The following is a 72089-nucleotide window of genomic DNA, read 5'->3' as shown; positions in this document are numbered from 1 at the left end:
CATTTGACGTAGGGACTAATGACAGTATAACAGTATGCAGCCAGATTTATTGCGCTGCCTCGATTTGCTCTGTATTTGGTACTAGATGAGGAGAGGAAGGCGAGGAAGTTTGAGGAGGGTTTGAGGTAGAGTATGTTTGAGCATATTATAAGCTTTCAGGCTCAGAAATTCGTAGGGGTAGTTGACAGAGCTGCAGTAATTGAGGGTGGCGTTTAGAGAGGCACCGCAGCACAGAGTCAAGGGAAGAGGTCCGCGCCTTTAGATGTTCAGGCAGGGTCCAGCCGAGGGGCTTGGAGGAGGCAGGATAGCAGGGGAGTACGGAGACAGGTAGTGAGATATCGGACTGTACAGGGCAATCAGACACTTCCTTCTTGTCCTATATGCTATAGGAGACACTTGGGAGAGTGTCGAGTTAGGGAGATTACGTGTTATCGATGCTATCAGCCAAGGCATATAGTGAGGGATTGTCATGTATAGCTAGTTATTGTGCCTGTTCCTAGACCATACCAAGGAGGTCATCAGGCGCCTCGAGGCAGACATCAAAGGAATATTGCCCTAGCTCGAGTCTACGCACTAACACCAGGGGAAGCAAAGGCAGTAGGAGATGTTGTGATAGGTACAGTTTCAATTTTATCATTTAGAGCTACTACTTTATTTGATTTAGGGGTGACTCTTTTTTATTACCCAGTAGTTTGTTAAATCTTATAAGTTAGAAACACAGTAGTTGGGTGTCATTTTGTTAGTGGCTAGGCCGACAGGGGCTATGGGGATATGTGATAGGGTACTTAGTAATTGTTTGGTATGCATTCAGAGGAGGATTTTATTAGTCGATCTAGTGGTCTTGGATATGCATGATACTGGGGATGGACTGGCTAGTTGCTCACTATGCCAGTATAGATTGTCATTAGAGAAAGGTACTGCTTAGACCTCCAAGGGGACCGGAGTACAGGTTTGTGGGGTCTTCTGTGCGTACCCCACCACAATTGTTATCCGCCATTCAGGCAAAGCGATTGTTGTTTAAGGGTTGTCAGGGATTTGTGACCTGTGTAAAGGAGACATCAGAAGGGGAGTTGAGAGTTGAGGATATCCTGATAGTGAGGGATTTTTCTAATGTTTTCCCTCGAGGATTTTCCGAGACTACCTTCTGATCGTGAGGTAGAGTTTTCTATTGAACTAGTACCGGGGACAACGCTGATTTCGAAAGCGTCATACAAAATGGCACTGGCAGAATTAAAGGAATTGAAGGACCAGTTGCAGGAATTGTTAGACAGAGGATTTATTCGGCCTAGCATGTCGCCCTAGAGAGCGCCGGTATTATTTTTGAAAAAGAAAGATGGGGCAATGAGAATGTGCATCAACTACCGAGAAATTAACAAAGTGACTATCAAGAATAAATACCCACTTCCCCGCATCGATGATTTGTTTGATTAGCTACAGAGGACACAAGTTTTCTCAAAGATATATTTACGGTATGGGTATCATCAGGTAAAGGTTAGGGTAGAGGAAGTTTCTTGGGATTGGATGGGTACTACTGCAGGTTGGTTGATGGTTTTCCCAAATTGTTGGGTCCATTGACTAGATTGACTAGGGAAGGGGTGAAATTTGAGTGATCTAATGAATGTGAGCGGAGCTTCCAGAAGTTGAAGCAGCAACTCATCATTGCACCAGTGTTGATGATTCTTTCAGGTGAAGAGGGTTTCGTGATTTATAGTGATGCATCGTATACAGGGCTTAGCTGTGTTCTGATGCAGTAGGGGAGAGTTAGAGCATATGTCTCATGATAGTTGAAAGATTATGAGAAGAATTATTCTACCCATGATCTAGAGTTAGCAAAAGTGGTGTATGTACTAAAGATTTGGAGACATTATCTTTATGGGGGTAGGTGTAAAATTTTTAATCACAAAAGCTTGAAATACTTTTTCACGCAAAAGGAATTGAACATAAGGCAAAGAAGATGGTTAGAATTGATAAAAGATTACGACTACACCATTAGCCTGATGCCTTAAGCCGAAAGTTAGTGGGTGCATTAGTATCTGCAGTGACAATACAGCATCCGGTTCAGATGGATTTGGAGAGACTGGGGATAGAACTCGTGGAGGGTGATCAGCAGACATTTATTGCCAATCAAATGTTGCAACTGACTCTACAAGGAAGAATTAAAGTAGCATAGAGGAGTGATGTAGAGTTGGTAGAACTTATAGAAAAAGTATAGGATGGTTTGGAGGAGGATTTCCGTATCTCAAATGATGGGGCCTTGAGGTTTCGTACCAAGTGATGTGTACCTGCCAATTGTGAGATTAAGAAAGTGATTCTGGAAGAAGCGCACCAATCCTTGTACACGGTACATCCTAGTAGGACTAAAATTTATAGAGATCTTTAGGAATCTTTTTGGTGGAGAGGAATGAAAAGAGAAATTGCGGAATTTGTAGCACAGTGTTTGACATGCCAGTGGGTAAAAGATGAGCATCAAAAACCGGTAGGGTCATTGCAGCCATTGTATATTCCTGAATGGAAGTGGGAGCATATAGCGATGGATTTTTTCACTAGGTTACCGTCGGCGCTACATGGATAGGACGCCATTTGGATAGTTGTGGATTGACTTACAAAGACTGCCTATTTTCTGCCTATCAGAGTTAACTACTCTTTAAATAGATTGACAGAGTTATACATTAAGGAGATAGTGAGAATGCATGACTTGCCAGTGTCTATAGTTTTATATCGAGACCCATGGTTCACATCTCGTTTTTGGAGGAGTTTACAAAAGGCCATGGGTTCTTAATTGTCATTCAACACAGCATTCCATCCTTAGACAGATGGACAGATGGAGAGGATGATACAGATATTGGAGGATATGCTATATGCATGTGTGCTGGACTTTGGAGGTAGTTGGTTATGGTTTATACCACTGGTCGAGTTTGGGTATAATAATAGCTATCAGACCAACATTTGGATGGCACCATTTGAAGCATTGTATGGTAGGAGATGTCGATCCCCATCGTATTGGGATGAGATTAGGGAGAGATAGATATTGGGGATAGAGCTGATACAACAGACTTAGGACAAAGTTAGACTCATCAGGGATAGGATCAGAATAGCACAGAGTCGGCAGAAGAGTTATACAGATACTCACCGATGAAAGTTAGAGTTTGACGTTGGAAAGCACATATTGTTGAGGGTGGCACCATTTAAAGAAGTTATGAGATTTAGGAGGAAGGGTAAACTGAGCCCTATGTATATTGGACCATTCGAGATTCTGGAAAGAGTGGGTCTAGTTGCCTACAAGCTGGCGTTGCCACTGGGTTTATCAAGAATTCAAGATGTATTTCACGTTTCTATGTTGAGGAATACGTCTCGGATCCCTCCCATGTGATTAGATATGAGGCATTGTAATTCAGTGATACTTTGTCTTATGAAGAAGCACCAATGCAGATTTTGGATTTGAAAGAACATGAGCTGCGTACGAAAGGCATACTACTAGTAAAAGTTTTGTGGCGCAACCATACAGTAGAGGAAGCTTCTTGGGAATTAAAGGAGCAGATGCGCCAGAGATACCCACAGCTGTTTAGTGGGAACTAGGAATGAGTTATGTAGTTGAATTTGTATAAAGTAGGTGGTATTTTGGTTTTAATGGTTTTGGGGAGAATTTTCTTTCAATGGTTGTAATCTCCCAAAACCTCTATGTAACCATAGTATTCCTCTACCATAAGTGAGAGTAATTAATAAAATGGTGGTGTTATTCTTTAAGTTTGGAAATGTGATAAATGGCAAATTTAGAGGATGAAATTTTATAAGGAGGGGAGAAGGTAGAGACCTGGAAAATTAAATTAATAAAGGTAATAAAGAAAAATAGAGGTAAGAATAAGAAAAGGGAAGAAAAATTTAAAAAGGAGAATAGTAGGGCTTCGTTGACGAACACAGGATCTTCGTCAACGAATATCCCGTAGATTTCAATGACGAGGTACACGTGTCTCATCAACAAGTGATTATCGAGAGAGTTTAGGAAATTTCAGGTTTGTTAACGAAATATCTCCCTCGTCGACGAAGTTCCTTTATAGGTTCGTTGACGAACCACTTGAATTCGTTGACGAATATTGGGGTATAAATGTGCAAATCCATCATTTCAGCGTGCATGTTCTCTCTCTCTCTCTCTCTCACTTTCTCTCTCTAGATCCACGAAACCCTCTCTTTCTCTCTTCATTTTTGGCTTTATTGGAGCCTGGATTGATGATCGAGAACCACTACGAGGTTCCTGGGAAGATTCTCTACATCTTAGGCGGAGTAAATTTTCATATTGGAGTTTTGGGCACCATCCCAAAATCAGGGTAAGTAAGATACTTTAAAGATTTTTTAAGTTAACTTAGAGTATATATAGTTTAGATATTTCTGAATGATAAATGTTCTAGGAGTTGGATTATTTAATTTGGTAAAAATGTGATTTTTAGGCTTTTTGGCTGTAAACACCGAGGAGCGTCAAATTTGGGATGTTAGTGGACCTCTCAATAAGCCAGGTAAGGGGAATAAATTATAGCAATCTTTTTTTTGGAAATTATGGGTTGAGAAATATGAGAAATTGAATTATGTTATTTTACTTGAAATTTATTATGATATAAATATCATATGAAATTTGTGTGGCATATGATTTATATTGAGAAATGTTTGAACTGGGTTAAATGATTTACCCTGGAAATGTCAATTGAGATATGAGATTTGAAATGGAAAAAGAAAATTATGGAAGTGAAATGCATTGAAAGATCTATATCTTCTGAGAAATGATGATTATGAGATATGTATATGGTAATATGAGATGAAACGAGTTATGAATACTGAATTGCGAATACTGAGTTGAGAATACTGATTATGTGAATATTTCATTGTTAATATTGCAATGCAGACTCTGTAATGTGAAAAAGAGAAACGAAAATATTGGAACGTAAATACTGCAATACGAATGTGATATGAGTATACTGAAAATGTGAACATTGTAAGGATAATGCTGCAATGAGAATAATGATATGTACATACTAATATGAGAATATGAAATTGAGAATATGTGATTGTATGTATTGTCATGCGAACACTACAATATAGATATTGAAATATGGAAATGAGAAATGTGAATATTGCACCATTAATTCTGCAATATAATGATTGAATTATGAGAATTGAAATGTGAAATTTTGAAATAGGAATACAGACATGTGATTGATGAAACACGAATACTACATAATGATTGCTGGTGTGTGGTAGTGATAACCCTGATGGATGGATATGAAAACCCTAATTATGGGTAGTGATATTGAGCATGGTACTGTTGCTAGTGGAGTTAGTGCAACCACACATGCTCATGGAGCGTGTGGTGTGATAGTAGATTGAGTTGTATAGTAGAGTTGTTGTACCCCTTGAGTCCAGATTAGGGCTTTTGGCCGTCCAGTCGTACTACAGACACGGGATATATAATAATATTTGACCTAATCGAGTTGGCCAACGGCGGTTAGGTCTAGCCTTCGGGCCACACAACCCTATTCATAGGGGGAAGCATGACGTGGAGAGATATTTTCAGGGCAGCCATGAGTACAGACACAGATGTAATGGTAACTAGTGACACTCATGAGCTAGATATGGAAATGGAAAAGTGGAAGGGAAATAGAAATGGAAGTGAAATGAAATTAGAAACGAAATGAGAACGGAAGCGAGAAAGGAAATGAGAAATGACATAGCGTGAGTTAATAAATAATTAAAGCGAAGTAAAACACACCGCATGAGTGCTTATTGAGTAAGGTGAGTGCTCTGATAAGTATCAATTGTAGCTGAACCTGAGTTAATCGGGGTAGGCTGCAAACAATATCAGGGCAGAGGGAAGCTACTTGTATGGGCGGGTGAGCTTCCTTGTTGTCAGGAACTTTGTTGGTAAACTTGGGTTACGAATTGAAGTAAAAGCTTATGAAAGGTTTTGTTTTATACCTATATGATTATGCTTGTGGAAATGGTTTATTTTCTCAGAAGATATTATTATTATTATTATTATTATTATTGAAACGAATATATGATATGATATAATGAATCTCATACTGCCACACACCGTAGATAATTTATTTCGTCTTATTGAGATGTGTCTCACCTAATCATTTAAATATTTCAAAAAACTGTGATAGACCTAGTGATAGAGCTCTGAGATAAAGGGAAGCAGATACCCTGGGTAGACAGGGTGAGTATTTTGTGTTAGAGAGGTTTGTTTCCCTTAGAGGTTTTGTATTAGACTTGTATGTGTGGATGGTGGTACTCTGGTATGTGTATTCGCTGTGGTATGTATATATATATATGAAATGACTTCCATTATTAGGGTTGTGTATATGAGTATGATTGCATACCTGATACCCACTTTCGGGTCAGGTTATGTAATATGGTATCAGTGGTTGACGTGACCAATATGGGGTTATATGTATATTTATATATGTTGATTATATAAAAAAAATGGTATGAAAATCGGGGAGTCACAGTTTCACATATCAGTATTTTTCAGAAAATACTCATTAGTATTTATCACTTTTCATCACCTCTTGTGTTTGAAAAACCAAAACACCACAATTCAATTTAAATCATATGCCACACAACTTTATCTAATATTCATATCATAATAATTTCAAGCAAAATATCATACACTCATTTTCACGTATTAACTAAATAAGTAGTTCTCAAAATAACTGTAATAATTTATTCCCCTTATCTAGTTTCCCAAACTACGGCAGTAGGGATCCCGAAATTGTACCCACGACGCTCACCTGAACCTTGAATTAAGTAACCCTAGTTCAACCCTAGAATGGCCAATATTCTAACATTTCCAAATCTACATTAATTAAATAACAATTAATCTCTAAATAACCCCTTATCCTAGTTTTGGGGCTATGTCTACAACGACCCCATGTGAAATCTGCTCCACTAGACTTGTAGAGAACCATCTCCAGATTCTTGTGGTGGTGTCTGATCGTCAATTTGTCTTAATATTTAAGAAAAATTTAGGTAAAAGTGAGAATATACTTTTCCCTATGAGATATGCCTACGTCGCTTCTATGACAAATTCACTCCAGTAAAAATATCGGTGACAGAGAATGAAGCCCAGTGGTATTTTCTGATTTTCAATTGATGCCCAATTGGCCAAAGAAATTGAGGAAAGTGAGAGACAGATGGAGACAAGAGAGAGAGAGAGAGAGAGAGAGAGAGAGTGAGTGAGACTAAGTGGGGGGGGGCTCTAGCTACCTTTATGCTTTCTTGAGAAGGAAGCTTACTTCACATATACATTATATACTTTATTATATTATAATATAATAATATATTATATTATATTATATTAATATATTATTTAATTTAATTAATTAATTATATTTTATTTTATTTTTACATTCCCTAGCATATCATTTTCTGGGGTGTTACACGACCGACCTCAGAATATTTGACTTTCCACCTCCCTTGGCCGACTAACCTTGTAAGTCAAAAGGGGTTTGGACAACCAAACCTCAAGCTTCAAGAGACCGGCCTTAAGTTTGGGCAACCGAACCTACGAAGGTTCGGCAAATCGCCTTGTCTCAATCAACCCATCATCACCCACAGCGAACCGAACGTAATTCAAAATTCAAAATAGATGTGAGTTTTCAGTTGACTGATGTTGAAGGTCAGTCGACCGAACCTCTTGAGTTCCCAATTTTTTACTACACTAATCACGTTTAAAATTTAATTAAACAATTTTAATAGTACCAAACATGTCCCTAACGGTCATAATTTTCCCATAGTCTATATATACCCCTCTCATAACTCAAATTAGGAACTTTGATTAGCTTTCAAATTCTCTCAAACCTTTTCTTAATCAAACTTCCCCCATGACATTTTATTGCAAAATTTTTCTTTTGGGGCAAAAATTTTACACTCCCTTCAACTCTCTTTCACTTATTCCTTGAAAAATTTTCTTTGCAAGAGAGCATTTAGTTTTGGCATTTATTTTTGCATCTGCAGCATTTACTCTCACTTGTTTACTAATTTTTAAAATTTTTTTTGAGAGTGAGATTTGAGTTCTTCCCATATTATTTATTTGATAAACATTTATTAGGACAACTCATGGTAGGCTTTGAATCTTGCACATCCACTGCAAGATTCAAAGGCTCATGTGTGTTTATTTGCAAAATCATTTTTGAGAAAAACACCCAAACTCACTTGAGCTTTAATTCATATTATACGTGAGTGCATTACTGCTTTGTTGTTGTACATCATCTACTTATTGAAGAAGCATTATCATTTGTACAAAAATATTTTATCATTGTTGTATTCTAGACATGTGGTCGGAAGAGGATTGCTTTGGCTTGTAACGTGCACTGGATTGCTTAGACTCAGTTAAGAAAACACCGGATGGTTTAGACCTGGTTAAGAAAACCAGGTATAGCTTTCTAAGGTGTGGTTGTAAAGGTTGGGGTCAGCCCTGTGAATGTGACCTGGGGTATTCCCTTGCCTAGTAAGGTGAGGGCATTGTAATCGGAGTCGCTCCACCCATCAAGTGAGCATATTAGTGAATCCTCTTGCTTGTTAGCTTAAGGCAGGGACGTAGGCATTATTGGCTAAACCTCGATAAAAATAACTAAGTCACTCTCTTCCCTATACTCTTTACATTTGTGCTCTTACATGTTAATATTTAATTCATTGCAATTGTTATATATGTTTTCCTATATTTGCATGTTTGAATGGTTATGGGATTAGCAGTTATATAGAATGACCCTAGGTTGTGAAATTATAATTGCGATTTGAACTAAACTTAGGAAGATCTTTTAAATATCCAATTCACCCCCACTCTTGGGAATACACCAATTCCAACAATTGGTATCAGAGTCTCATTGCAAAAAGCTTAATTGCTTATGTTTAAGATCGCAATGGCTCAATGTGGTATATCCCCATTTGGTGAGGGACGATCATGGCTCAGACCTCCTGTATTTTATGGTGTTGATTACACCGTGTGAAAATTTAAAATGAGCGTATTTATAAAATCTATGGATTGGAGGGCCTGACAGATGATCGTTAATGGAATTTGCATGCCAGAAAATGAAAAATGATATTAGTGCAAATTCTAATGCCATGGATATGCTATATCGTGCAGTAGATTCTAACATTTTTCGTGAGATTATGACACTTAAATGTGTAAAGGAAATATGAGATGAGTTAGAAAAAAAATATGGAGAGTCCAAAGAGAAGGAGACCACTCCTCCGAATGCTCCAAGCTCAAATGATTAGGAGGAGGTAAATCATGGGCTAGTAACATCAATCAACGAAGAGGTATATAATTCTCATCCTACCTCAATTGATGATTCATGTGATAAATGCAATGACATATCTTGTGTTGAATCATATGATGGATCATGTGATATTTTTGTTAATAATTCATGCAATGATTCATGTGATAATTATTGTGTTAAATCTTATGATGAATATTGTGATGAATTTATTGATGGAAGCATGCCACTACACGAAGAACTAAAAAAAGCATTATTTAAAATACATTAGTTTCTAGTTAAGATATTTAAGTAGGAAACAGTGTTGAGAAATGAAAATGAAAGATTGACAAAACAATTAAAAGATTTATAGAATTATTATGCCACTATGGAAAAGAAAAAATTGAGAAGATTGTAAAAATTATCTGCTTGGAAGAAGATTCTAGAGTGAAGGCTAAAAATGAGAATAACCATGATAAACCATTAGGAATTAAAAGAAATAAATCTTTCAAATATGGTTGATCTTTTAAAACCCATATTCATCTGCATGCCTCATCTAGAGTAAATAAGCATAATCTTTCACATACATATAAAACTTGCTTATTCTGTAAAAGAAAAGAGCACATTAGATATATCTCATCATTTCGAGGTGCCAAAGGCATAGACAAAGAAATGATGTGGGTGATATGAAGGAAAACCCTGTTGGACAAGAGGAAGGATGGTTTCTAATAGGAATTATATAATTATTTAATTCTTTCTTAGATCGTAGATTTAGTTGGGGTTGTGTTGACTAAAAGGCTTAGGAAGTGGTTCGGACTCAAAGTATAAAAACCTAGTATATGCATCCACTATACACATTTTTTATAATACTAAGAACCATAAAGAAACATGCTTGAAGTTAAAAATCCACTTCCAAATGGACATAACATTTTTGCTGCGTAATTATTTCTAAATGCTTGTACAATCCTTAAATATGAATATCTTAAGTTAAGCTCATATCTGTTCATTGCACAAACCTAGGTCTTAGGGAATCCATCTTGCACTATATCACTTAACCCTAAGCTTATCCTTGAACATAAAAGCCATGACCAAATATTAGTCATCACTCTTGGATTAAGCACAGATAATCATAAATTCTTAATTCATCAAGTGCTTATTAAAGGTCATTTTCCTAGTAATCAAAATTAGAGGCGTCCGTTAAGGGATTCAAGTTTTTACTGTTAAATAAAAATATTCCCTTTGAGTTTAAAATATAAATCATCTAATATTGGTTCACCTTCTCCTCCGTAGGAAATCTTTACCATTCCACGATCACATTCAGTAAAGATTTTACATATTCATTGGATCGTATCCTTGCTCTAAATCATGATTATATTTAAAGGATACCCTCCAGTAATGGCCAACTAGAAATGTCCAAAGAGCATTATTTAAGAAATTCATATACTCCTAAATGCTCTTTTGCTAAATAGTTAGGACATACCTTCTAGCTTGCTTATACTGAAAAATGTCTTGCTTCTACTGAATACTCTTCTGAACATAATGAAAAAATTTTCATCTCCAAGAGTATTCATTCATATTCCTTTCACAAGCTCTCAAACTTTAAGTCAAATCTTTTAGAGCTTCAAATGATGTTGAATGGTTAAGGTGGTTGCACTAGGTTTCAAATATAAATGATGGAATAAAAGTTGAAGGAGACCTATGCACATGTAATTAAAATTCAAGGTCATTTGAACTTGAGCCTCTCAAGAGTTGAAATACATATGAAAATAGGCTAAATAGGCTTAGTTCATCTAAAAGAATATTCATTGGGACTTTTTGGTCCTCTAAGCCTAAAGAATTTCAAGTCAAGTTTGAATAATTGAAAATCTTAAATCACTTGGCAAAGAAGATGAAAGAAAATTAAAGCATAAGATGATAGTAGTGCATAACTCAAGGGGAGCGTTTCCATTTCATGGTTATATACTTTGAATGCTCTCACTATATTTATATCCATATGCCTTTATGAAAACTGCATTGCAAATTACTATCCATAACATACTGATTGGTTAAATATCTTTGATGGATAGCTTATTTTTCATATGAACTATTGATTACTACTGGATTGCATGCTTGTATTAAATGTCTCCTGCATGGCAGATGCAGTGATATGAATTGCATGCTGGTAGTGGATTTTAGGTTGTCGCATGTTTGAAATAAACTATTTGTTAAAACAATCAGATATCGGGTATAGGTTATATGGAAAAATGTCCAATTTACAGATGACATGCTGCCAAAATTTCATAAAAATTTTCCTAAAATAAAACCTTGTACAAAAATGATTATAATAAAATGAATGTTAAAATATTTTTAAGAGGATGAGTGAAAATTAAATGAATATTAAATTTCATCCTTACATAATCATTGCGTGCTTAGGGGAACTAAGTTCCATCCCTAGAAAAATAGCATAAAGAACTCACATACATCACTTTCACTTTTTGAATATTGAGGCTCGTCTAAAGACCCTGAACATCATATCCAGCTCTTAAAACTTTATGATTTGATATGGCGTGTTATTGGTTATGTGCACTATATCATGCCTTAATATATTCTTTCTGGTGCATTTGGGGCATATAGGGATAATTATACTTGCTGCATGTCAAAAATGATTCATTCAATATCCAGTATAAATGAGTTTAAAAGATCTAGAATGACTGTTTATACTACAAGTATGCTTAGAGAAATTAATCTTAACTAAGTATAAGCAGTTCATTGCATCTAAACTAGGTTTCAAATCGACAGGGGGAGCCTCTAAAATTAAATTTACATCTTATCATGCTCACCAATATTCTTAGCTTAGATTTGTATTGTGAATTCACTACAGCATGTGCTCAAATGTAATGATCTTACTGAAAATCTTAAGTTGATATATGTTGTTTAGCCACAGTCACATGTGTTGCCATATGATCTTGGATTTGATTGATTAAATCTTTACGATCTATATGGTTGTCCTTTTTCTAGTTATACTATGCGTTTTTATTAAATGCTAAACCAGAAAATCGGTGCTTGCTAGCCTTCAATTAAAATTTCTTTTTCAACAAGCATTCCCCCTAGTATTTCTTGATAATATCAAAAGCAGGATATATATTTATACACACACACACACACACACATATGTATATATACACATATACTTAGCAAGAAATGATTTTACATGAGACATGTCTTATTTCCTGCATGTGTGCTTAAATGATTAATGACATGTGCTATTCTATTTTAAATTTTTGTATCATAAACATAAAATATTTTTTTCTTAAGCTAAGAATTTTTAAAAATTCCCAAATCTTATATTAAAAAGGGGAGAATTTTAATGCCCAAATGGTTTTATAACTCAGCCCTTTTCTTGATGCCAAAATGGGGAGAATTTTTATGAGCAAAATGATGATTTTATTGCCAAAAAAAGGGAAATATTTAAAAGGAAAAATATTTGAGCAGCATGCATTATGCATTTGTGCGTTATTGCTAAAACAAAATGCACCTTGTTTAATGTCTTCTTGATATGCTTGAGCTTCAATGTTTATGTTTTAATTTATGCATATTTTTAGGGGTGAGCCCTTTTAGACTAAGCCTCATTTTGCTCTAGTGTGTTTGTTATCATCAAAAAGGGGGAGATTGTTGACTTGTAGAGTCCGATCCTATTTTAATTACGACAAACCACTCGTTTCTCATGTGTGCATTTAATGTTTGAATAGGTTTAGATTTAGCACACACATGAAGTAAATGACATGGAAGCCTAGAGGAACATAAATATTATATCAGTCTGGCGTATTCCATGAAGTCAGAAAAGTAAAGAAAAAGAAGAAGATATATTTGATTTGAATTTTAATGCATTTTAGTTTTTATATTTTGGTCTATAATAATGCATTACATGCATGATTTAAATAAAAGCTCATAATGATCGTAGATAGATCCTAGGGACGAACACACTTCACAGAAAAATATTTTTTTAATAACTAATTGTTTAGCATAAAAAATTAGAGTTGAAATGAATTTGACAAAGACAGTCGATCGACGCTGGGTTTTTTAGGCTTAACAAAAAACCTCAGTCGACCAAACCATTCTAGTTCAAATCACCTCAGTCGATCGACAACACTGTTTGCCCAAAGTCAAAGTTTTGACCAAGGCTCAATCGACCGACCCAATCTTGAACGTAGCCTCCACAGTCGACTGACCTCAGAAAATTTGAATTTCCACCTCCCTCGGCTGACCGACCTTGTAAGTCAAAAGGGATCCGGGCGACCGAACCTATGAAGGTTTGGCAAATTGCCTTGACTCAGCTAACTAGTCATCACCCACAGCCAACCAAACCTAATTCGAAATTACTGTGAGTGTTCAGTCGACCGACGCTGAAGGTCAACCGACCGAACCTCTCAGGTTCTAGATTTTTACTAAGCTAATCGCGTTTAAAATTTAATTAAATAATTTTAAAAATACCAAGCATGTCCTTAACAGTTATAATTTTCCCATAGTCTATATATACCTCTCTCATAACTCAAATTAGGAACTTTGATTAACTTTCAAATTCTCTTAAACCTTTTCTTAATCAAACTTCCCCCACGACATTTTATTACAAAATTTTTCTTTTGGGGCAAAATTTTTACACTCCCTTCAACTCTCTTTCACTTACCCTTGAAAAATTTTCTTTGCAAAAGAGCATTTAGTTTGGGCATTTATATTTGCATCTGCAGCATTTACTCTCACTTGTTCACTGATTTTGAAAATATTTTTTGAGAGTGAGATTTGAGTTCTTCCCATATTATTTCTTTGATAAACATTTATTGGGAAAACTCATGGTAGGCTCATGTGTGTTTATTTGCAAAATCATTTTTGAGAAAAACATCCAAACTCATTTGAGCTTTAATTCATTTTATACATGAGTGCATTAGTGCTTTATTGTTGTACATCATTTGCTTATTGAAGAAGCATTATCATTTGTACAAAAATATTTTATCATTGTTGTATTCCCGACGTGTGGTTGGAAGAGGATTGCACTGGTCTGTAACGTGCACCAGATTGCTTAGACCCGGTTAAGAAAGTACCGAATGGTTTAGACCCGATTAAGAAAACTACGTACACCTTTCTAAGGTGTGGTTGTAAAGGTTGGGGTTAGCCCTAGGAATGTGACGTGGGGTATTCCTTTGCCCAATAAGGAGAGGGTATTATAATCGGTGTTGCTCCACCCATCAAGTAAGCATATTAGTGAATCCTCTTGCTTTTTAACTTGAGGCGGGGATGTAGACATTGTTGGTCAAACCTTGATAAAAGTAACTGCGTCACTCTCTTCCCTACACTCTTTACATTTTTGCTCTTACATGTTAATATTTAATTCATTGCCAATGTTATATATGCATTCGTATATTTTCATGCTTGAATGGTTATGGGATTAGCAGTTATGTAGAATGACCCTAGGTTGCGAAATTCTAATTGTGATTTGAACTGAACCTGGGAAGAATTTTTAAATACCCAATTCACCCCCCCCCCTCTTGGGAATACACCAATTCCAACATATAGGTATCTCAGCCTAATGCATCTGACATATACCTTCACGAGCTTCAACCATTATTAGGGAGTGCTTCACCTAGGTTGAAATATCTTAATAAAATGTCACTCTTGTTCTTCTTACATAGGTGTTTGCCTACCAGCAAATATTTGGCCACTTTTAATCAAATATTAATGTTGTTTTTAGTGTAATCCCAAAAAGGGGGATGAATTGGTGATTTTAAAATTTTAGGTCAGATATTCCAGCAATCAGTATTTCACAAACCTAGAGTCAATATAAAACTAGTATGAAACAAAAAAAATAGATGAATTCACAAATAATATGTTCCAAATAAATTTAATCAAGCATGCACAAGACAGTAGAGCAGATAAAGTAAAGATGACACCATATGTGTTATCGAGTTTCGACAACTGTGCCTACGTCCTTGCCTCTAACTCGCAAGCTCGATGATTCCACTAAAGCTCACTTGAGGGTGGAGCGACACCAATTACAAAGTCTCTCCTTACTGGGCGAGGAATACCCCAGGTCAAATTTGCAGGGCTGATCCCAACCTTTATAACCTCTCCTTGAAGGGGTGGAGAAGACTCACCTCATGCCATGCCTGGATTACAACAGATAATCAAATAATTTTGTGTAAAATATGTGTGCTTCTCCAATAAGCAGATATGTACAAATGCAATCAATTGTACTTCAGTATGATAGGAATTATAAGATCAATGAAGTTTATATGACTACTCTCAAGATAATGCAAATATAGCAATCAGTATATGAGAGTGTCATGAATGAATCTTTGAGTCAAGATATATATATACCAATCACAAGTTGTAAACTCCAAGATCTCAAGAGTACAAGCAAATATCTCGAAAATATTTTTAATTATCAAGTATAAGAGATACTCAGATTTTTAGCTTGTTGAAAAATATTTTTCTAAAAGCACAATACAAGCTCTTGAATCATGTAATGAGCATGCAAAAATTCACAAGCCCAAAAGAGTCCTCCCAAAAGAATCTTATGAATTAAATCACAAGGGAAAACTCTAGCTTACTATTGACTTTTTAAGTATGATCCATGTTTTGATGCTGACAAAGCACCAGTTTCTTATGTGTGTTTTTAAGTGCTTGAATAGATTTACTATTCAACACACATATAAGGCAAAAGGGAAATAGAAGCCAAAAGACTTAAAGCTTACTTCAACTGGCGCCATTCCATGGAGTGAAGAGCAAAAGTAGAAGACATTTTGTTTTTAATTGTATTGCATTTAATTTTTTATATCTCTAGTCTATAATAATGCATGCATCTGCATGATATGCTTGAATGCTCAGAATGATCGTAGATAGACTCTAAGGACCAGCACATTTCACCAAAAACCTTTTTCTAAAAGGACTAAAATCATATATAGTTTTTGGAATAGCTTTAGGGTCAAAATTGGGGTAAAAACAAAGCCTTTGGTCAACCTTCGGTCAACTGACGCCAGATTTTTTTGACAAAATATTAATTGTTAATGCCCTTAGTCGACTGAATCAAACCAGTAATAACTAGCTTGGTTAACTGAACCACTGTTTGCCCAAGAGTTAAAAGTTTGACTTGCCCAGTCGACTGAACCTATGGCGTTATAATTGCCACGATCGACCGAAATGTTCAGAAATCAATATTTTGACTTTGGACAGTTGACCGTTCAGATTTTGAATGATTGTCCCTGGTTGACCAAACCAACACATGTATGATACCCAACTACTTGGTCGAACGAACCTTGTAGTTCACTTTGGCCATGGTCAACCGAACATATAGGTATGGTCAACCAACCTTGTCTTGGTCGACCGAACTCACGAAGGGGTTCAGAATCGCCTTGATATGGTCGATCAAACTTACAGTTCAAATTATCTACGGCTGACCGAACTCAGTGATATGGGCGATCGAATCTTTAATATGGTCGACCGAACCTCTTGGGTTGGAAATTTTTTAAGGGCTAAAATGTCATTAATTTTTTAATTAAATTTTTCCAAAATACTGAGCGTGTCCCTAACGGTCATATTTTTCAAAAAATCTATAAATACCCCCTCATTACTCCATATTAGTAACTTTGATCAACTCTAAATTCTCTCTAAACCCTTTGTTAATCAAAGTTCCCCCAAACCAGTTTTTATTGATAAAATCATTTCTTTGAGGCTTATTTTTATCATATCTCTTCCACTCTCTTTCCGTTTATTTATTTATTTCAAAATTTATTTTTAAGGAGAGCATATTTATATTGGGTATTTATTTTGTATTCATTTACATTTACTCTCATTTGCATCTTCATTTATTAAAATCATTTTTGAGAGTAGCCTTGAGATTTCTTCCGTTTAATTTTCTTGATAAACATTTTTGGAAGAAATCCTTTATTACACAAATATTTTTCTTGAGCTTAAACTTCAAATTCTCCAAACATTTTTATTAGCAAAAATCTTTGTTGGAGAATATAATAATCATTTTGATATTTTCATCTGTTTTATTTGTGCATTATTTAGGTAAGCACCCTTTACTCTATTGAGCTTAACTCATATCATATTAGAATGCATGTATTAAGCCATACTGTTATACATTATCTGCTTAGTATAGAAGCACTGTCTTTGTACACAAATTTTATTGAATATCTGTTGTATTCCCGACGTGTGGTCGGAAGAGGGAGACTAGCTGTAACGACTTGCTTAATTTACTGCATAATCAACCATATTAATTATCATTAACTTAAAACATAACAGAGTCAACCCGAACTCGTGGGTAACGGAGACACACCCGTCATACACAACGTAAACCTAAACAGCAGTAAATATAAATTTCATTCACCATAAAAAACATTACACCAGAGTTACCTCCATTCCACCATAATACTATATATGTACAATCCTCAAAACATCAAAAGATAAAACTAGGATCTTACATCAAAAACCTACTGACCCTAGTTCAAAAACTTACCCTTCTAGCGGGGTAGTAGTACTACCTCAATGGCGGGCTCGGTCCGCCTGTCTTTTGGGGTTCCTTGAAATGGTTTAAGCTGGGATGAGACACCTTTCAGTAAGGGAAATAAACTAAATACAGTTGTGTGGTAACATGAATGTTTACGTGCTATAATAAATATACAGTACATGTCACATGCTTGAAAACATTGATAATATTATAGCTGAATAACATACAATCTCATAGTTATACTGAATCATACTGTTTATAAAATCATTTAATATAACTAGTAATTCTAAAATTAACTAGGAAGAATAGCTAGCTGATGTTATATAATACCCCCCATGATGGGTTGTGCAGACCGAAGGCGGGACCCGACAATGGTTGGCCAACCACTACTGAGTCAAAAATGTTTGTAAGTACGATAGGCCCGCCACACCCTAGTTCGGACTACCAGGTAGACATCTACAACTCTACACTTAAAGTCACATCGACTATCCATCTCCCACCCCCTCTACTTGTAGGGGCAGTTAGGACAAGTCTGAACTGAACTGAACTATCATCCGGGTTCTGGTAACATATAATACTTGATAATATACTGTTTAAACATAAATAGATTGATAACATTTTCTGATTTCTGTAAGAACATAAATAATTACGGCATTGTGTCGATTACATTCATAACTTCGGCCTTGCGCTGAAAACATGCAAAATCCATGGCTTTACGCTGGCTATCAATCACGGCTTTGCGCTGAACATAACATGCATACTAATATGAATAAATGTACTGTTTATCATATATACTGAAATCCTAGTTTACTGTATTATCATGTTATTCCTGAAAATAACTGCAAATATGATTTTCCTATAAAATTGAGTTAACATAATACAATTTGCGTAAAATAATATTCATACCACACAAACTGAATAAAATCATGAATTCTATTCTGAAATCATATTTCCTGACATTCCATACTAAAAATATATATTCCTGTGTAACTGCAGTATTTTCCTAAATATACATTTCTACAAATATGCTTATATATAATACATGCTTCCCGAAAATTAATTTGCTAATAAATAATAATAATTTTCATGAAAAATTACTGCTTTAGTTTACTCCCTTACCTGACTACTGAAAAGCCCTACAGGATCTAGTCCTACACCCGTAGGGTTCCCTGTTCAACACCCTGAAAGTAATACCTTCCTGAACAAAACTTCAGTATTTATTCGAGTACTACATTTTATTTAATTGTAGAAAAGGCAAATATTAAATAAAGAGCCTTACTTTAAATTTGGGATGGAGTTCAGTCAGCCCCACCACCGATCCACTCCAGCAGACTTGAAGAGAACTTTCCCAGGAGTGTCGTGGTGGCCTCGGATCGTCGAACCGGCAAGAATCTAGCCCAGAATCTTAGAGAGAAGGGTAAAGGGACGAACATGAGAGAGAGAGAGAGAGAAGAGAGAGTGATATTTTTTGTGAAATTTTCTGCTGAAAAATCAAGTTTAGATTATTTATACACTTGCACTCGTTGACGAGCCACATCACTTCGTCAACAAGGCCACGAAGGAAGTTTGCCGACGAACGCTTATTCCTCGTCATAGAAATTCAGAGTTGAAAATAGTCTCTCAGTATCTTCTCATCGACGAGACACATGTCTCTGTCGACGATCCTAATAAGCCACTTTGTCGGCGAACGCTTCGTGTTCGACGACGAGGACCTGCTGTGACCCCCTTTGACAATTTTATTTTTCTCCCTCTTTATTATTTAATCATTATAATTTCTTCAGGTCTCTATATTCTCCCCTTCATATAAAATTTCTTCCTCGAAATTTACTATCCATATGATTCACTATTCCTTAAAAACAAACAGTCTACTTATTTTATTACTTACCCTCACTTATGGTGGAGGAATACCGTGGTTACATTCAAAGTTCTGGGAGATTATATATATAAAATAAAATTTCCCCAAAATTAAAATATTACTTACTAACTAAACTAATACATGCACTGACTAACCTACAAAAGAAACATTACATAATTACTTACACTTTACCTGATTATGACTGAATCCCATGGAACAATTCTGGGTATTTTCGTCTTACCTCTTCCTCGAGTTCCCACGAAGATTCTTCTACTGCGTGATTTCTCCACAGGACTTTTACTAGAAAAATCTTCTTATTACATAATTTCTGTTCTTTCCTGTCCAGAATCTGTACTGGTACCTCCTCATAAACTAGTGAATCACTGAACTCTAATTCACCATAACTAATTACATGAGAAGTGTTTGGGACGTATTTCCTCAACATGGAGACATGGAGTACGTCATGTATTCTAGACAAAACAGGGGGCAAAGCTAACCTATAGGCAACTGGCTCCACTTTCTTTAGAATCTCAAACGGGTCAATGAACCTAGGGCTAAGTTTACCTTTCCTTTTTCCTGCCTGACTCACCCTTTTCATATGTTGAGCCTTAGAACTTTCTAGACGACCTTCTGTTCTTCCTAAAGAACTTGCTGAATTTTTGGGTAAGCATAGGGTTAGCCTGGATATGCGTCTAAAGGGGGGGTGAATAGACACCTTTCGTGGATATACAACTTTTTCTACAATCACAGAGTTTTCTTGGCAAGAACAAGGATATTATATCACAGTATATATAAAGCAAATAGAAATAAATGAGCAACACATGAGAGAAGGGATAAGAGAAGCTTAACTCAGCGATGGTAATGTGGTTCGCCACCAAGCCTACGTCCACGCCTTGAGACCAACTCAAGGATTCCCAAAATCCACTATATAACCCTCTTTCCCGGCGAAGAAGCCTTTACAACCCAGTTGCTCACAACGAGCTTTAATAATGGTACTCACCTAGAGTCACCTTATAATAACTCACAAAGAGCCTTCCAATACAAAGAATTTGAAAAGCAAGTAGATACAATGTAGAATGCTCCTCTTTGAGCTAAATATCCCAATAGAAACCTCACACTATTCCCTCTTTGTAAATGGCATGTAGAACAAGAGTAAAGAGCAAGAGGGCAAGATAGCACAAAGTGAAACCCTGTATGAATGCACCATAATTGTTCTCAACAACCAATATGCTTAACTAGTTTGAAATAAATGCATAAGAACCATTTTAAAGGCCAAAGGGACGAGCTGAGCGCTGGAGAGCCGTTAGGCATTAATTGATATATGATAGATTGAAAACTAGTCATTTTGGGGCATTTAATGCAGTTTGCAGCCCGACATTCGTTGACGAGCCCATGTGTACCTACGTCGACGAAGCCCTGTGTTTGTCGATGAACCATTGGTTATGAATTTAAATGGGTCTCAATTTCTTTTCATTGACAAGTACCTTGTGTACATCGATGAACCACTGCATTACCTTCATCGCCGAATCCCCTGTATTCGTTGACGAAGATGCTCTGAACTTTTAGGTGGTCTGAGTATCTTTTCGTCAACGAGGACCTTGTGTACGTTGACGAACCACACATTATCTTCGTCACCAAATCCCTTGTATTCGTCAACGAGGATGCTCTGAACTTTTTAGATGGTCTTGGTATATTTTCGTCGACGAGTACCTTGTGTATGTCAACAAGGTGTTTTGTTGTGCTCGTCGACGAATACAGGGATTCGTTGACAAACCCTTTACTGATCATTTTAAAACTGTTCAAACTTTGGGTTAAAGTAAAGGCTTCATCTTGTTTTAGAAATAATATTTAATCTATTTTAAGATGTCTTGGGTTTAATGAAATATGTTTGAAAGTTATAGACATCTTATGCAGTTTACTTGACTTGATATGTATGTGTGATACTAGTGCCTGTGTTCTAGTCTATCGTGAACTAAATGCATATGCAATTTTGTCCATCTCTTGCTAGTTACTTTTGACCAACACCATACACAAGAGATTACAATATCAACATTCCTTACTCACACACACAACCCAGAGCTTGTGCTTGCTATGTCGGATCCATAAATGCTTTGGTTGAGTGGCTAAGTTGCGGATATGTCATATATTGGACTTTGTTGATGGTCATATGCTTTTTGCTAGTTTGAGACTTGTTTAAACCTTATGTTTGCTTTGGAACTGTCCTGTGTATCTGAACTGAACTAGAGGAAAACTATAACTAACCTTAAAGAACTGTTAATGGGTTGTTGTCATCAAAACAAGGCTAGAATGAAAGTCCTTAAGTAATGATTGAAATAATAAAGATAAAAATAGATAAAATAACAAATAAATAAATAAAAGGAATGGCGTGGAAAAAAGAAGGAAAAAAATTAAAATTAAAATTTAAGAAATTAAATTAAATTAAGATAAATTAAATAAATAAATAATTAGTAATTAAATTAAAATTTTATTACATTGGATTAAAAAAAAACTTAAAACTAATTGAAATAAGATATATATATATATATATATCTGTAAAGTTAAAGTAAAAGAAGAAAAAAGAAGAAAGAAGAAGAAGAAGAAAAAGTCAGAGAAGTACGCGCCCCCCCTCCTCTACAAGTTCTTGCTGCAACCGCGCTCCACCTCCGTCTCCGTCTCTCTCTCTCTCTCAATTTCTTGGCGAATTTGCAGCGAATTGGGAAACAGAAGGTGTCATTAGATTCCTAGTTCCGCTGCCGACATTTCTGCTGGAGCAGATTGGTCGTGGGAACGACTTAGGCATTGCTCTTGAGGAAAGGTAATTTTTTCCCATTTTATCAATTTTGCTTTAAATCTACTATTAAATCAACGATGGGGTACCACCACGTGGTCCCAGTCGTCGTCATCGTCATTTTGATATAGGTAATTTTTCAATTGGGATTTTCTAGGCCTTACATAAAAGGAAAAGTGAGATTTAGGAAATTTGGCAAATTAGTTAAATTTGCGGGTATAACTATTAATTGAAAATTTTGACCCTAGAAAATATTTAAATAGTATTTTATTTAGGAATAGTTTAAATGAAATTGGGGTTTTTGATTCAGAGCTCAGGTGAGCGTCGCGGGTGTAATTTTGGGCCCGCGGGCATAATTTAGAAAATTAAGTGGGAGTGTTAAATATTTGTTTAAATGTTAATTTGAGATGTGTGGAGCTTAGGGAAGGCTAGATGGGTAGTATTTTGGGGAAATGAATTAATTAATTTGGAAAATTTGGTAATTTGACTATATTTAAAGGTGTATTTATTTATTTAGAATTTATGAGTCTAGAAAATATTAAAATAATATTTTATTAAGGATTAATTACATGGAACTAGAATTTTTAATTCAGGATCCGGGTGAGCGCCACAGGTATTTTTCTGGAGTCCATGTTAGTGTAGTTTGAGAATTCAAGTAAGGGGGAAATTTATATATTAAATCAGGTTTTTCATGAATTAAAAATGATTATATGTTATTTATGTATGTATGTTTTTATGTGGGTTTAAAATGCCAGCCATGAAATTTATGTTTTCTGAGCCTATGATTGTCGATATAGTTGTGTATATGTGAAAGTGAACGAATGGAAGTGAAAAGAATTTTCTGATGAATTAAATAAGAAATGATATGTATTTTGAGCATATAAATGTTAAATATGGGTTGGTTTATTTTATGAGCAATATGTATGAATTTTACTATTAAATTGTGTGGCATGAGATTCTATGCAAATATATGTTAAATGTATGAGATGCGGGCTAAGTAAGTAAAGCAATGAAAATAAAATATGATATGGACAATGTTGCCTGTGTATGTTAAATACAACCATGTAAAGGTTCAACAGCTAAAAGCCGGGTTAGCAGATTTTAGCACATTTCTATGTGGACTAACATCCGCGTAACTCTTCTGCCGACTCTGAGCTGATCTAATCCTCTCCCGAATCAAACCTACCTTCTCAGATGCCTACTGCACGAGTTCAAGCCCTAAGACCTGACGTTCACCGATCTCATCCCAATACAAAGGAGATCGACACCTCCGACCATACAAGGCCTCGAACGGTGCCATCCCTATACTAGCTTGGAAGCTATTGTTATAGGCAAACTCCACTAGTGGCAGAAACTGAATCCAACTACCACCGAAGTCCAATACACAAGCCCGTAACATATCTTCCAAAGTCTGTATTGTCCTCTCTGACTGTCCATCAGTCTGGGAGTAGAACACTGTACTGAAAGTAAGCTTCATCCCCAATGCTTCCTGCAAGCTCTTCCAAAATCGAGAAGTAAACCTCGTATCCCGATCTGAAACAATGGACACCGGTACCCTGTGCATTCTCACAATCTCATGCACGTACATATCAGCTAGCCTATTCAAAGGGTAGCTAACCTTCATTGGTAGAAAGTGAGCAGATTTCGTCAATCTATCCATAATTACCCAAATAGCATTCTGTCCGTGAAGCGTTGTCGGTAATCTGGTAACAAAGTCCATGGAAATATGCTCCCACTTCCACACCAGAATAGGCAAAGGCTACAACGGCCCTACTGGTCTCTGATTTTCAGCTTTCACCTGTTGACACCTCAGACACTGCTCCACAAACCAAGCAATATCCCTCTTCATACCACTCCACCAGAAAGACTCGCGCAAATCCTGATACATCTTCGTACTACCCGGATGTACCATATACAGAGAACGATGCGCTTCCTCCAGAATTGTCCTTCTAATCTCATCGCCATTTGGAACACACAGTCTGGTCCCAAACCTCAACTCACCTCTTTCAGAAATGTTAAAATCCGCAGCTGAACCATGCTGCACTTTCTCCACAATCTCAACTAACTCTACATCATTGGCCTGCGCGGCTTTAATATGCTCAAACAAAGTCGGTTGAATCACCAAGCTAGCAATGAAAGCCTGATGATCACCGAACACCATTTCCATGCCAAGGCTTTCCAGGTTCTACCTGACATGATGCTGAGTTACAACTGCAGATACTGCTGCATGTTCTGACTTCCGACTCAATGCATCAGCTACCACATTAGCTTTTCCCGGATGGTAGCTAATCGTGCAATCGTAGTTCTTAATCAACTTTAGCCACTGCCTCTGCCTTATATTCAGCTCCTTCTGCATGAAAAAGTACTTGGGGCTTTTGTGGTCAGTGACAACCTCACACTGAATACCGTACAAATAGTGTCACCAGATCTTCAAGGCATGAACAACAGCAGCTAACTTTAGGTCATGCGTAGGATAATTCTTCTCATACTCAGTTGCCAAGAAGCATAAGCTACCACCTTACCCTATTGCATAAGTACACATCCCAAACCTTTCAGGGACGCGTCACTATAGATCACAAAACTCCCATCCCCTGAAGGAATGGTCAACACTGGAGCAGTAACCAACCGATGTTTCAACTCAAGAAAACACTGCTCGCAATCACTAGTCCAGTCAAATTTAACTTCCTTCTTAGTCAATCGTGTCAGAGGTCTAGAAAATTTAGAGAATCCCTCCACGAATTGATGATAGTAACCCGCCAGTCCCAAAAAACTCCGAACCTCTTGCACGCTCTTCGGTCTAGCCCAGTCGACCACAACTTCGATCTTGCTAGGATCAATAGAGATACCGCCCTTAGACACCACATGGCCTAAGAACATGACCTGTTTCAACCAGAATTCACATTTCTTCAGCTTAGCATACAACTTCTTTTCCCGCAGGATCTGCAGCACTAACCTCAGATGTTCCACGTGCTCTTCCGTACCCCCTGAGTATACCAGAATGTCATCTATGAATACCACTACGAATCGATCTAGGTGCTCATGGAAAACCCTGTTCATCAGATCCATGAACACCGCTGGAGCATTCGTCAACCCAAAAGGCATGACTAAGAACTCATAGTGGCCGTATTTGGTTCGAAAAGCAGTTTTCGCTACATCCTCTGCTCTAACCCTCACCTGATGATATCTTGACTGCAAATCGATCTTCGAAAAGACCTGCGTCCCTTGCAATTGGTTAAAGAGATCATCTATACGAGGCAAAAGGTAACGGTTCTTCAACGTCACCTTGTTGATCTCACGGTAATCAATGCATATCCACATCGACCCGTCCTTCTTCTTCACAAACAGTATTGGAGCTCCCCAGGGCAAAACACTAGGTTGAATGAATCCGCTGTCCAGTAATTCCTGCAACTGCTCCTTCAACTCCCGAAGTTCTGCAGGAGCCATTCGATACGGAGCTTTAGAGATCGGTGCCTTACCGGCCAGCAACTCTATCACAAACTCCACCTCGCGATTTGGAGGTAAACCGAGTAAATCATTTGAAAACACGTCTGGAAACTCATTGACTACCCAAATGTCCTTGAGCCTCAACTCATTCCGCGATGGTTCCTGCACACAAGCTAGGTACCCCTAACAACCATCCAAGAGTAACCTCCTCGCCTGTAATGCTGATAAAATCTGTGGCATCGAACGCACACACGATCCCACGAACTCATACTCCTGCTTCCCAGGAAGTCTTAACACTACTACCTTCTTCCTACAGTCAATCACTACATTACTGAAGAACAACCAATTCATTCCCAATATGACGTCGAAACCCGACATGTCGTATACTACAAGATTTGCCGGTAGCGGTCTCTCCTGAATCACAACTGGGCAGTTTCTTAATACTTTACTACAAATCGTTACACTCCCAGTCAGCGTAGTCACAGACAACATCTCATTCATCACACAGGTTTCCACCTCACACAACTTCACAAAACTAGCAGATATGAAGGAATGAGTTGCCCCCGAATCAAATAAAACAACAGCTCTATTCGAAAGCAATAACGTGGTACTTGTCACCACGTTCCCAACATTTTCTGCATCTGTTGGAGTAAGTGAATATACTCTCGCGGGAGCCGTAGTTGCCTAGTGGTTCCCTTGAGGTATTTGATTACTCCCACGGTTTTGACTCTATGTAGGCATAATCCTTCTCAGTTCCTGACAGCTCTTTGCCATGTGGCCTGACTTGCCACAGTTGTAGCAAACACCCCAGAATGGACGACATTTGCCATCATGTCATTTATGGCATTTGGCGTATGGTGCGGAGGATGGGTCCCCCTAAGAACTCTGTCGCTCGGTGTTCTACCGATAACCAAAGCTGTAATTTTTCTTCTTCTTCCTCTGACTCTGCCAAGGTCCACTCTGAGGACCAGAAGATACTGGTCTCTTCTCCTGAACCTGCACTACCTCATCTCCTTGAAGGTCGGTCTCAATTATGGTGGCTTTATCCACCAGAATAGAGAACTCACGGATCTGCAGCATCCCCACAAGATGGCGGATGTCCTTCCTCAAACTCTTCTCAAACCTCTGCGCCTTTTTATGCTCATTCGGAACCAAATACAGTGCAAATCGAGATAACTCGATATATCTAGAAGCATACCTCTGCACCGTCAAATTTCCCTACATCAGGCCCAAAAACTTATCAGCCTTCGCATCTCGGGTGGAGACAGGAAAGTATCTCTCAAAGAATACTCCTTGAAGCGACTCCACGTCATATCAGATGGACCAGCTCTTTGCCTCTCAAGTAGACTCACGACTATCCACCATCGCCTTGCCTCCCCAGTCAACTGGAAGGTAGTGTACAAGACCTTCTGCTTCTCATTGCAGTGGAGGACTCCCAAAATTCTCTCGGTCTTCTTAATCCAGTCCTCCTCCACTATCGGATCAGGTCCTCCTGTAAATGTCAGAGGGTGCATGCATATGAATCTCTCAATGGTACACCCCACATCAGTAAGAGATTTCTCGCGTCTCCTAACACTCCGCCCAATCTCTCGTATCACCTGTCTTGCCAAACCACGAGACACAGAAGGAGACTCATTGCTTGCTGTCTCCTCGGAGCCACCATCCAAGTTATTATCCTTAGGCTTCATTCTGAAAATAGAATAGGAATCGATTAGAATTCCTATATCTTACGCAGTTAACACAATCATAGTCCTAATCATGTCAACTATTACTATCATAGGTCTAAGCCTGTCTCATCACACCAACACGAATCCATTAATGGTCTGCCCTACCTTTACTGGAATTGTCATTCTAGGAAAAACACGGAATACCGCCGACACATCCCGATCTAGCAACAGAACAACCCTCGACCAACACTACCCATTTCCTACATCCTATACTTTGGAATGTACACATCAATACTCCTAACCAAGTCTACAAGACCTAACAACCTGGTTAGCTCTAATACCAAACTGTTATGCCCCGAACCTAGAAATGGGTCCCAAGTGTGAATTAAGTAACCTAACCTGTCTCTATATCAATTAAAACATACATGATACCACATACAAAGAGGGTCCGACCTCGTGGGGTGAACAAATTCCCTATTTACATACATACATACATATATAAGTCCATACTCATCAAAATACGCAGTGAAATACGGTCTTTTATACATAACCAATATCATACCAGAGTCTATACAAGCTAGGATATACCTTCCCGTATACAAAACATACCCCAGGTGTCTACAAAAACCATCCCGACAACGTGGATACCAAAACTCGTATCTAATAGGTACTAGCAATAGCTAAACAACACCCCTCGCTTCCGGATGCTAGGATGCTAGTTTCGGCTACCCGAAGGACCTGAAAAATATTTATATATATTCGGGGTGAGACACCTCTCAGTAAGGGAGAAAACAGGTTATATCAGTGTGTGGCATACTAGTGTCATTTTACATACTTCATAACACTATACATACAATACAGTTTCAAACAATTCCATACATTTCCATACAGTTCCAGTATTTTCACAAAAACCATTCCAGTTCATACGATACCCAAAATATACGTACATACATACATACGGTCAGTGTTGTCACACTAGTTCGCAACTACACAAGGTCACCTCGTCTCATAGCGATTACATTGCTACATACGCAACTACACTGCGACGATCAAGGCCCAATAGTGAATCCATTGCTACATACACAACTACACAAGGTCACCTAGTCTCACAACGATTACATTACTACACATGCAACTACGAAGATCTACGACTTAGGCCCAATAGTGATTACATTGTTACATACGCAACTACACAAGATCACCTAGTCTCACCACGATTACATTGCCACATGCACAACTACGCTGCGACAACCTAGGCCCATAGTGAATCCATTGCTACAAACAGTGTAGAGCACACCTTCGGTGACCAGCCGAAACATACTGGTGATATTTCACACCCCGGATATAGAGCCGGCCACTCTTTCCCATAGTAACTACTCGATACCTAGTAGTTTTACAAATCCTTGGAATCATTTTGGAACTCACATTCCTATACGTTTCAGCTTACGGTAATTAGCCGCCATATAGCTATTTTACAAATACCTGGAACAAAAAACATACATACAAACATACCACACTTATTTGGTTTACGACAAATCATATCGTTTACAAATTCAAGTATACAGTTTATGCAAATATGGATTACGGTCACCTCAATAATACAGTTTTAAAACAACCAATAGTTTTCTAAACAAAGTAGAGATGATACCTGAAATCCCCAATTTTCCCGAAAAATGTAACCCGAAAATCCCGTGTTTTTTTACTAGATAGATTTCCCCAAATAAGTAGTCAAAACGAACATATGATCGTAGCCTATAGGCTTATCGATCCTGATTTCTAAAATGAATTAATATAAACAAAATCCCCTTACCTTAACCTGAAATCCAACTACGAACTCTACGGTCCTCAAAACTATGAATCGAGACTCTGAAATCTACAAACCACAATACAATACGTACTTACAATCTATACTACTACACATATACCAAATCAGAAATGAAAACCGAGCCTTACCTAGATTTTAGCCCGAAACCCAAAATCTTCTGAAACAAGATTCCAATCTGCTAGAAACGTAGAGAATCCTTCACTAATCCTCACAGTAACTTTGGATTTGCGATTCAGGCGACATACGGCAAAGAAATCAAGGAGAGAGAGAGAGAGAGAGAGAGAGCTTCAAAATCTAGAAAGAGAGAGAGAGGATTTCCAAAACTTAGCAATGAAGAAACCCAAAAATATCTTTTATAAGCCTTTGACCCGAGAGGCTTCGTCGACAAATTGGTGTCTTCGTCGACGAAGTCTTTAGGGATTTCATCGACGAGGCAGTGATTTCGTCGACGAACCCTGATATTTAAATTTTCCTAAACCCCTCGGCATTTACTCATTGACGACCCTCTGAATTTCGTTGACGAGTTCTTTACTAGCTTCGTCAACGAATTATGGCCTCATCGACGAAGTCTGTAAAATTTCCACTTTTACCCCTCTTTTACAAAATAAACCCATATATCACGGTTTGGGTTCTTACAGAAAGAGTCACTTAAAGTGAAACACAATGAAATGTTAAGTTACGAACATGAAAGGATGTGAATGATTGAATAATGATAGAAAGAATGGTGTACTATGATATTAGAAATATGTATGTACGTAGAACATGCTATGATTGGGCGAGGCGTACCTTTCGTCTGAGGGCTTGCTGAGTAAGGCGAGTGCACTAGTAGCTACAAATGTGGCAGTAGTCGCATAACGTACTAAGGCAGAGGGAACCTACTTGTATGGGTGGGTAGGATTCCCTATCCTTAGGGCCTTTGCCGGTAAACTATTGTTGAATTGTGTGAGTATGAGATTAATCTACCACTTGAGGGCTTACTGAGTAAGGTGAGTGCTTTGATATGTTTTAATTGTGACCTTAGGGTTACCTAAGTATCAGAGCAGAGGGGTGCTACTTGTATGGGCGGGTAATCACCCCTGCCCTTGGGTAATCTTGTGGGTTAAATATTTGCATGTGATTGTTTAGGTTCAGAAAACGATTTCAATGTTATATGATGATTTGCGAATGAAATAAAAATGATATCTATTTATCTCATGTTGGTCACACGTTGTTTTAATATGTATGTTTCTTCCCTTACTGAGATGTGTCTCATCCGAATATGATTATTTCTTTTCAGGACATCCTCGAGGTCGGGCTTAGAGAGCTCGAGGGTTGTTAGCCTTCTGAGGATTGTATAAAGAGAAAGGGTATATTTTTATATACTTTGGGGGAATGTAAATATTTATGTTTTAAGTTTTAATGTTTTAAGCCTGTTGAAAATGGAATGGTTGTGAAAATACTGAAATGCTTTTGGAGATGTATGTATATATGGGAATGCAGGTATTGGATGGATACTTTGGATTATAGATAGAAATTAGTAAACTCTGGTATTGTGTTATATGGAGATTTTGTTTATGTTTTCCGCTGCGTATGTTATGGATCATGATTTATCAGGGATTTTATCAGGTATAACGCGCCGGACTCAGGTTTAAGGGTTCGGGGCGTTACACCTTAGCCACTAGGTCTAACACATAGCCATATCCTCTCCCGACTCTGATCACTGTATTCACTAGAACTATTAGTGGATATTTTCAAAGCAGTTACTTTCCTTACTTTATTATGCTCATTCAATCTCTAATTAATAGCCATCTCGTATGTAATGAGTGAGCCTATCAGTTCATCTAGAGTCATTGCCTTTATGTCTCTACCCTCGGTTATAGCAGTAGCCGTTGCTTCCCATACTGGTGGTAGTCCCCTAAAAACTTTTTTGATCATTTCGTATGTGGGATAGGTTTTGTCAAGAGCATGTAGTGAGTTAGTGATGTGTGTGAAACGAGTGTACATGCTCTGTATAGATTCACTAGAGTTCATCCTAAAGGCCTCATACTAATTAGTTAACATGTCAATCCTACTGTCCTTTACATATCTAGTGCCCTCATAAGTAACTTCTAATTTGTACCATATTTCCTTGGCAGTGATGCATTCCATAACTTTGTTAAACTCATTAACATCAAGAGCACAGTACAAAACATTCATGGCAGTTGCATTAACATTAACAACTTTCATGTCATCATCAGTGTATTCATTTTTCATTTTAGGTACACTAGCATCTTCTACAGTTTTAATTGGGACATAATTTCATCTGGGTACCACTTTCCACACCTTCCAATAAATATTTTGAAGGTAAATTCGCATCCTCTGTTTCCAGACAGTATAGTTCATACCACAGAAAATAGGAGGACGTGTGGATGAGTGTCCCCATCCTTTGCTAGAGGAGATGACTCGATTGTAGCTGAGAATTGGGTCCAGGACATCGAAGAGATGTTGGCTGTGCTTCCTTGTACGAATGAGCAGAAGGTGATATTTGCAGCATTTAAACTAACAGGAGAGGCGAAGCGCTGGTGGAGATCAGCACGACTGATAGAGGAGCAGAGGCTGGTTCTAGTGCCAATGACTTGGGACTGATTTAAGGAACTGTTCTTTAAGCGATATTTCCCCTCGATTGTTTGGAGCACGAAGGCAATAGAGTTTATGCATCTAGTACAGGGGCAGATGACCGTATCTCAGTATGTGGCTCAATTTATTGAGTTGTACCGTTTTTCTCCACATCTAGCACTTGATGAAGAGAAAAAGGTAAAGAAGTTTGAAGAGGGACTGAGGCAGAATTGTTTGAGCAGGTGATTGGTTTTAGGGATCAAAAATTTACGGAGATGGTAGACAGGGTTGCGATCATTGAGAGTGGTATATAGAGGGGTATAGCGGTACAGAGGAAGAGGAAGAGGCCTACACCTCAGGGTTTTCAGGCTGGCTCCAGTAGGGGTTCATGGAGAGGAGCTCATGATATGGGAGATCAGCGGCAGATGACAGGACCTCGCGAGAATCAGGGTACGCCGACTTTCCTGGCATGTTAGACATGTGGGAGACGACATTTGGGGGAGTGCTGGATTGAGAGAGATGTTTGCTATCATTGTAGGAGACCTGACCACATGACATGTGCATGCCCAGGATTGCCAGATCAGGCTCCAGCTCCCAGGCCCTATTGGGGAGGATATTAGGCGCCTCGTGGAGGCCAGCAGAGGAACTCTATCTGCTGTTCTACCTGAATTTCTTGAAATGTTTATATAGCTGGCGTGAGACACCTCTCAGTAAGGGAAATAAACTAATATCAATGTATGACAAAATGAGTATTTTTGTGTTATACATATAATAGTACATAAAATATATTTGACAAAACCGTCAGTATCATATCTAGATAAAACATAATTTATAATAACATGGAATAACATATTGAGTTTCTATATATGAAATCATCATGTATAATTGTACATGAAATAACACCCTGGATGGATAGTTGGCTGGTGTCATGTCTTATCCCCATATGACAAGGTTGAGCGGCCCGAAGGCGAGACCTAGTAATGGCTGGCCGATCACGCTAGATCAACATAAGTCTGTAAGTATGATGCATCTGCCCCTCCTGGTCCGGATGCCAGAGGGACGCCTGCACTACCATAAAACCACATTGACTGCCAATCTCCCACTACCCCTTACAACAAGTGGTAGCACTAACATATACATGATCGTGATCATATAGTTATGGTACCGTGCTTCCTAAAGGCCTAAACCAAGCCATCTGAGTTCTGATAACATTTAGTAAATCTCAAATAACAATACATAATTGTTTCATAATAACATTTGTCAAAATAATATTTTCATGTATTTTTCCATATCATAATGTATAAACCACGACCCTTATGCCGACATTTGTATTTTGTGAAACACGGCCCTTATGCCGACATAATAAAACATGAAAACCAAGACCCTTATGCCGACATAGCATATCATATAAAAACCCCAGACCTTAAGCCGACATATCATATAAAACCACCATTCTTACGCCGACATATCATATCATGTAAAATCATGGCCCTTACGCCAGCATATATTTAACATACATAGTTTGAAATCTCTGTACTATTTCAATACCATACTTTAAACCTAGTTCCCGTATCATTTTTAATATTTTCTTGAAAACCATAACAACATGATGATTCTTAAAACATAATATTATGATATTACATAAAATCATATAATTTTATACTCATGCCACGCAAAAATGGATATTGTTCTATTCGTAAATTTTACACAAAATCATAATCCTTGCTAAACTGTACTAAAATTGTTTTCCTGTTAACAACAATATTTCCAAACTCAGTTCTATAACATACATAAATAATTTCCTTGAGAATAAAAGCTGAATATTAATAAATAATTTCATAAAAATACTAACTTAGTTTATCCCCTTACCTAACTTATAGAAAAGCCTACAATTTATTCTAGAATTACACTCGTGTGTTTCCCAACTCAACACTCTGAAATTGCATTTCTCCCAACAAAATTTCAGTATAAACCCATATAACGCCTTCCCTTAACCCAGAAACACCAAATACCTTAATAAATATTAAAATAATCAACCTACCAAAATTTTGGGATTGTTCCCAAGTTAGCCTAGTCAACAAATCACTCTAGCAGATTTGTAGAGAATCTTCCCAGGAGTAACGTGGCGGCTTCGGATCGTCGAACCGGCAAGGAACAGAGCTAGATTTCTAGAGAGAAGGGGAGAGAGGTCGTTGGAGAGAGAAAGAGAGAACTTCTGTAAATTTTCCCCATAGAAAAATGGGTTCTTGGGCTTACATAGAAAGCTTGTCCACGTGGCCTCATCGACGAGTCACATTTCTTTGTCGACGAATCAATGAAGGGAGCTCATCAATAATACCTTCTCCTCATCGATGAGTTTTAGAGTCTAAATAGTCCTCTCGGTAACTTCTCATCGACGAAATGCAAGTCCTTTTCGACAAGCCCAAGAATCCTGCTCGTTGATGTGCACTTCTTCACTCGTCGATGAGACCTTACTGAAATCCTTTAAGAAAATTCATTTTTCTCTCCTTTTATTATTTAATTACTATAATTCTTCAGGTATCTACAATATTTACCATGGAAATATGTGGAGAAATCCTAAAGCTTTACTCTCAAAAAGGTTTCTCAAACATGCAAGCATAAGAGAGTAAAACTCTTGAATGAAATAAATGCCCAAATAAAAAAACTCTCTTATAAAAATGATTTTCAAAAAACAATGAAAGAGGGTTTGGAGAGTATAAAAAAATGACCCCAAAATGATTTTTGCAATAAAAAGGTTGTTTAGGGGAACTTTGATTAAGAAATAGTTTGAGAGAATTTTAATGCTAATCAAAGTTACTAATCTGAAGTTATGAGGGAGCATTTATAGAATTTTCAAAAATTATGACCGTTGAGGATATGCTTGGTATTTTAGAAAAGTTTAATTAAAAGTTAATGACATTTTAACCCTTTAAAAAATTTCCAACCCGAGAGGTTCGGTCGACCATGTCAATTTTGAACTACGGATTTGGTCGACCGTTTAGGGCAATTTTGAACCCTTTGTAGGTTCGGTCGACCATGGCCAAAATGAACTATAAGTTCAGTCGACCAAGTAGTTAGTCAGACACGTGTTGGTTTGATCAATTGAGGGTGGTGTGTTCAAAATAGAATGGTGGACCGAGTGAAGTTAACATGTTGACTTCTGACCTATTCGGTTGACCAAGACATTTATACTACCAAGGGGTCAGTCAACCAGGCTTGGTCATTCTGAGTATTTTATCCATATCATGTAGATGCATGCATTATTACAGACCAGAGATATGAAAATTAAATGCATTACAACTAAAATAAAAAATGTCTTCTTCTTTTGCTCTTCATTTTCCATGGAATTCGCCAGTAGTGTGTGAGCTTTATCTCCCTGCTGGCTTCCATTTTTCGGTATCTTATGTTCGTGTTAAAATGAAAACCTGTTAACACACTAAATGCACACATAAGTACTGGTGGTTTGTCAGCATCAAAACAGGGATCAGACTCAAAAAACCAACAAAGGATTAGACTCATCAAAGACTACATGGATAGATTCAATAACAGTTAATGTTCTTTAATTAAATACCCTATAGGCTTTACTACCAAGTGAATAGCCTAGAAAAATTCCTTCATCAGATTTCGAGTCAAACTTTCCTAGGTGTTCATTATCCCTAAGCACAAAGCATTTATAGCCAAAGACATGAAAATATGAGATGTTTGGTCTATGACCATTCCATAATTCAGAGGGAGTTTTATTAAGAGAGGGCTTGATTAAAACTCTGTTCATTACATAGCAAGCAGTGCTCACTGCTTCGGCCCAAAAATATTTGAGTAATTTATGTTCATTTAGCATTGTTATACCCATTTATTGAAAGGACATATTCTTTCTTTCAACAATGTCGTTTTACTATGGAGTTCTAGGTGTTGAGAAATTATGAGATATACCCGTTATGTCGTAATAGTTTTCTATACCCTCATTTTTCAATTCTGTTCCCCTATCACTTCTAATGTGTGTTATTTTGTACCCTTTTTCATTTTGGATTTTTCTGCAAAGTTTAGTAAATTGTTTACAAGTTTCATCTTTATGTGTAAGAAATAATACCCATGTGAACCTAGAAAAATCATCCACAATCACAAATGTATATAATTTCCCTCCTAGACTCTGAACTTGATTGGGGCCGAATAAATCTAAATGCAGCATTTGAAGTAGCCTAGTAGTAGAAATGATTTTCTTTTTATTGAAACTAGATCTCGTTTGCTTACCCATTTGACATGTATTGCAGATTTTATCTATCACAAATGGTGTTTTTGGCAAGCCTTTAACTAAATCCTTTTTGACTAGTTTCGACAGTAAATCCATACTAGCATGCCCTAGTTGCCTATGCCACAACCAACTTGCCTCATTTATAATAGAAAAACATGTCACACATTAACAGGCTAAATTATCAAAGCTGGTGGTATATACATTATCATGACGATCAGCAATAAACAAAATTTTGTTATCATATTTATTCTCAACAATGCATTTGTCATGTTCAAAAGACACCCTATAATCTTTATCACACAATTGACTTATACTCAGTAGGTTATATTTTAGATCATCAACTAATAGCACATTGTCAATAACTAAAGAAGGTTCCTTACCAACCTTACCTACATCGATGATCTTGCCCTTGGCATTATCTCAGAAGGTTACAAATCCTCCTTCTTTAGCTGTGATGGAGGCGAACTTAGCCTTGTCACTTGTCATGTGCCATGAGCACCCGCTGTCTATGTACGACTTGTCCTTGGAGGAAGATGATCTCAGGCACACCTACAATAAATATTTAGGTAACTAATTCTGGTGCCCAAATTTTCTTGGGTCCATGGGGGTTAGTACTTGATTCACCCTTGACTCTCCACACTTTCTTAATTTTAACATCTCTATTTTTAAATGGATAGTCAAACTAAATGTGGCCTTTTATTTTACATTTGAAACATGTTACATGCCACAATGAGTTTTTAGAAAGGATGCGCAATTTCAATTCATGAACAAAATGTCCCAAATAAATATTTTTCTACCTCTTGTTTTCAATTTCATTAAAACCAAGGCCTTCTTTATCAAGATAATTTCTTTGGAACTTGAGATGTTTTTAAAAAAAATTTTGGCCCTACGTAAATTTATAGATAATTTTGGAGCTATCCTTTAATTTTCTTTCAAGCTCTGCAATTTTCAAATATTTTTCTTTTAATGAAGCAGAATGAGAGTGCTTTCCAAATTCAAACAGTTTTGACCAATTTTTACATTTATTTTCCAATATCTCATTCTTCTTAGTCATTTTATCAATACAAACACGAATATATTCAAGTTGCAGTTCTTTATATGTAGGCATGATATCGTCATTAGAATCATCATTAGAATAATAGGATGACAAAGAGCAAGATGATTATACCTCATCACTCTGTGCCATCAAGCACATGTTAGCAACCTTGGTGTCGCTGGAGTCGGTGTCTGAATCACTGCTGTTATGTTTATCCCAAGATGTGTCGACTTTCATTGCTTTCTTTTTCTTTTTCGCATCCTTCTTTAATAGAGGACATTTTGATCGAATATGGTCGACTTTGTTGTAGTTGTAGCATATAAGAGGATATGATTTTTCCTTTTTCCTGCTTGACTCGCCCTTTTTAGATGTTGAGCCTCGGAACTTTCTAGATGACCTTCCGTTCTTCCTAAAAAACTTGTTGAATTTTTGGGTAAGCATAGTCATATCCTTTCTTGACTCTGGTTCATTGTATTCACTAGAACTATTAATGGATGTTTTCAAAGCAGTTACATAGCCATCTCGTATGTAATGAGTGAGCCTATCAATTCATCTAGAGTCATTGCCTTGAAGTCTCTTTCTCGGCTATAGTAGTAGCTTTTGCTTCCCAAACTGGTGGTAGTCCCCTAAGAACTTTTCTAATCATCTTGTATGTGGGATAGGTTTTGCTAAGTGCATTTAGTGAGTTAGTGATGTGCGTGAAACGAGTGTACATGCTCTGTATAGATTCACTAGAGTTCATCCTAAAGGCCTCATACTCATTAGTTAACATGTCAATCCAACTGTCCTTTACATCTTTAGTGCCCTTATAAGTAACTTCTAATTTGTCCCATATTTTCTTGGTAGTGGTGCTTGCCATAACTTTGTTAAACTCATTAACATCAAAAGCACAGTACAAAACATTAATGGCAGTTGCATTAACATTAACAACTTTCATGTCATCATCAGTGTATTCATCTTCCATTTTAGGTACACTAGCAACTTCTAAAGTTTTAACCGGGACATAATTTCCTCTGGATACCACTCTCCACACCTTCCAATCAATATTTTGAAGGTAAATTAGCATCTTCTATTTCCAGAAGGTATAGTTCATACCACAGAAAATAAGAGGACGTGTGGATGAGTGTCCCTCTGCAAATGGGGTTACACTTGTGAGAGCCATTGTGGTCTTTTTGTAAAAACGTTTAAGTCAATGCAACAAGGCTCTGATACCAAATGTTGTTTTTAGTATAATCCCAAAAGGGGGATGAATTGGTGATTTTAAAATTTTAGGTCAGATATTCTGACAAATAGTATTTCACAAAGCTATAGTCAATCTAAAGCTAGTATGAAAAAAACAAATAGATGAATTCACAAATAATATGCTCTAAATAAATTCAATTAAGCATGCACAAGACAATAGAGCAGATAAAATAAAGATGACACCAGATGTGTTATCGAGGTTCGGCAACTGTGCCTACGTCCCCGCCTTTAGCTCGCAAGCTCGAGGATTCCACTAAAGCTCACTTAAGGGTGGAGTGACACTAATTACAAAGCCTCTCCTTACTCAATAAGGAATACTCCAGGTTAAATTGTGGGGCTGACCCCAGCCTTTACAACCTTTCCTTAAAGGGGCAGAGAAGACCCATCTCAGGCCATGCTTGGATTACAACAGATAATCAAATAATTTTGTATACAATATGTGTGCTTCTCCGATAAGCAGATATATACAAATACAATCAATTGTACTTCAGTATGATAGGAATTATAAGCTAAATGAAGTTTATATAACTGCTCTCAAGATAATGCAAATATAACAATCAGTATGTGAGAGTGTTATAAATGAATCTTTGAGTCAAGATATATATATATATACCAATCACAAGTTGTAAACTCAAAGATCTTAAGAGCACAAGCAAATATCTCAAAAATAATTTTTAAGTATCAAGTATAAGAAATATTTAGATTTTTAGCTTGTTGAAAAATATTTTTCTAAAAGCACAATACAAGCTCTTGAATCATGCAATGAGTATGCAAAGATTCACAAGTCCAAAAGAGTCTTCCTAAATGAGACTTATGAATTAAATCACAAGGGTGAACTCTAGCTTACTCTCAATAAATTCAATATCAAACAAGAATATGCAATGAGAGTGTAAGCCTTTGCAAATGAGATAGATGATCTTAAAACACTCTTACCAAAGAGATTTAGCTATAAGAATGAGTAAGAGTATGAATGTAAGCTTGTATGAAAGAGAGTATGAAAAATTTGCACAAATAATTTCAGAGAATTTTTACTAATCAAGATTACTAATCTATCATTAATTTTACCAAATGAAAGGGTATATATAGTTTTTCAACTAAATATAACCATTGGAGATATGAAAGGAATTTTAGAAAAAAGTTTAACTATGTTTAATTAAAAATTAACCCCTGATTACTATGGTAAAAACTCAACAACCTGAGAGTTTTGGTTAACCATGGGATAGAGATCGATCGGCCGAGCGAAGGCGATTTCCGAGCCTTCATAGATTCGGTCGACCAAGGCTCAAGCTCGGTTTTCTGGGCCTGAAGTTCGGTCGACTGTGGTCATTTTGAACTAACAAGCTGGTCGGCTGAGGTAGGTAGTATGAAGGTAGGTCGACCATGGAAGCTCAGTTCAAAGTTGAGTCAGTCGATTAAGCCGTGGTCAACATTTTGACTTTGGGGCTGCCAGAGGGGTTGGTCAACTGAGGTGTTTTAAACAACCACAGTTCAGTTAGCCAAGGCTTGGTCAACATATTGACTTCTGTCCTGGACGGTTGACTAAGGCATTTATAAAGTCAGGAGGTCGGTCGATCGAGGCACTTCAAAAAAATGAGGTAATACCTCTTTGACCTAATAAGGTTTGTCCCTGTTAGTATAAGTATGTCATTTGTAGCTTAAGGGATTCCTATAGTCATTCTATGGTCTTTTGAGCTTATTTATCCCATTATGCATGCAATGCAATTATTACATAACATAAATATTACAGAACAAAAATTGAATAGCAATTACAATAAGGATAATTTGTCTTCATCCCCTTTTACTCTTCAGGTGTCAATCATGTGATATAATCTTTGTGTTCCTTATAACATTCTTGCATCCTTACCAACCGTGCGTGCTGAGAATTGACTCTATTCATAAGCTCAGTGCACAGGTAAGAAATAACGTGATTTGTCATTATCAAAACGGGATCGGACTCATAGAGTCAATACATTTTTTTAGTTGATTTGTTAGGGTCCATGAGATATTGGATTAACTATACACTTTAATTATTATCAATTATCATATTGTTGATTTTCACACACAATGATCTCTTTTTTATATCTAGGCTATGACTGTATCACTGGTATTTGCCCCATTGTACTGGGTATATCTATACTATAGGATGATGTTTGTTGCGCTTGTTTATTGACCTTGGTTTTTAAGATTCGCTCAACATATTTTAGGCTTATCTCATCAAATTCTTTCATTAACATCAAAACTATCACTAGGTGTGATTATAGGTTTGCATTGTTGTAAGAGTATTTGACCTTCATTTGATTTTGATCAGGAGTGAGTCTCCTGTCATCTTAATCGATCTAATGTCCAAACTCTACAAAAATTGAATTCCTACGACTAGTGTTTCATATTCTTCCAGGCTGTTTAAGCATTTGAAATCTATAACAACAAATATATCTTTTTTAATGCCTTTAGGGAAAAAAATCACTTCTTCACCACTTGCTCTATTTATAGTTTTGAATCCATCAAAGGTTAATAAATTAGCTAATAGTTGGCCCTCCATCACCCATTGGGATATGTATTGAAGCATAACTCGACCAAGGATAGAGCTCATTTTCCCACCCGCCTAAACTAGCTATACAAGACACAAGTTTTGTATGGTCAAGCGACTTAAGTAATAAATGGATTTTCATTTCTCGTCATCTTCTTAGGCGAGCATAAGACAACTACAAGAAGATGTAAGATTCAACAATCTAAATTAAATTCTTTTGGGAACCAAATCAAAGCACAAAATCAAGTTCAAGATCAACTTAAGCAGTGTATATTACTTTTGTAAGATTGATATCTCCTAAAGAGACAGATAAATGAATATGAGTGGTTAGCTAAAGTTGTGTGTGCATAGTTAGATTGAATGAATCAATTTATATGTTTATGGTTCAAGTAAGATAATCCAAGGTAGAAGTTGGAATTTGTTTTCAATTTTCAGCTTCCACAATAAAATGTGGGATCAAAGTTGGAATGCCACATTTGATGCGCTTGGTGTATGTTGGTCAACTTGTGCATTAGGTTCGTCAAGAAATTGAATTAATGGAATTAGAACAACCAAAGTGTCGAGCATTAATTATTTTGATTCTAAACACATGCACGAGTTTAATTTTTATCAAGTAAATGTAGATTGTTTGTTACTAGAAATATGTAGTAGGAAAGGGGATGGAAAGACAAAAATTGAGCTAGTAGAGGTTAAAAGAACATAATATAGAGATGTGAAGGGATAGACGTTAAATGTTGATGATTAAGACATGTGCGAGATTTCAAGTTGTATAAATACAGAACTAAGATGTTTTCTTTAATATTTTAAGAGTAGTTTAATTAATTTTATAAATATTAACCAAATTAATTTTTATTTTTTGATTTTTGCTGCATTATTTTATTTGGGCCCTAGGGTACGGGCTATGGGCCAAGCCCCATCCGCACGAGGGCAATTATGTAAATCTATCTGCACAACCATACGAACCCTAGGGTGCGCTTCCTACATGAGTCCTCTATAAATTCGCAAAAACCCTAGTGCGTTCTCTGTGTTTTGCCTGCAGGCCACAATGTCGAAGCGAGGTATGTTCTTCCTCAACATTTCCCTCTTCTCTTTTGCGTTCCTAAAATCTCCCGTCAGGTTAAAATTTAGGATTAGCGAAAAAACTTGAGTTCGAAGTTGAGGTTTCTTCTAATTTGGGATCGAACAAATACTCATCAATGATCCCAAAATCAAAGTAGTTACTTTGCCTCAGTTTTCTCAGCCGTCAAACAAACGGCAGCTGAAGATATTAAATTTCTAGATGCATCTTTATAGTTTTCATACTTTTTATCCCCTGAGGGCATTAGGATTTTCTTTTCAAAAATTTATTTCATGTTTTTTATTGGTTTATGGCTTGTAGGTCGTGGAGGGTCGGCTGGAAACAAGTTCAGAATGTCGCTGGGTCTGCCAGTCGCAGCAACTGTGAACTGTGCGGACAACACTGGCGCTAAGAATCTCTACATTATTTCAGTGAAGGGGATCAAGGGCCGGTTGAATCGGTTGCCTTCGGCGTGTGTTGGGGACATGGTGATGGCTACTGTGAAGAAAGGGAAGCCTGATCTCCGTAAGAAGGTCATGCCCGCAGTCATTGTTCGCCAGCGCAAGCCATGGCGCCGAAAGGATGGCGTCTACATGTACTTTGAAGGTCCTTATCATAACTTTCTTCCCTTTCTTCGTACTTACGAATATTTTTTTCATATTTGCTGTTGTTATCGCTGTGAAGTTCTTATTTTTTGTTGGATTACATGCTATGCGAATTTAGTGCGATTATTAGCTCTATTCTGCTGCTAAAATTGGGTTATGCTATTTATTGTTATGGATTTGATGTGAGAAATGGATCTGCGGAATGACAAATGGTATACAGGGACTTGCTGGTTAATATTTCAACCCCTCAAATCTTTAAGCCCAATTACAAGCTACGGAAACCAAGCAAATGATTTAAACATGCTGGTTAAGTGCATCTTGATATATGCACTTCTCAATAATTAATGGGATGTGCTTGTATAATGTTCCGATGCTATCTAAAACCAGATACATTGAACTATATAAGTGAGATCATGCCTAGCGGGCTAGCTCCAATTCATCTGGAATCTCGCTTTTTGCGGTTTGATGCATCTGTTAGTTGAATGTATGTGTTCTCTTTAAGAATTGAAATAGAGTTCATACACTACTTAAGCAAGAAGACACAGGTCCTGATGTTGTAAGACATCAAAATCAAGCATGTAGAAATTAAAATTGTCAATATTGCAATTTTTAAATAAATTCTTTGAATGAAATAAAGTTGATGTGGAGAAATCAAATGGCTACCTTGATGCTGTTTTCCTCTTTGCTCTTTTTTGCAGAACAATTATAGTTTTGGATTTAACTGGCAATTCATATCTTATATATTGCTCCCAGTTTTTTACCATGAGTGCATGGTGTTAGTTGTGAGTTTTTGATGGTAGGCTTAAAATATCTAATTCACCAGACATAAGTCAGGTATCTACCTTCTTATTCAGTGGTTGATACAGTTACGAGTCTGGAAAATCAATGATGTCCATCGTTACAGATGTGTTGCTGCATTCGTTGCCCACATCTGCTCCATTTGGGCTCTACATACGCCTGTCCAAACTGAAAATTTTCTTCCTTGAAAAGACCTGTTCACCTTTGATGGTACTTTAGCTCTCTGTAATCTATTTGCAAGAGGAAAAGAATGAAAAGACCTGTTTGGATGAGCATACCATGATTTACATGAGAAAGCACCTGAATTTTTATCCAAGCGCCAGATCCTAACATTTCCATGATGTAAGTGATTAAAAGAAAGAAACTATGTGTTTCCTACCATGCGTTACATGAGAAAACACTGTATTTTTATCCAAGCACCAGATCCTAACATCTCCATGATGTAAATGATTAAAAGAAACAAACTATGTGTATACATGACTTATTACTTTGGTTAATGAAAAAGTTCAATTCTTCTACTTGTAAAGGTTTATTTGGCTGCTATTTGAATCCAGTATTGTCTGTCAATCTTTTACTTTTTGTGATGCTAATGTTTTATAGTGATCTTCATATGTTCAATATTCTTTTTTTTTTTGGCATTAACCTGCAAAATGGAGTTGTAAATCTGTGATTTCACATTGATCTTACTTCCTGTTTTGTCCGCAAATTTCTTAAGGTTGTTTAGTTTCTGTAACTAAGGGTGCATCTTCTGGTTTGTTCTTGTGTGAGTTTTTGGAAAAATTCCTGGGTCATATTGATTCCTATATTTTTTTTAATTGTTGAGGAATTTTTGAATTGTTAGTTTCCATCATGGTCCGATCCATTTTGTTGGCATAGATTTCATGTTTTTATCTGCTCCATGTATCCATGAAATTCTCATGTTCTTGATGCAATGCATCAGTATCTTCTGCTGCTTAAAAAATTTCTATTCACAACTGGAAAAAAGCATTGCATTGATTTCTTGTTCTTATCTGCTCCATGTATCCATGAAAAGGCATCCTTCTAATTGTTTTGAACACACTTTATTTTGCATTCTCATTGGAAACCTCCACTAAAATGACATTCTATTTAAATATTTGTGTGGGATAGAAATAGTTGTATGTGCTGGTAAAGCGGCGTCTTGATGTGTGCATTTCTCATTCATATTGAGTTTGTACACATAATGATGTGATGCTTTCTGAAACCAGCAATATTAAGGTATACAATCGATCATCTGACCAAGTGGGGTTTTCCTGTTATCCAATCTCACTTTTGTCTAGATCTGATACATTTTTTCCTAATGTTTTTTTTTACCTCATTCCCTTTTCCCCCTTTTTGCTTTTTTTTTTTGGGGGGGGGGGGGGGTGCATTTAATGTTTTGAATTTTAAAAATTTCGACACTGGTTCTCCATTTTATTTTTACTGTTGCTGGTGATGTGGTGAGGAAGATTATCTTTGGGTTCCTCTTCACCTCCCATAACCAGCTAAATTGAAATTCCCAACCTTACCCCTAACCGGGTGTTAACTATATTCAAGTAATCATCCCTGTCAAGTTTGGGATATTTCTATTTTTGAAGTTTAGGTGTGTTGTTGCATTGTCACATGGATATATTTTGTGTTTGTTCTATCTAATATTAAACAGCCAAATTGATGCCATTATATTGTAAAGCATGGATTTTGGTGGAGTGCCCTATCTTCTAATGATGCTTTGCATTTTGGATTTTCATGGACTTAATAGTTGGTCGCACTTGATATGCTTTATTGCATGAATTGTGACTGGAAATTTTGCTGTTCTTATTGGTTCAGAGTTTCATATTTAAAATTTCTTCGTTGCATTTGGTTATGTAAATAAATTTCATTGTTAAATTTCTGAACCTGTCAATTATTGGAATTTGCAGATAATGCGGGTGTTATCGTGAATCCTAAAGGTGAAATGAAGGGTATGTAATACATTATATGATGCTTAAGTTCATACGTTTTTCTGAATTAACTAAATATATGTCCTCCGTTTACCTGGACATAGTTGATATTTCTCACTATTTTCTGCTGTTGGTGCTTGTGGTGGTTGTAGGTTCTGCCATAACTGGTCCAATTGGTAAGGAGTGTGCTGATTTATGGCCAAGGATTGCTAGTGCCGCTAATGCAATTGTCTAAGTGTAGTAGGTACGGTATGCACATATAAATTATAGATCACCATTGATGAGAATTTCAAGGTAACTTGTTCAGACATTTGGATATGGCAGGCTTCAGCTTCTGTCTGCTTGTGTTGGTCTTGATTTTATTTTCTTTGATCATGGTTGCGATTAGATTTTTGGAACCATTTGAAATATTTAAAAATTGTTGTACCTCTTTGTATGGCTTTTCTTTTTCTCTAAGGGTGTTTTTTTGAGTCTGCAAATGCACAAGTTTAGTGCTAGCTGGTTTTATTTGATTTCCTTCCCTGCAATAGCAAGGGTAAAATTTGTTGGGAACTGAAGAACTCCTTCAACTGTGTTGAAGCTTTAAAAGTTATATTTATTTTCTCAAGCTAGAGATTAGAGGTTAAGATTTGAACTTTTTCCAAGGATCCATTTTTATAAAAATATGGAAAATTTACTTTTTATTGCATTTTCTTGTTATGCCAAATGTTTCTTTACCAAAAATTAAATGTTAATGTGTAGAATTATAATCTTGTTGACCTAATTAATTTGTGAGCCTTCTTATTCTTGCAACCAAATATGGAAAAGGATAATTTTTTATATTCTTCCCCCCCCCCCCCCCCCGGGGCGGGGGATTTTGTTTGGATCAAGTAAACTTTGCAAAATGGATAGGATATAAAACTGTTTATTTGAAGGCACACTAAATAAGCTGTATATGATTTTAAAATATTTTATTTATCCTTGAATGAGTTTATTGGCAGATTTTAAGTTTTATTGAATGGATATCCGGTTAGTAATTAATGTCTAGAACTATAGATGATTTCATATATGCCTAGTTCAGTTGATCAAACCTTGGTGTCATATTGTAAAATTTCCGCAAGCACTATTGTAAACACCTTTAAGATTTGTGTCTTGGTTCCACTTAGATTCAAGCCTAAGTATTTAATCCTTATAATTAAAATGAAAGCCTTATATTTAATCTTAAAATTAAAAATATATATATGATTTTAAATTGATGACTAGATGTTTTATAACTTACTAAATTATAATGTTAAAACTAATTTTAATTATTATATTATGAATTAATTTGTTAAAAAAATCATATGTGAAATGAGAATAATAGATTCTCTTTTTTTGTGATTTATGGTGAATTACTCAGTTCGTCCTTTAATAAATTTATCATTTGAATTTAGTTGAATATAGAGTACAACTTACTGTCAATCAGTCTTATTTTTTTGTCATGGATTATTTGATTCGATTCATTTTATCATAACTAAATTAAAAAAAGGAAAATGAAAAGGGAATATATTTATAGAAAAAAGATAATTTATTTTAATATGATTCAAAATTAAAACGAAATGTTAAAAGATGTTTACCAGTGGATTCTTGTTTTATTAAGAGAATTGTATTTCAATATTTTCAGGTTTTAGATGGCTCTTAAATGAGTAGTTTGCTTTGGTGTTGGGGCTTACGTTTTAAAGTTGTAGATGGCTCTTAAAATTAGTAGTTTACTTTGGCATTGAATTTCGATGTTTTCGAGTTTTAGATGGGTCTTAAGATGAGCAATTTACTACTTTTCCATGTGATAAAGGAAGATAAACTATGTAATAAGTTAATAATGAATTATTTTTTTCAGACAATCAGCCTTTTGAGATTTTTAAATTTTTTAATCTTTATTGTATTTAATATTAGAACATTTGATTTCTCTCTCTCTCTCTCTCTCTCTCTCTCTCTCTCTCTCTCTCTCCTTCCAATATAATTATCTATGTTAATGCAGATAGGATGTCAGTAAAAGACGGGTGATGTATTTTATTTATGTTAATGCAGATGGGGTATATTGCATAAATTAATTAGATTAATAGAAATATAGAACGAACCAGCCTCTTCTATTCTACTCTGCAAATAAGCATCATCTTCAAGTTTCCACTCATGGTGATACAATTTGGTGTAGGCCCTCCTTGTATAATTAATCAAAGCGTAATCTTAAAACTTGTAGAAACTTCTAAAAGATAATAATAAATATCATTCAAAATACATTTTCAGTAATTTTCAACATCCATAGAGGGCATACTTAATTAAGATACAAGAGTTAATTTAGAATATAATTATGATCAAATAAAACGATTTAAGGATTTTGTTTTGATGCATTGTCATGCCCATCAATTTGAAGTGTGATCTCGCCAAAAATAATCCACGTAGCCCAGGAGATTCGATACGATGTTGTTGATGTCGTAGAAAATGAAAAACCAAGATTCACAGATATCTATGTACAGGCTTAATTATCGTTTAAGCTTCAATGGTTTGAAAAAGGAAAGAAGAAGATTTAAGTGGCACGGTGGGGCGCTCTCCCCAACATCAACCAAAATTATTTTAGTACCAAAATATCAAAAGCAGACAAGATCTACGCACACCAGGGGAGACGCACAATTAATTTTTGTAATATCATCAGACACTGCTTATATATTGAAGGAATTTCAGTTTCTTCTTCTGCACTAGATCTTCTTCTTCTCCTGCTAGAGAAATTAGTTTTGGTGCTGCTCTTATCATAGCTAGTCTTAACTGACTTAGCTTGAGATCATAAGGAGATTCATCCCCTGAATCTTCTTCTTCTTCTGATTCGAAATATGCTGAGAAAATAGAATAAACAATAGACGATCACACACAACTACCTCCTGTAATCAAAGAAACAGGTGCCTACGCTGTCGCAGTAATGCTCCTAATTTAGCCCATGCATCTTCCCCAATGATCATTTAGCTTTTCTGGTCTCTAAGGTGTCGCCCTTTTGCGTCTGGGCGCAGTACTCGAACAAGCTGCCATCGAAAACGCGCCGAATGGCTTCTTTGGACAGCAAACCTTCCTCATCCTTGGCAAGAATATACAGGAGTCCCCACTCCAGCTTACCCGCTACCCTGCATTATATGTATGTCATGTTAGTTTGTATTTATACATTATGTTATGTTGTACTCACTCCCATCAATAAACTCCAACGGCAGCTAGCACTTGGTACATAATTTGTTTATTAATTTGGATTGAAAACATTAGCCCGTGCCTGTGCCTGTGTGCATATATATATAGTTAAAGGAAAAAACCAGCCAAAGAAGTCGAATCCAACGCGATTCCCCTCGGTCATGTCCCATAGCTCTTTGAGGGTGAGCTTGTCGGGCACTGTTCCACCATATTTGCTGAATATGTTCTCCATATTGGACGGAACGAACCTGGGAAATTAATAATTATTAACGCATCTTAATTATTAGGACTTTGAAATTGACATATGATATGAAGTGCGTATTGAAAGTAATTAATTAATTAATATATATATATATATATATATATATGTATGAGTTCTTTTTTTTTTTTTGGGGGGGAGGAGAGAAGTGTGTATATAGTATGTATAGACAAATGTGCTTAATTAATTAATTAATTACCTTCCTTCTGTGTCATAGGTTCCACTGTCACTCCCATGCTTGGATTTGTGTATGTTGCGTATGTAAATTGGAAATAAAGGAGATGGGATCCATCCCTACAGCAACAACATTCACCACCTCAAAGCTAAAGCTAAGGATAATATATAACTGCATATATATATATATATATATATATATATGTGTGTGTGTGTGTGTATATATATATATATATATAGACACACACACACACACAATTCCCTAGTAGTAGTACTTAAAATGACTAAGTTCTGAAGAATTATGCACGAGTAAAGAACAAAAAACCTATCATTTCAAATGCAAAACATGAGTATCAATCGGGTATTATCTTTTTTGATCCAGGAGAATATGCAGTATATAAAACTCGCAATTTTGTTCTGATGGCATACAAAATTGAAACCTGAACTATTTTTATATGATGAAAATCATTAGAGTCTAGTAGATCATTACACAAAGCACATTCAATCATGATACGATACTTCCAATGTTTTGACACGAAAGTGTAATGGTCGTATCCAAAGTTAAAAAAGAAAAAAGAAAAAGGAGTGGGGATTAAATTAACTTACAGGAAGAGTAGGATAACTTAATGCTCCATTGATAACTAGCGCTACAATAACCGAGACAATAGCATTAAATCCAATTGCACGGAGCCCTGATTCAAATTAAAAGTCAGTGAATATATAGCAGCATCAACCAATTCCAAATTTACAAATATATAATAAGAGTTCGTTTAAATTTTTATGAATATAGACAAAATGCAGTGTGAACTATATATATAAAATGTACAGTTCATCAATTAATATAATCCACACGACACGAACAATACAAATGTAAAACCTCAAAAATTTCATGTCAAGCACAACTGATCGACGAGAGTGAAGTTAAGAGGTAAAGAGTACGTGCGCGCGTACCCTGGTAAGTCTCCCAGGGGTAGATAATTCCATTGCCGTCTCGGTCGAAGAAGGCGACGTGTTGTTGAAGGACGCTCATGTTGCCATGGCTATGGCCCAATGTTCCACTTGCGTGTTCTGCATCTGCAGCCACCAGTGCTCTCGCCATGTCTGCCCCCATAATCAATCAGTTATAACTTCAATTTTTAACTACTCATCATCATTAATCATGCATATTTATATATATAAATTATTACATAACGTACTCCATCAAAAGAGATTACAGAAACATAAATCGATGGAACACTACTCACAAGGCTTGGGAACAAATTTCTCCAAGTCCGTTCGGACCTTTCTCTCGGCGGTAACCGGCGCCATTGGCGCCTCCGTCACCAGTGCATCCACCTCTCTCTCCTCCCCCATCTCTCTCTCTGTTAGGAAGTAGATATGGCTATAATGTAGTAGTGTGGGCATGCGTGTTTTATATCATATAGCATGCAGTGGGCGGTTGGGGGTGAAGAGAGCGGAGGTCGTGGCGTTTATAAACGAGTTCTCCGGGTTTGGGCGGGTCACCCGGCGGGTCACCCGTTATTTTGGATCCTTGCCACTGCCAGGCGCCAGCTTCATAGTCACGACTCACTCACGCTGTCACGCACACCGCACATGCCTTCAGGCTTCACTGCTTCAGCAATTCTCAGAGTCTTAGACTCTCAGTCAACCCAAAAAAATCCTAAGGGCTCTAACCCGCGCTGCGACTCTCAAGCTCTCAGCCTCTCCTCATCTCTGACCTCTCAATTCTCACTCTCTCAAATCTCATTCTCAATCCTCTCCTTTCCTGACTCCAAACTCTCCTCTCCTCTTGTTTAGATCTGGTGTGCTGCAACGTGCCAGACGGAAAAAAAAAGAAGCCATCTTCTTCTCTGGAAAAACCCCCCGCGCACTATCACCCAACCTCGCTCGCAGACCAGCACAGAAGAACAACCTTCGCCCTCTATCCCTCTTAGCTCCCTCATCCCTTCATCTCCACTCAGCCATACACCCAGCAACTTCACCCAAAACCTTGACAACCCAGCAGCCCCACGATCCTTTTTCTTCCTCACACGCAACCCTGCTCCAGCCAGCATCACGTTTTTTAGAGGTGTGTGTGTTTTTTTTTAATTTTACATTTTTTAAAAATTGTATTCATTAAAGGGAAGTATTGTTTTTTACATTTTATTTTCTTTTTATTTGGAAATTAATAAATAAAATGCAGTTTTTTTTTTTAAACATGTCATTTTATATGAAATTAAAAAAAAAATTTAAAATAAAGAAATTATATATTTTTAAATGGGTGACCCGTTACCCGCCCGTTTATTAAATAAGCAGGTTAGGGTTAGCATGTGTGTGATCCTTTTAGCATCGACCCGTTTATGACCCGGTCCGTTTATGACTTGACCTGTTAGTGACCCGCCCAAACCTGGCCCGCCCGCCCGTTTTGCCAGGCCTACCCGTAGTATAAATAGGGTTAAACCTGATTTTTCAGTTCATTTTCTTGCACAGAACCCTTCTCTCTCTCTCTCTCTCTCTCTCTCTCTCTCTCTCATCCTTTGGTTTCTCCTCCTTCTCTCTAAGTTTTTGGGTCGGATTTTCACCGGTTCGATGATTTGAAGCCACCACGACGCTCCTGAGAAAGTTCTTTGCAAGTCTGCCGGTGCGGATCGTTGGTAGGGCTGAGTTGGAAACCAAGCCAAATCCAGGGTAAGACTTTCTACTTAATATTTGGTTATTTGATAGTTGTAGAAAGCATAGTATGCGTAGGAATACTGAACTTTAGTTCTGGGGAATGTTGTTTTTAGGGTATTGAGTAGGGAACCCTGCAGGTGGAGGATTGATTTTCTTAGGGGTTTTTCAAGAATCAGGTAACGGGATAAATTAAACTAGTATTTTATGAAAAGTATGTATAACATTATAGCATTTGATTTCAGGGAAATAAATATAAATATATGTATATATATATGATATATATTTGGGAAAATATTGTTGAAAATGATAGTATGTTAAATATACGAAAAACCTGTTTAGTGTGGCATGAGTAGAAATTGTTATGAAATATTGTTTTCTGGGAATGTGTTATTGATACGGATTTTTATATATGTTTTTCGGCGTACGGACCAAGTTATGTGTATGATTTGCCGGCGTACGGGCCGAGTTATGGAAATGATTTGCCAACGTACGGGCTGTGCTATGAATATGATTTGTTGGCGTATGTGCCGAGCTATGGAAATGATTTGTCAGCGTACGGGCTGTGTTATGGATATGATTTGCTGGCGTACGAGCCGAGCTATGGTAAAATGTGAAATACCGGCGTACGGGTCGATGATTTTCATGATATACGTATATATGCAAAATGAGATGATTGATTTGATAATTAATGATATAAAAATATCCATGTATCACAGTTTCAGTATATGTTATACGATATCAGAACCTGGTTGGCTTGGTCTAGGCTAGCACTTGCACAGTACCATTGCTATGTGTCCATAGTCATCATGATCATGATATTTCTGTTAACGCCGCTGTACAAAGTGGTGTGAGATTGGATGGTCGATGTGATTGTAAGAAGTGTGTGAGCGCCCCTGGTGTACGGACCAAGTCTGGCAGACCCATCAGACTTATAGACTGTACTTTTGACTTGGCAGTGGTCGGCAAACCATTGTCACGTCCCGCCTTCGGACCACACAACCCAGTCATGTGGGGGTAATACATGACAATAGCCAACTAACCGACCAGGATTGTTTTTATATTATGTTATATGAGATGAATTATATATATGAAAATCATGTATGTTCTGCAATGATTTGAAAATATATGTTTCCCAGATATGATACAGACAGTTATAACGATATGTTTATGTATGATTTTATATAGAACATGGAAATACTCATGTTTCCACACACTAGTGTTAGTTTATTTCCCTTACTGAGAGGTGTCTCATCCCGAATTTCATAAACATTTCAAGAGCCCCTGATAGAAGAGCGGGTAAAGCTCCGCTGATCTAGTTCTGTTGATCTGCCCTCTCTGAAGGGGAAGTTTTGGTAGGGACGGTTGGATTTTGTGGGAGGTGTCCCTAGATATTTCTTTTTGGGATGTGTATATAAATATAATGGATAAAGAAACTCTGGTATTATGATGAATGATTTTGTATTTATGATATTATGATAGCATGTTTCCTACTGCTTAGGCTTCCGTTATGTGTTCTGATATATCCCTGGTACCCACGGGTTCAGGTGGATTATGATCTGCTGAGCTTTGTGATATTGATTTTATTATATTATAGAAAAAAAAATGTGAAAATCAAGCAGGTCATCCCAGTTTGGTATCAGAGCCTAGGTTGCTAGGTTCTGTAGACTTTAGAATGCAGCGGAAACAATACCAGAGTATAGGAAATGATTTGAGATTTTGTTCTACAGTCTAGAGGCAGGACTTCTGCGGTAGTTTTTGTGTTTTTCCTAGGGTGACGATTTCAGGAAAATCATAGTAAGCTATTGTTGGGTTGTGTTCCTAGAATGTAGGACTGAGGATTAGAAATAAGTTGAGAGTATTGAGATAAGAAGCTAGGTTAAGTGGGCAAATTATAAGGATAGGATTTCTAAGTTGCGTTTGTTGTTTTTAGGATGGATCTAGGAGGAAGTAGTGCCCATGCGAGTGGCAGTGATGGAGCAAGGCCATCAGGTGTAGCTGGGACCGACTCTGATGCGGTATTACGTAGCATGGCTCAGCAGGTTATGGCTGAGATCACTAGGAGCTCAAGGGAGTAGGGTGGTCCACCTGAAGGCCATGGATGCACTATAAAAAAGTTTACGAAGATGAATCCTCTGGCGTTCTCGGTTGGAGTTGATCTTGCAGCCGCTGAGAATTAGGTGCAGGAGACTGAGAAAATCTTGGTTGTGGTGCAGTGTACCGAAGAACAGAGGGTCCTCTTTGCCACCTATAGATTGACAGGAGAGGCCGAGAGGTGGTGGACTGCGGTGAGACTACTGGAGGAGTAGAGGGTGACTCTGATAGCCATGACATGAGACCGGTTTAAAGAATTGTTCTTAGATAGATATTTTCCTGCTATTGTCAAAGAGGCTAAAGTAGAAGAGTTCCTGAATCTGAAGTAGGGATAGCTATCCGTCCAGCAGTATGCGGCATGTTTCGTCGAGCTCTCTCGTTTCGCACCGTATATTGTTCTTGATGAAGTGAAGAAAGCGAAGCAGTTTGAGAGAGGCTTGAGGCAGAGTATATTCAAGCAGGTGGTGGTGCTGCGGATCCAGGACTTTGCTGAGTTAGTCAACAGGGTAGCCCTGGTAGAGATTAGTGAGCGTCTCGTTACAGAGGAGCAGGGACAGAGAAAGAGATCTGCATCTACGGGTTACCAACAGGGACCTAGACAGAATCAGTGGAGGAGAGGTAATAATGGTAGAGGGCGGAGGCAGGAGACGGGAGGACGAGAGGTGCAGGCAGGGCAGGGTCCTCTAGTCTGTCAGACTTGTGGGAGGAGACACTGGGGAGAGTGTTGAGCAGGTGGAGTGGTCTGCTACCACTGCGGTAGACTGGGGCACATGGTGCGAGACTGCCCTACGCCACCAGATGCAGTTCGAGCTCCTAGACCATACCGGGGAGGTTACCAGGCGCCACGCGGGGGCCAGCAGAGGAATACGACTCCAGCTAAAGTGTTTGCGCTGATGCCGGGTGACACTGAGACGGAGGGTGACGTGGTCACATGTATGGTTGTTATGTTTTCTTTTAAAGTTATTGCATTGTTTGATTCAGGAGCTATGCACTAGTTCGTGTCTTCGGGGTGTGTTGAACTATGTGGGACAAAAACACAGTTTTGAATACTGAACTGTTAGTGTTTGGACCAACTGGATATGTAGTAAGATGTAGTAAAGTACTCTGGGGTTGTTCAGTTGATATTCAAGGGAAGACTTTGTCTGCTGATTTGATAGTACTAGACATGCACCTGTTTGATGTTATATTTGGCATGGATTGGCTAGCAGCTAATTTTGCCAGCATATATTGCCGAGCACGAGAAGTGATATTCAGACCTCCGACGAAAGCAGAATTCAGGTTTGTAGGATCGCACGTGCAATCCCCGCCTCGGCTAGTTTCTGCTATCCAGGCTAGGAGACTACTGCAGTGTGGTTGTCAGGGGTTTGTGGCAGTTGTGAAGGAGATGTCAGGGAATGAATTGAAACTTGCTAGCACACCTGTAGTAAAGGAATTTATAGATGTTTTCCCAGATGAGTTACCAGGCTTGCCATCTGATCATGAGGTAGATTTTCCTATTGATCTACTTCCAAGTACAGCGCCGATTTCTAAAGTACCTTACCGAATAGTGCCAGTGGAGTCAGTAGAATTGAAGAATCAGTTGCAAGATCTACTTGATAAGGGCTCCATATGACCCAGTGTATCATCGTGGGGAGCTCCAGTTCTATTTGTGAAGAAGAAAGATGGGACTATAAGGATGTGTATAGACTATAGGGAGATTAACAAAGTAACAATCAAGAATAAATATCCTCTACCCCATATCGATGATTTGTTTGACCAGCTCTAGGGTACACAGGTGTATTCGAAGATTGACCTCCAATCTGGCTATCATCAGGTAAAAGTGAAAGCAGAAGACGTCTCGAAGACAGCCTTTAGAACCATGTACGGGCATTACGAGTTTCTTGTTATGCTGTTTGGTTTGACGAATGCTCCTGCGGTATTTATGGACTTGATGAACAGAGTCTTCCACCAATACCTAGACCAGTTTGTTGTTGTTTTAATTGATGATCTACTGGTCTATTCAAGGAGCTATGAGGAGCATGAGATGCACTTGAGGTAGATTTTGTAGACACTTCGGGAAAAGAAGTTGTACGCCAAGTTCAGTAAATGTGAATTCTAGCTTGAGAAGGTCGTGTTTTTGGGCATGTTGTGTCTGGAGACGGTATTTCTGTGGATCCTAGTAAGGTTGAGGCCAGAGTGAATTGGGCTAGATCGAGGAATGTCTAAGAGATCAGGAGTTTCTTAGGGCTAGCTAGGTATTACTGTCATTTCATTAAGGGATTCTCAGCTTTGTCGGGGCCTTTGACACGATTGACTAAGAAGAATGCCAGACTTGAATGAGATGACAGCTGTGAGCAAAGTTTTCAAGAGTTGAAGCAGAGGCTTATCACAACGCTAGTATTGGTCATCTCGTCAGGGGGTGAGGTTTATGCCATTTACAGTGATGCGTCCTTAAAGGGACTTGACTATGTATTGATGCAGCATGGCAGGGTGGTGGCGTATGCGTCCAGGCAGTTGAAAGAATATGAAAAGAACTACCCTACCCATGACCTTGAATTGGTTGAAGTTGTACACGCACTGAAGATTTGGAGGCATTACCTGTGTGGCGAGCGGTGTGAGATTTTTTGCGACCACAAGAGTGTGAAGTACTTTTTCACTCAAAAGGAACTGAATATGAGGCATAGAAGGTGGTTGGAGCTAATTAAGGATTTTGATTGTACCATCAGTTATCACCCAGAGAAAGCAAACATGGTAGCTGATGCGTTGAACAGGAAATCCAGGGAATCAACGTTGGTGACTATAGAGATTTAGTATCCGATCATGATGAATCTGGAGAGACTCGGCATTGAATTAGTTGAAAGTGGTTCTCAGGCTCACATTGCTAGTTTAGTGGTGTAGCCTATTCTGCAGGAAAGGATTAAAGCAGCCCAGAAGGAAGACCCAGAGTTAGCAGAAGTGATAGATAGAGTACAAAGTGGTTAGGGGGAGGAATTTAGCATTGTAGATGATGGGGCTTTGTGGTTCCGTTCTAGATTATGTGTTCCTGCAGATACTGAGATCAGAAAAACTATTTTAGAGGAGGCTCACAGATCTTTGTATACAGTTCATCCTGGTAGTACGAAGATGTATAGGGATCTACAAGAGTCGTACTGGTGGAGTGGTATGAAGAGAGAGATTGCAGAGTATGTAGCCCAGTGTCTGACGTGCCAGCAGGTAAAAGCTGAGCACCAGAGGCTGACAAGGCAGTTGTAGCCATTATTTATCCCTGAGTGGAAGTGGGATCATATATATATAGACTTCGTGTCAGAACTATTGACGACATTACATGGTCAGAATGCCATCTGGATGATTGTTGACCGTTTGACTAAGACCGCCCACTTTTTACCTATCAAGATCAACTACTCCCTTAATCGTTTAGTGGAGATCTACATTCAGGAGATAGTTCGTTCTCATGGGGTGCCAGTATCATTGTGTCAGATCAAGACCCGCATTTTACGTCACGTTTTTGGAAGAGCTTGCAGGAAGCTCTAGGGTCTTAGTTATCATTTATCACAACATTCCATCCTCAGTCAGATGGGCAGACTGAAAGGACGATACAAACATTAGAGGACATGCTCTGAGCGTGTGTATTGGATTTTGGGGGTAGTTGGACTCAGTTCATGCCACTGGTGGAATTTGCGTATAATAACAGTTATCAAATCAGTATTGACATGACACCGTTTGAAGCTTTATATGGTAGGAGATGCCGTTCTCCTTTATTTTGCAATGAAATGAATGAGCGGTGAGTAGTGGGGACAGTGCTTGTTCAGCAAGTGCGTGATAAAATTCGGCTTATTAGAGACATGATCAGTGCAGCTCAGAGCCGACAGAAAAGTTATGCTGATAATCGCCACAGGAATTTGGAATTCGATGTTGGTAATCATGTGTTTTTGAAGATAGCTCCGTTAAAAGGGCTTATGAGGTTTGGCAAGAAGGGTAAACTTAGCCCTAGGTTCATCGGTCCATTTGAGATTTTAGACAAAGTGAGACCGGTTGCCTATAGGCTAGCTTTGCCACCTGTGTTTTCCAGGATCCATGACGTATTCCATGTGTCTATGTTGAGGAAATACGTCCCAGATCCTTCTCATATTATCAATTATGGTGAATTAGAATTCAATGATTCACTGGTGTATGAGGAGGTGCTAGTACAAATTCTGGATAGAAAAGTGCAGGAGTTACGTAACAAGGAGATTCCTCAGGTAAAAGTTCTATGGAGGAATCATACAGTTGAAGAGGCTTCTTGGGAGTCCGAGGAACAGATGAAGCAGAAGTACCCACAACTATTTCAAGAAACTTAAGTAATTAGGAAATATTTCTTTTGCAAGTACATGTAATGGTTTAATTAGTGTAGCATTTTACTTTTGGGAGAATTTTTCTTTTGTATATGCAATCTCCCAGGACTCGGAATGTAACCACGGTATTCCTCCACCATAAGTGAGGGTAAATAATAAAATAAGTAGACCCTTTTTCCTGTTAAGGGATGATGAGTTACGTGAATAGTAAATTTCGAGGATGAAATTTTATAAGAAGGGGAGAATGTAACGACCCGAAGAATAATGATATTTAAATAATAAGAAGAAAGGAAAATGGAAAAAGGAACAGAAAGAGGCAGTCGACGACGTTGCATTTTGGATAGGATAATCCCAAGAAATTTTTCAGGCCTCATTGACGAACACAGGGGTTTCATCGATGAGGGTTCTTCAGGAATGCGTTCATGGATGAAGTTAATGTTTTCATCCCTTAGATTTGGTGCCGATTGAGTAAGTCCAATAGGCTAATCTAGGTTTGAGTGAAATAAAAAAGAAATTATGTTTTAGATTTTAAAATAATTTTAAAATATTTATTATATTCATATGTCATCATAATAGGAATTGTTTTCACAATAGGTGGTAAACTCAAGATTTTCCCTGTTAAATTTGTCAAAGTTTGAGTCTTGGTGGTTAATACCTTGATATTTTAGTGGAGAAGGGAAGAGAGGTGACAATATTATCTCGATGGATTAGTCGAGTATTTAAAGAGTCTCAGACACCATTGTTTAAAAAATAGTAATAATTGAAAATTGTAAATAAAATTTTTTAATAAAAATTAATACTTTATTAAAATATAAACACATCTTTAATATTATTTTGAGCATTGTTATTTATCACTAAATAATGCCTATAAAGGAGTCGTGGTGAACTTGTAATGCCCCAAACCCGTAAACCCGGTTTGGTGCATTATACCTGATTAACCGTGCTTTATGGCCCCCCGAACCGGCCTTGTGGGACCCGAGTGCCACGTCATTCATTTTTCTGTACCTGTTATTCCCTTAATATTTAGGTAACGGAAAACATAACTACAATCCTCATTCAGTATAATACCAGAGTTTTTTTACATCTATCTACATTCCAACATAAATCATACATCCACCTGTATCCACATATATGCATAACTCCAAAAATATAAACCACAACTTTCAGTATTCACATTCATCCATTTCTCAGATGACTTAAAATATAAAACATAAAACATAAATTTATACAACTCAAAAGTATCATCAAATTTATACCCTTTTTCCTTTCTAACTCAAAAATACTATAATAACCTCACTCTCTAAGCTCAATCCCGTGGAGTTCTCGAAAAAGAATAATTTGTATTCGGGTGAGATACATCTCAGTAAGGGAAGAAGCAATATATTAAATCAGTGTGTGGCTAACATGAGATTATAATCAATATAATATTTAACACTTGCAGATCTTAACATGATTTCTAAAATCATTTTCTGAACCTAATCAATCACATGTAAGATATTTTACCCACGAGAAAAACCTAAGGATCAGGGTGATTACCCGCCCACACAAGTAGCACCCCTCTACTCTGATACTTTAGGCAACTTGAAGATCACAACTGAAGCATACTAGGGCACTCACCTTATTCAGTAAGCCCTTAAGTAAAGAAATAATCTTGTACTCACACAGTTCATCCAAAGGTTTACCAACGAAGGCTCCTAAGAATAGGGAAATTTACTCGCCTGTACAAGTAGTTTCCTTCTACCCTAGAACGTTATGCAGCCTACTGCTACACCTGATACAATCAGGGCACTTGCCTTTCTCAGCAAGCCCTCGAGCGAAGAGTTTGCCCCGCCCAAACGTAACATGTTCTACAAGCATAAATAATGATACTACCATAATACATTATTCTGTTTGTCATTTATCCTGACTTTCTCAACTGTTCATGTTTTCATCTTTTACATTTCATTTCATTTCACTTTACATGACTTTTCCCATTTCAAATTGTTCACATTTCACATTTCATTTTCATTTCATTTTCAATTTCATTTCATAATATACCTAACATCTTTCATCTATCTTTGTGTTAGTCCCAGCATCTTTCAGCTGTTTTTGTGTTAGTCCACATAGAAATGTGCTAGTATGCTACCCAGTATCTTTCAGCTATTTTTGGTTCCATGGTAGCATTAACACTCACATGCAGCATATTTTATATAACATTTTCATTTCAGTTCATTTCCTGTATATCTCGCATCTTATTTCCTGTAAAATAAGAGAACCTACATTTAACATTTATATACTAAAGATATACCTTTCATTTCTTACATAATTATCCTGAAAAATTATTTCACTTTCCTCAGTCCATTTTTCACATATACATAACTAATAAAACAACCATAGGCTTAAAAAACGTAATTTAATCGGTTGACATTTTAAACCCATACAAAAACATATACACATATAATCATAACATATTTCATTTTTCCAATTAATTCATAAAAGTATGGTTTAATATATATTCCCCCTTACTTGCTTTATTGAACTACGCCAACAAGAATCCCTAAAAGATGCCTGTGACGCTCACCCAAACCCTTGTTCAAAACCCCTAGTTTAATTAAATAATCCCTAAATAAACTATTATTTCTACATTTTATCAACTTATAAAATAAACCTTTAAAAACCCAAAACTGAGAATCTTAACCCTTACCTCAACTTAGGAGCATTTCCCAAAAAGTCAAGTTTAGAAAACTGTTCCACTAGATGTGTAGAGAATCTTTCCTAAAACACCATAGCGGTCTCTGATCGTTGATTTAGGCTGAATCCGGGCTAGAAAACTAGAGAGAAGAGAGAGAACTATTCTAGAGAGAGAAATTGGAGGAAGAAAATATTTTCTTCGCCAAGAAGCTTCCCTAAACCCTCTTATACTCGACTTTGCCACGTGACCTCGTCGACGAGTAGAGATGATTCGTCGATGAGTCACCGAAGGAACTTTGTCGACAAGGAGATTCGTTCATCAATGAGTCTTAAAACCTGAAATTTGCTCATTCAGAATCTTCTCATCGACAAGGAACTGAACTTCATCGATGATCTTTTATAGAACACTCATCGACAAGGACATGTAACTCATCGACGAGGTCTGTTGTCACGCCCCGAACCCGAAAATGGGACCCAGGGGTGAAAATGTAAACCAACCAGCCCCTGTATCATACAAAACATCCAAAGATACAGGAGAATAGATGAGGGTCTGACCCGAAGGGTTCCTAGGCACCCTATACACATCCAAACATAACAGAATATATACAACGGAAAAAGTTCATACTATATATATATAGTACCATACCAGAGTCTATACAAGGACAAAATCAAGGTTCCATCAAATAATGTACAAACGGGTGCCCAACATATCTCAAAATGACAACCCGCACAAACACAAGTCCTAGCACTTACCAAAGCGTGACTCACTCGAAAAATGAGTAGCTCGGAAGCTATCCCAAGTATAGGAGTTCTGTCATGTAATATTAAGCCCAAGGGCTAGATCGTCTCCTCAGGGAATGCGTTTTAATCTCAAAGTTTACGTTCGTCCAATCGAAAACAAAAATGCACTGAACTTAGTTCAGATTCGGGTTTTTCAAGATGGTTCAATTTCACTTTTGATAAATTAAATAACACGCAATTTAAAACCCTAAACTAACATGCACTGAATAAAAGAAAACAAGAATAGAAATCCTACGTCTACCTAAGGAAACATTGGGACACGCGTTAATAATAATTGGAAACCTAAAACATGGAACTAAAACATGCAAGAATGGAAACTCTAATCTACCTAAGGAAACATCGAAACACGTGCTCATTAAAAGTGGCAACATTGATCATGGAATTAAAGCACATAATGGAAACTCAATTAGACACAAACGCACATACTAAAATCGAACCCTTAACAAAACTACGAAAATTAAATCAAGCATCATATTTTAAAAGCAAACACAAACTCAACGAGAATTCAAAACACACAAACAATACGGAGCGCGATAAAAATATAAACTTAAATAAAATGGACCCTAACTAAACCAAACTTTGATAAATAAAAAAAAACAAAATACTTTTAAACATTATTTTAGGACAAAACTAGACATCACCATATTAAACTACTAAATTGAAACATTAAACAAATCTAACACAAACTTAATTGAAAGAAAAGAAATAAATAAATAAATAACTGAATACTGCAATAGAAAAAAAACTAAATAAATATTTCAAGCAAAAATCCCTAAACAATAATCAAAGTAAAAAATCAAAACTTTAATAAATTGCAATACAAATTAACATCCAAACTCAATGACAATAATAATAACAATCAAAAGTTAAGAAGAAAACTGGAAGAGAGAAAGAGAGAGAAGCTGCTGTGTTTGGAGGAGCATGGGTGGTGGCTGCTCGGGCTGTGCAGAGGGCTGCTTGTGCTGGAGAAACAGGGGCTGGCCAAAGGTGCTGGCTGGGCAGTGGAGTTGCAAAGGTGCTGTGCAGAGGGCTGCTGGTATAGTGGCTCGCGGTGACTGCAGAACTGCTGCAGTTGCTGCTGCTGCAGAGTGGAGTAGCTGCTGTGTGTGGAGAGAGGGGCTGCTATGGAGAAACAGGGGAAAGGGTAAGAGCAGAGGGGAGAAGAAAAGCAAGAGAAACAGCAAGAAAGGAAGAAGGAACAGCAGAAGAGAAGCTGCGAGAGAGTGAATAGAGAAAAGCCAAGGGAAAAAGAAGGAACAAGAGGAAGAAGAAGAAGAAGAAGAAGAAGAAGAAGAAGAAGAAGAAGAGGAGAGGAGAGGAGAGGAGAGGAGAGGAGAGGAGAGCCCTCGGGGCTGCCTGCCGAACAGGGGGAAGAAAAGAAAGAAATTTAAAGGAGGAAAGAAGCTGCCCTAGGACCCGGATCCAACCAACTTGACCCGGCAACTTGACCCGAATTATTGTATTTTTTTGTTCTCTGTTCGTCACAAATTCTGCTCTTCTGGAGCCCATATCTCACAAAACTCAAAACACGAAAGTTGTATATAATCCTTTCCTCTTTCTCTAGAAATTTGAATCATCTCAATCAGAGCTTGGACGGAAAAGTTATGCACAAAATACGAACAAGTGTCGGTTTTGATTCCCGGAAATTTTTCTTGCGACAAAAAAATACCAAAACTTCATAAATAGTGCAATAAAGTTCAAGAATGATGATTTTGGCACTTTATTAAAATATTGGACAATTTTAGACATTTAATTAAAAATATAAACCGTAAAGCCCGGGTTAAGTGTCCAATTACGCAGTTTTGACGCGTAATCAAAGCGCTACCCACAGTACATCGGCCACTACGCTCCCGACACAAGGACACATGTTCCGATTACTCGAAGGACCTGAAAAATATGTACGTACAGCAGGGGTGAGACACCTCTCAGTAAGGAAGAATATAGGTTATATCGGTGTGTGACATTTGTGTAACGACCTGAAAAATAATGATATTTAAATTATAAAAAGAAAGGAAAATGGAAATCGAAAATAAAATGAGGCAGTAGCGTTCGTCGTTCGTCGACGACATTGCATTTTGGGAAGGATAACCCCGAGGAATCTTTCAGCTCCTCATCGACGAATACATGGGACTCGTCGACGAGGGTATAACAGGAGCTCGTCGACGAGGCCAGAATTCGATGACGAGAAAATACCGAAATAGGTCTTGGGGTAGTCTGAAATTCGTTGACGAGGGAGGAAGTTCGTCGACGAAATTTCTTAAAGACTCGTCGACGAGATGACGTGTCTCGTCGATGAACCCAGGGCTATAAATTGCCAAAACCCGGATTTTTCAGCAATTATTTGGCGCAATTCTTCCTTCTTTCTCTCTTTACGCCCCTCCCTCCTTCTCTCTTTGATTCTGGGCCCGTTTTATGCCGGATCGATGATGTGAAGCCACCACGACGCTTCTGGCAAAATTCTCTACAAGTCTACTGGAGCTGATCGTTGGTGGAGTTGGTTTGGATTTCGTCCCAATCTCAGGGTAAGACATTTTATTTAGTATTTGTCTTTCCCTTAGTTATAAGAAATATAATACACGAAGAAATACTGATGTTTTGTTTTGGGGGATTTGATTTTCAGGGTGTTGAGTGGAGAACTTTGTTGGTATAGAGCCAGAGTTTTATAGGGGCTTTTCAGAGTTAAGGTAAGGGAAATATGCTACGCTAGGATTTTTATAATGTTATCAGAGATTTTTATACATGTATATAGTAGCTTATTACCCAGATTTACAGAATATGAGTTTTAAATGCTTGTGTGGCCTGAGTAGATATTTATGTCATGAAGAATTATATAGTGTTTACAGTGTATCATACTATACTGAATACACAGATATGGACAGTATATACAGTTAATATAGTTTTTCCAGTATATGGAGTTATACAGAATATATAGATATAGTTACATATTCACAGAGATTATACAGAAAGATATACATGCATATACACCTTTTATATGATTAGTTTCATAAAATAGATATATATATATATATAAATATATATACATATACATGTATATAGTTTTACTCAGATTAGTATATATAATGCAGCTTTATACAGAACAGTATATATAGTGTTTATTGTATGCCATGTTTCTTATTACCATAACATACAGAGTATACAAACAAAGTATATAGACAGAGAATACAGACAGATATACAGAGATAGCATCAAGATGCTACAGATACAGTATACAGAGATTACAATATTTACAGTACAGAAAGATAACGTTATGGTAATTTTGGAAATATGATGAAAACAGTAAAATAGTATATATGTATATATATAGAATCAGATCCCTGAGGAAAGATTATAGATAGATACAGATAAAGAATACAGAGCACGGTACCGTTGCTAGATACAAATAGAGTGCAACCACATATCTCAGATAGTGTGTGGGTACCGTCGACCGTGCTCGGGGAGTATGCAGCTCCCCAGTTCACTGAGTGGAGGGGGTCAGTTTGACGAGGTAGTAGCCAGTCCCGAGCCTAGGAGTGGATGCAGTTTGGCCAGACTGAGGTAATGTAGAGAGTATTGACTTATTTGGAGGGCCGACCAGACGAAGTCCCACCTATGGGTTGCACAACCCTGTCATGAGAGGTCAAATCATAACGTACAGAGTTCCAAGGATAAAGCATAGTTATGTATATGTATACAGATTTACAGTATATGATGAGTGTAGTATGATATTAGCAGTATGAAAAGTAAAAAACATAGATGATACAGTTACATTTTAAATTGTGAAAAGAAAGATATGCTTTACAGATTTATTATTGTATTACAGATCAGTTGTTATTTAAAAAGTATTTTTAACTTAGTTGTCACACACTAGTAATAACATATTTCCACTTACTGAGCATTGACTCACCCCATGACTTTAACATTTTTTAGGCTCGCAAATAGAGAGTATTTTGATTACCCTAGTTATAGGGTGAGTTTTTGACAGAATTTTGTATTTCTGGGGTAGATGATGCTGGAGGGATTTGTTTTGTATGGCTATGGACAATATATTGGATTCTGGTATTGTATAATATTTACATATAGATATGGTTATGTGATTTGTGTTCCGCTGCTTAGATATGGATATATATATATATATATATATATATATATAGATAAAAAAAAATAGAGAAGTTTTGAGGGTGTTACAATTTGAGTGTTATCATGATGTAACATACACACAGTTAAATGCAGTCTAGTACTAATTTCACAATAGTGCATACACGCACACACAAACATGATCAGCAGTCCCGGTGTCGTCACACCCTTCGGCTTGAAGTCGGCCCGCGAAACACGGCGTTGGCCCGTAGCCAACCCGCGAACACGGCGCCACCGGCACATGGCTAGTCCCTGACTCTCATGGCATTGTACCGACGCTAAACTGGTGGATCCACATCCTTCGGCTTGATCTTCCGAGATAGGCTCACGCCCTCGGATATAGAGTCGGACACTTTGCCAACCTATGGCCAGCTATTTCATACGCCCTCGGATATAGTGCCGGACACTCTCAGTACCTGGAACAATTTCGGAACCACATTCCTACTAGTATTTCAACCAATCACACACACATGCATGCTTATATAACCAAAAAAACCACACCCATTTGGTAATATAAATCATGGTTTTCCAAACATATACAGTTTAAAACAAGTCAAGGCACAATCATCCCTATAACAAAGTATAAATTAACATATATATTCAGTTTTCAACAAAACTAGGGATGCAGCCCATCACCCCCTTTTTTTCAAAACTGTAGTCATGAAAAACCCATAGTTTTCCCCATTAGATCCCCCTAAATGAGTAGCCAAAACACACATAGGACCGTAAACCACAGTTCTATCGAATTTGATTTAAAAAATAACTGATATAAACACAATTCCCCTTACCTTTCCCCCAAATAGAAAATTCTGAACTCTAAGGTCCCTAAACAGCGAACTGAGTTCCAAAACCTACAAATCACAGTACAGAAGATACTCACAACTTCGTCCTCTACCAAACTTTCGGATCAGAAAATAAAATCGAGCCTTACCTCGATTTTAAGCCAAAACCTAAAAATCCCCGAAATGGGATTCCGATCCTTAGGTTTTGTAGAGAATCCTTCCACGATCCTTGTGGTAACTTCAGATTAACGATTCTCGCGACAGACGATGAAGAAATCTAAAGAGATAGAGAGTAGGGAGAGTTTTAGAGAGAGAGAGAGAGAGAGAGAGAGAGAGAGAGAGAGAGAGAGAGAGAGAGAATATTTTTTAGATTTCTTAGCTTGGAAGTAAAGAGAACTTATATTTACAGCCCTTTGACTTTAGCATCCCCATCGACGAAATGGTGTACTCATCGATGAGGTCATATAGACAACTCGTCAACGAATCCTGATATCATCAGTTTCCCGAAATCTCTCCGCTTCTCCTCATCGACGAGCTTCTGAACTTCATCGACGAGACTTACATGGGCTTCGTCGACAAATCCTGGCTTCGTCGACACAATCTGCTAAATTCCCAATTTGCCCCTCTCTTATTTATTTAAACCCATATATCTCGGTTTGGGTTCTTACATAGATGTTCCCTTCTTCCAAAATTTTCCCTTTTCCCCTTATTCCTTATTTATCTATTCCATTTATCATTTTCCTAATTATTTAATTATTATAATTTTTTAGGTTGTTACATTCTCCCCTCCTTAGAAAATTTCGTCCTCGAAATTTCGCAAATTATTCATTTTCACATTTCCACAATTGTTAACTTAGTATATATTTCATATAGTTCAATATACATCACCAAATACTTTTGCATCATCAATAATATAATCATCATATAAACTTACTTAATTATTCATAACTGAATTAAATTATAATTTTCTTAATCATAAACCCACACCTGCTTCCTTGGCATTCTCTGGCTCAGGCTGAATCATCGAGTAAACTTGTGCTAGAGCACCTCTGCCAAGTGGTATTGGATGATTTCCTCGATCCTAGGTCTGTGCAGGTACAACAGGCAACGATGCTCAACAATACTTTTTAATATGCCCTGGTTTACCGCACCTGAAATAGTTAGGAGTTTGAAACCAGCACTCACCCCTATGCCTCTTATTACATGTCTCACATACAGGATAAGACTGACTATCCTAGTAACCGGGATAACCCCAATCTTCTATCTCCTGCCTCGAGTCCATAGCATCTTTCCCTTTCTTCCCTGATCCCTGGTTAACCTAAGCCTGAAAACTAGATGGTGCAGGTCTCTTCTTCTGCTCTGTAGGCTCTGTACTGCCCCTGGATGCTCTTCTCCAACATCGAAGCCTTATCTACTAAGTTTGAGAAATTTTGAACCTGGAATCCCACCACCAATTCTTAGATTCAACGTCTTAGGCCTTTTTAAAATTTCTTGGTCTTTCTTACCTTATTCGGAATTAGGAATGGAGCAAAACGTGAAAATTCAACAAACTTGGCCGTATATTTTCCAATTGTTATATTCCCCTAGGTCAGGATAGTGTATTCCTCAATCCTTTCCTATCTAACAGATAAGGAAAAATACCTTTCAAAGAACATCTCCTTGAACCTCTCCAACGTTAGAGCTATCTTTACCAGCCTCTTCTCCTCTAGTAGCTTCATAGAAAGCTACCAGTGTTTCGCGTATTCAGTCATTTTAAATGCGGCATAACAAACCTTTTGCTTGTCCGTGCAGTCGAGTACAGCTATGATCTCCTCTATCTCCTATACCCAATTCTTTGCAGCCATTGGATCAGGTCCTCCTAAGAAGGCCAGAGGATTCATTCTTATGAATTCCTTGATATTGCAGCCCTAACCTGGAGGTGGACAGTTCAGCCTTGTCAAATCCTTCCTCATTTCAGCTCTGACCTGCCGAGTTATACGCAGCATTGTAGAGGTATCAATGTCCTCTTCATTGGAAATGTCCGAATCATCCCTTCCTTCGACCTCTACGTCCTCATCCCTAGGATCCATCCTGAAAATAGAACAGAAAAGGGATAAGAATTCCATATCATATCCTACTCAACCCAATCATTAAATTTAAATCCAACATACATCCAAGTTCTCCATATAAGGACTAGTCACAATTTAGAAACGAAATCATCTAAGGTTTACCGTAGCTTTTCTGAGGCCGTCGACTACTTTAAAAAAATCATAGGAAATCGTCAGCGTATTTCCGCCTCTAAACTACAAAACAAAATCCTATACTTCTCAACGCCTAACCTACCTATTTCCTATTCTCATCCAAACTAATTCCTATATTCTAGTATAAATCATTTTTAAGTCTATAGAATCCCAAAACCTAGTGTCTAATATCAAACTGTAACGCCTCGAACCCGTAAACCAGGTCCGATGCGTTATACCTGATTAACCGTACTTTGTGGTGCCCCGAACCCGCCTTGTGGGACTTTGGTGCCACGTCATTCATTTTTTTGTACCTGTTATTCCATTAATATTTACGCAGCGGAAAACATAACTACAGTCCTCAATAAGTATAATACCAGAGTTTTCTACATCTATCTACATTCCAACATAAATCATACATCCACCTGTATCCACACATATACATAGCTCCAAAAACATAAACCACAACTTCCAGTATTCACATTCATCCATTTCTTAGATGACTTAAAACATAAACATAAAATATAAAACATAAATTTATACAACCCAAAAGTATCGTCAAATTTATACCCTTTTTCCTTTCTAACTCAAAAATTCTATAATAACCTCGAGCTCTATAAACTCGATCCCGTGGAGGTCTCGAAAAAGAATAATTTGTATTCGGGTGAGACACATCTCAGTAAGGGAATAAAAAATATATTAAATCAGCGTGTGGCAAACATGATATTATAATCAACATAATATTTAACATTTGTAGATCTTAACATGATTTTTGAAATCATTTTCTGAACTTAATCAATCACATGCAAGATATTTTACCCACGAGAAAAACTTAAGGATTGGGGTGATTACCCGCCCATACAAGTAGCACTCCTCTGCTCTGATACTTTAGGCAACCCAAAAATCACAACTGAAGCATACCAGAACACTCACCTTACTCAGTAAGCCCTTAAGTAAAGAAATAATGTCATACTCACGCAGTTCATCCAAAGGTTTACCAGCGAAGGCTCCCAAGAATAGGGAAATTTACCCACCCATACAAGTAGTTTCCCTCTGCCCTAGTACATTATGCAGCCTACTGTTACACCTGATACAACCAGGGCACTCGCTTTTCTCAGTAAGCCCTTGAGCATAGAGTTTGCCCCACCCAAACGTAACATGTTCTACAAGAATAGATAATGATACTACTATAATACATTATTCTGTTTGTCATTTATCCTACCTTTCTCAATTGTTCATGTTTTCATCTTTTACATTTCATTTCATTTCATTTCACTTTACGTGGCTTTTCCCATTTCACATCGTTCACATTTCACATTTCATTACCATTTCATTCTTATTTTCATTTCATAATATACCGAGCATCTTTTAGCTGTCTTTGTGTTAGTCTCAGCATCTTTCAGCTATTTTTGTGTTAGTCCCAGCATCTTTCAGCTATTTTTGTGTTAGTCCACATTGAAATGCGCTAGTCTGCTACCTAACATCTTTAAGCTATTTTTGGTTCCATGGTTGCATTAACACTCACATGCTACATATTTCATATAACATTTTCATTTCAGTTCATTTCTTGTATATCCCGCATCTCATACATATAACAAAATTCCACACAGAATTCTATTTTACTCATGCCACACTATTCAATAGTAAAATTCATATATATATATATATTTCCTATAAAATAAGTCAATCTACATTTAACATTTATATGCTAAAAATATGCTTTTCATTTCTTACATAATTATCTTGAAAAATATTTCACTTTTCTCAGTCCATTTTTCACATATACATAACTAACAAAATAACCCTAGGCTCAGAAAATGTAATTTAAACGGTTGGCATTTTAAACCCATACAAAAACATATACACATATATTCATAACATATTTCATTTTTCCAATTAATTCATAAAAATATGGTTTAATATATATTCCCCCTTACCTGCTTTCTTGAACTACGCCAATAGGAATCCCCAAAAGATGTCTATGACGGTTACGCTGACCCTGGTTAAAAAATCCTAGTTTAATTACATAATCCCCAAATAAACTACTATTTCTACATTTTCTCAACTTATAAACCTTTAAAAACCCAAAATCGAGAATCTTAACCCTTACCTCAACTTAGGTGTGTTTCCCGAAAAGCCCAGTTTAGAAAACTGCTCCGTTAGATGTGTAGAAAATCTTCCTTAGAACACCATAGCGGTCTCCAGTCGTTGATTCGGGTTGAATCCGAGCCAAAAAGCAAGAGAGAAGGGAGAGAAAACTATTCTAGAGAGAGAAAATGGAGGAATAAAATGTTTTCTTCACTAAGAAGCTTCCCCAAACCCTCTTATACTCGACTCTGCCACGTGGCCTCGTTGACGAGTAGAGAGGATTCATCGATGAGCCACTGAAGGAACTTCGTCGACGAATAGGATCATTCGTCGACGAGTCTTAAAACCTGAAATTCGCTCATTCAGGATCTTCTTGTCAACGAGGAACTGAACTTCGTCGACGAGGTCTACTGTTCCCTTTTTCCAAAATTTTCCCTTTTCTCCTAATTCCTTATTTATCTATTCCATTTATCATTTTCCTAATTATTTAATTATTATAGTTTTCCAGGTCGTTAGAGAACTTGTTACCTAAAACATAATTAATAGGTAAAAGGTAAAATGGTGAAAAGAACTCTTTCCACCTCATCCTCTCATGACTCTTCTGCAATATATTGCCAGCAAATAAAAGTTTTTATTTTTATTTTTATGCAAAGTTAAAACTAAATGTTAGTGTATTTTAATATTATTATCATTTTTTCATGTAGTATAATATTATTATTATTATATTGTTATCTTGGAAAAGAAGATGTACCTTGGATTGGGTTATAATACATAAGATTAATTATATGAATGTACCTTGACCCAATCCAAGGTACATATTCTTTTTCAAGATAACAATAAAATAATAATATTATTATAATACACAAATAATGTAATAATAATATTAAAATACACTAACAATTTCTCCCTCATTTTAATATTACATATGTACCGTGCATGTAGAGAGTTTTCACAAACAAAGATGAATAATTATGCATAATGAAGATGTGCTCTGCTTTGAACCTTCACTTAGCGAACAATAATCTTTACTCCAAAGTCAGTAGTGGTCTCTGACTTGAACAATGGCTGCTTAAAGGAAATAAAGTATTACTGCTCACACATAATCATTTAGGTGTTGACATGAGCTTTAATAGCCAACACGTTTCGGTCTTGTGCTAATCCCAATTTTTTGAGCATATTTGAGAATAAGCCCAATTCTCATAGAGAGTGACCCCACTCTTATGCTCTCATAGATGAAATCTGTCAAGGGTGCTCCTGTAACTTTGACACCCCATTCATAAGAGATACAAATTTTCATTAAGAGTTTTAGAAACTCAACCTCCTCCGTTACAGGATAAATGCACTTACACCATAGGGATGAGTTTAAAAATAATAGTGCATTTCTTACGACCA

General features: G+C 37.2%; 2 protein-coding genes across 4 annotated transcripts; one reads left to right on the top strand and one right to left on the bottom strand.

The window, feature by feature from the left end:
- Positions 1–41832: 41832 nt before the first annotated feature.
- Positions 41833–45810, top strand: LOC131151878 (large ribosomal subunit protein uL14). Of its 2 annotated transcripts, XM_058103338.1 has the most exons (4): positions 41833–41992; positions 42313–42597; positions 45311–45352; positions 45484–45810. In XM_058103338.1, the coding sequence occupies exons 1-4, from the start codon at positions 41980–41982 to the stop codon at positions 45564–45566; spliced, it is 423 nt and encodes a 140-aa protein (XP_057959321.1). In that variant the 5' UTR covers positions 41833–41979; the 3' UTR covers positions 45567–45810. The 2 variants fall into 2 exon arrangements, with proteins under 2 accessions (XP_057959321.1, XP_057959320.1); XM_058103337.1 differs by having other exon boundaries at positions 41856–41992; positions 42313–45810.
- A 2062-nt stretch (positions 45811–47872) lies between these two features.
- On the bottom strand, positions 47873–50364 carry LOC131151876 (peroxygenase-like). 2 transcript variants are annotated; one of them, XM_058103335.1, is made up of 6 exons: positions 50195–50364; positions 49902–50051; positions 49557–49642; positions 48976–49070; positions 48640–48765; positions 47873–48459 (listed from the first exon to the last, which is right to left on the bottom strand). In XM_058103335.1, exons 1-6 carry the CDS (start codon positions 50352–50354, stop codon positions 48297–48299), a joined length of 780 nt encoding a protein of 259 aa, XP_057959318.1. In that variant the 5' UTR covers positions 50355–50364; the 3' UTR covers positions 47873–48296. The 2 variants fall into 2 exon arrangements, with proteins under 2 accessions (XP_057959318.1, XP_057959319.1); XM_058103336.1 differs by having other exon boundaries at positions 49890–50051; positions 50195–50337.
- Between the last annotated feature and the right edge of the window lie 21725 nt (positions 50365–72089).

Source organism: Malania oleifera, chromosome 3, assembly GCF_029873635.1.
Source record: "Malania oleifera isolate guangnan ecotype guangnan chromosome 3, ASM2987363v1, whole genome shotgun sequence".
Lineage (NCBI taxonomy): Eukaryota > Viridiplantae > Streptophyta > Magnoliopsida > Santalales > Ximeniaceae > Malania > Malania oleifera.
This window is presented reverse-complemented; position numbering and strand designations above follow the sequence as displayed.

Excerpts from the sequence above, each read along its gene's own strand:
- LOC131151876 (XM_058103335.1), bottom strand. The coding sequence starts at position 50,354 with ATGCCCACACTACTACATTATAGCCATATCTACTTCCTAACAGAGAGA. Across the intron at positions 49,071-49,556 it reads TAAGTTATCCTACTCTTCCT|GGATGGATCCCATCTCCTTT; the intron begins GTAAGTTAATTT and ends TTGTTGCTGTAG. Across the intron at positions 48,766-48,975 it reads ACCTATGACACAGAAGGAAG|GTTCGTTCCGTCCAATATGG; the intron begins GTAATTAATTAA and ends TTAATTTCCCAG.